General features: G+C 39.0%; 6 protein-coding genes across 6 annotated transcripts; 1 reads left to right on the forward strand and 5 right to left on the reverse strand.

Moving 5' to 3' along the window:
- The first annotated feature begins 2,086 nt into the window (after nucleotides 1-2,086).
- LOC120771341 (cytochrome P450 6a9-like) lies at nucleotides 2,087-3,887 on the forward strand. Its single transcript, XM_040099286.1, has 2 exons — nucleotides 2,087-3,323; nucleotides 3,416-3,887. Exons 1-2 carry the CDS (start codon nucleotides 2,228-2,230, stop codon nucleotides 3,844-3,846), a joined length of 1,527 nt encoding a protein of 508 aa, XP_039955220.1. The 5' UTR covers nucleotides 2,087-2,227; the 3' UTR covers nucleotides 3,847-3,887.
- A 47-nt stretch (nucleotides 3,888-3,934) lies between these two features.
- Nucleotides 3,935-12,277, reverse strand: LOC120770809. Its single transcript, XM_040098388.1, has 7 exons — nucleotides 11,093-12,277; nucleotides 10,602-11,019; nucleotides 8,915-8,979; nucleotides 6,805-7,902; nucleotides 6,305-6,739; nucleotides 4,647-5,822; nucleotides 3,935-4,587 (listed from the first exon to the last, which is right to left on the reverse strand). The coding sequence occupies exons 1-7, from the start codon at nucleotides 12,165-12,167 to the stop codon at nucleotides 4,169-4,171; spliced, it is 4,686 nt and encodes a 1,561-aa protein (XP_039954322.1). The 5' UTR covers nucleotides 12,168-12,277; the 3' UTR covers nucleotides 3,935-4,168.
- Nucleotides 12,278-14,896: 2,619 nt separating this feature from the next.
- LOC120770285 (probable cytochrome P450 6a13) lies at nucleotides 14,897-17,257 on the reverse strand. The gene is made up of 2 exons (XM_040097621.1): nucleotides 15,652-17,257; nucleotides 14,897-15,583 (listed from the first exon to the last, which is right to left on the reverse strand). The coding sequence occupies exons 1-2, from the start codon at nucleotides 16,757-16,759 to the stop codon at nucleotides 15,156-15,158; spliced, it is 1,536 nt and encodes a 511-aa protein (XP_039953555.1). The 5' UTR covers nucleotides 16,760-17,257; the 3' UTR covers nucleotides 14,897-15,155.
- A 1,215-nt stretch (nucleotides 17,258-18,472) lies between these two features.
- LOC120770284 (probable cytochrome P450 6a14) lies at nucleotides 18,473-20,330 on the reverse strand. The gene is made up of 2 exons (XM_040097620.1): nucleotides 19,011-20,330; nucleotides 18,473-18,955 (listed from the first exon to the last, which is right to left on the reverse strand). Exons 1-2 carry the CDS (start codon nucleotides 20,119-20,121, stop codon nucleotides 18,525-18,527), a joined length of 1,542 nt encoding a protein of 513 aa, XP_039953554.1. The 5' UTR covers nucleotides 20,122-20,330; the 3' UTR covers nucleotides 18,473-18,524.
- A 1,469-nt stretch (nucleotides 20,331-21,799) lies between these two features.
- LOC120770286 (probable cytochrome P450 6a23) lies at nucleotides 21,800-23,649 on the reverse strand. Its single transcript, XM_040097622.1, has 2 exons — nucleotides 22,528-23,649; nucleotides 21,800-22,469 (listed from the first exon to the last, which is right to left on the reverse strand). Exons 1-2 carry the CDS (start codon nucleotides 23,600-23,602, stop codon nucleotides 22,054-22,056), a joined length of 1,491 nt encoding a protein of 496 aa, XP_039953556.1. The 5' UTR covers nucleotides 23,603-23,649; the 3' UTR covers nucleotides 21,800-22,053.
- An 8,232-nt stretch (nucleotides 23,650-31,881) lies between these two features.
- On the reverse strand, nucleotides 31,882-33,697 carry LOC120772569 (probable cytochrome P450 6a14). Its single transcript, XM_040101257.1, has 2 exons — nucleotides 32,472-33,697; nucleotides 31,882-32,418 (listed from the first exon to the last, which is right to left on the reverse strand). Exons 1-2 carry the CDS (start codon nucleotides 33,532-33,534, stop codon nucleotides 32,009-32,011), a joined length of 1,473 nt encoding a protein of 490 aa, XP_039957191.1. The 5' UTR covers nucleotides 33,535-33,697; the 3' UTR covers nucleotides 31,882-32,008.
- Between the last annotated feature and the right edge of the window lie 37,675 nt (nucleotides 33,698-71,372).

The raw sequence follows: 71,372 nt of genomic DNA on the forward strand, positions 1-71,372 counted from the left end.
CAGCTATGAAATGGCTCACCCTGTACGCACTCATGCTATTGACTTTTTGTTGATATTAGATCTAAAGCAAGTTTGTTGATAGTGTAAGTACTTCTGTGGTTAAGTAATTGATATACAAATACATATTTCATTGGTATTTTGATAAGGAAATAACCGCGGGAACATGATTATGATTTAGGGAAAATATTTTACATATGTATATTTTCCTCTAACTTCGTTTTATCTTAAGCTGATTTAAACCGTTTCGAAACACCCCTAAAACAATAATGTAATTAAAAAAGATAAGCAAATCTAAAACAATGACGTTTATACAAAAAATTATATAAGAGCGGGAGTCTGCCGCCAAAAAGTTTAAGTAAATTCGGATCATCTCAAAAAAAGTCGTAAATGCCAGAGAATAACGAGTTGTTTCATTTATCAGATCATTGTCATAGCCGTTAATGTATACGAAATAAATTACTTGTTTGAAGAGCATTATTAGCAACAAAAGCTCTCTCTGGAAGTCTCTCGGCAATGTGCGTGTATTTATATGTATGTATATCTATGTACTATATTTGTTTATGGAAGCGAGCAGGAGTATTTTTGGCAAACAAATTTGGCGAATTATGCATTGCTAAAAATTTGCATACAAATTGCGGGAGAGTGCATAAACTTATGTGGAGATGTTGATACAGCAACCGCTGTTTATCCAAGGCAGAGCGGTAGTTATTCGATTTCGATTGAGAAATGCATGAAGTAACGGGTTTTTCAATAGGGACAATCTCTACAAAAGTAGACCGATAGATACAGAAAACGATGTTTTCCAAGTCTTTTGATATTTTTTCTCAGTAGAGTTTGTCATTTCATTATGGAAAGATATGCGATTCAACAACGAGTCGAAATTATCAAAACTTACTACCGAAATTCGGAGTTAGTGGCCTCAACTTTAAGAACGCTATGTCCAATTTATGGGCGTCATAATCGTCCTGTTAGATCAACAGTTGAGCGTCTGGTGAAAAAATTTGAATCCATGGGCGTAGTACAAAATTTTCGCGTGGCAGTGAGGCAAGGAAGTGCCCACAGTGTCGAAAATATTGCTGCCGCGAGCACATCAATTGAGGAAGACCCAAATCAATCTCTCACACGCCGTTCTCAAGTGTTGGGCATCTCTGTCGTGTCATTATGTCGAATTTTTCGAAAAAGTCTTGACCTACATCCTTACAAGATCAAATTGACGCAAAAACTAAAGCCACTTGACCACCAAAATCGTCGTACGTTCGTTAATTTGGGTTGAGCAACAACTTGAAAATTATTCGCATTTTCATCGAAAAATAATCTCCAACCATGAGGCTCATTTCTGGCTGAATGGCTTCGTCAATAAGCAAAGTATGCGTTATTGGTCAGGAAGCAATCCACACGTGCTCCTTGAGTCTCCACTGCATCCCGAAAAATTTACGGTTTGGTGCGGTTTATGGGCCTGCGGCGTCTGCGGCGTTACTGTAAATGGAAATCACTACCGCACAATGATAACCGAACATTTTTGGTGCGAATTGGATGATATGGATTTGAAGAATATGTGCTTCCAACAGGACGGTGCCACAAGTGACATAGCCAATGTAAAAATCGATTTATTTAAAATCAAGTTTGGTGAACGTGTTATCTCACGGATTGGCCCAGTTAATTGGCCACCTCGGTCGTGCGATTTGACGCCGTTAGACTATTTCCTGTGGGACTACGTCAAGTCTATGGTCTATGACATATATATATATATATATATATATATATATATGTATATATATATATAAGACATTAAAAGAGTTAGTAACACGGTAAGAAAGTCAGTGCATTTGTGAACTGACTTAAAGAAGTAACTCAAGCCTAGTAACTGATACAGATTTCCTGCGATACAATACAGCGAAAGGTTGGGGTAATTAATTAATATCCTTCAACCGACACTCCGATATAATTCACAAGCTATGTGCATATTTTCCTAGCGGGCTCAAGCTCAACAAACAAAATGCAGAATTATCAAAATAAAAATATTTTCATTTATTTTCGTTACACCGTCTGCAGCTTAAGGAAGTTTATAAAAGCGCTTGCCCAAGCACGCACCGTTCAGTTGTAACCGTGAAGCGCTGATTGTCGGCTCAAGATGCACTGACGAAACGAGAAAAAAACATTGCAAAATACTGAGTAAACGAAATACGCGCAAGTGACGCATACCAAACACGAAAAATCTTCATTCACGATGTCAATGACCGCAGTTTTATTGATGCTCATCCTCGCCATGCTTGTTGCGCTGGGTATTTTTATGCACCGTCGCTTGAACTACTGGCGCAGACTCGGCGTAGCGCACGACAAGCCCAACTGGCTGCTGGGCAATTTGGCAGGCATTCATCGCACAGTGAGTTATGCCGATATCAGCCGAAATATCTACTTAAAATACAAAGGAACGGGCCCCTTCTGCGGCTTTTATTTCTTTCTGCGTCCAGCGGTAGTGCTCTTGGATGTAGACCTGATCAAAAATGTGCTTATAACGGATTTTGCCAATTTTGCCGATCGCGGTATGTTTAATAATGAACGTGACGATCCGTTGACGGGGCATCTCTTTCTCTTGGATGGCCACAAATGGCGTAGCTTACGTGGTAAACTCTCGCCTACGTTCTCGTCCGGGAAAATGAAATTCATGTTCCCCACCATCGTTGAGGTGACGCACAATTTGGTTGAAGTGTTGGGTGAACAGCTGAGAGAGGAAAAGATTGTCGAGTTAAAGGAGATTTTGGCACGTTATACCACGGATATAATTGGTAAGGTTGCTTTTGGTATCGCTTGCAACTCGCTGCGTGATCCAGATGCCGAATTTCGTGTTATGGGACGACGTTCTTTTAGCGAGGAACGTCACGGACCTTTGGTAAGTGGTTTTCTGCACAGCTTTCCGAATTTGGCGCGCCGGCTGCGTATGCGCTCGATAAACGATGACATTAGCGACTTCTTTATGCGCATCGTGCGTGAAACTGTGGAGTATCGTGAGAAGAACAACATCAAATGCAATGATTTCATGAGTATTTTAATTGATTTGAGAAATGATAAGAAATTGCGCGGTGCGAATGGCGAGGAGAAATGCCTCACCATGGCGGAGATGGCAGCACAGACCTTTGTCTTTTTCATTGCCGCTTTCGAGACCTCCTCAACAACAATGTCCTTCGCATTGTACGAGTTGGCTCTACAGCCAGAGTTGCAGGAGCGCTTGCGGCGTGAGGTGCAGGTTACATTTGCGAAGTACAACAATGAGTTCACATATGAGTGTCTGCAGGCGATGCGTTTCATGGATCAGGTGGTAGCTGGTAAGCCTATTATTTTCATTATTTTTATTATTGTGGAAACATGTTTTCTTAGTTATGTATCTTATTTTTTCCTTTACCAAATCATTTTAAAGAAACACTGCGAAAATACACCGTTGTACCACATCTAAATAGACAGGCTTTGAGCGATTACCAAGTGCCGGGCCATCCGAATTATGTTATCAAAAAGGGCATGTCGATTATTGTGCCCTCTGTGGGCATTCATTACGACCCCGACATCTATCCTAACCCCGACCATTGGGATCCAGAGCGCTTTACGCCGGAAAAGCGTCAGCAGCGTGAAACCGTTGAGTGGCTGCCTTTTGGTGAGGGCCCACGGAACTGTATTGGGCAGCGATTCGGTTACATGCAGATTCGTATCGGCTTGGCGCATTTATTGCAGAAATATCGCTTCAGCATATGCGACAAAACGGAGATACCTTTGAAGATGAATGTGAAGTCATTTTTAGTCAATACACTTAACGGTATATACTTGAGAGTGGAGGAATTGGAGGCAATGAATTGATCCAGAAACCGGCACGCTGCTCCAGCATTGTAGGATTTATCGACCAGCTTGTATAAGTTTTATAGAAATAAAAAGTAATATTATTAAATATACTTAATTTGAATTTAATTTTTAAATAAACAAGTGTGTATTTCTTATAAAATATCTCAACAATTCATAAGACTTCTTGCTATGTACATATTTTTGTAACCGGAACATTTGACTCACTGTCTGAATGAAAGATATAACATGCTTATGGATTCGAGAACATTTTCTAAAAAGCCTTTTCCACAAGTCTTCAGTAAAAGCCGAGCTTATTTCGTCTAAACACGCGATCTTTCAGCTAACTGAGTCTCGCTGCATGTAAATACAATCCACTTTGCGGCTTTAAGAGTGGACTTGTGTCATCGTATTCCAACGGAGTGTGAGTGCGCGGACATGGTGAAAATTTAAACTGACTCAGTAGGGATATGAGACCAATTCGGATTAGTAACTGGCCCAAACGCATGCCAATGCAGTTGCGGGGCCCTTCGCCAAAGGGTAACCAAGCCGTCGGATGGCGACGACCCATTTTTTCAGTTTCAAAACGTTCTGGTTTGAATTTCGCAGGCTCAGGGTAGAACTCCGGATCAGTGTGTATGGCTTCAACAGGTATGAGCACCTTAGTGCCAGCATATATAACATAACCTGCCATTGTGGTTTCGTAGTCCTCATTCGCAACGCGTTCGATATAGGGATTTATCGGATGTTTGCGTAAAGTTTCTGCGAAAGAAAAATCACGTTCGTTACATAAATGGAGTAATATTATTTCAAGGTTTTACCTGCAATGACCATATCTAGGTAACTCATATCGCTCAGTGATTCCGAGGTAAGTTTGCCGCCATGCTTTTCTAGCGTCTCTGTAATTTCTTTGCGTAATTTGGTTTGAGTCTTTTGATTAAGTGCCAATTCATAAAGTGCAAAAGTCAAAGTTGCTGATGAGGTTTCATAGCCAGCGCTGAAGAACAAAGCGGAGTTTGCAATGATCTCGTCGGTAGTTAACTTGTGTCCACCTTCTTCAGTGTTTTTCGATTCGATCAGTGCGCTCATTAGATCATTGCGTTTTATGTTATTCTCCTCGCGTTGTAATATTGTACCGCCGACTAGGCGGTAATAGAAATCTCGTACTTCTCTCAATGTCCGGGATAAGTGACAGCGTTGTGCTAGCTTTGGCAAGCACTGCATTAAGGCAACTGCTAAGCTGTTGCGTTGCTTTGAGGCGAAACTTTGTATGACCATGCGAAATTCGGTATCCGGGCTTTCAAGGCTATTGCAATCCAAACCGAGTACGCTGTTGGCAATAACATCTGTGGTGTAACGTTCAACAAGGTCTTGCACCTTCAGTTCAGCATCGGTGCTTTGTTGTTTCGCTAATGTTTGCTTTAACTGCTCGCCAACTTTGGTGACGAGCGGTACGAGGGATTGTGTTTTACCTGTCGTGAAAATCGGCGACAGTTTTCTGCGCAACGTGCGCCATGCGTCCCCCTCTAAACTCCACAGGTTCTCGGAAAATGCATCATCGTGTTTATTATGGTACAAACCACGATCGTCGAACTTTTGAAAGTCTCGTACGAGTATATTGCGTGCCAAATCTAAATCCGTCACTAGCGCTACTGGATTGAGCAACAAGTAGAAGCCACAAAACGGACCGTCACTATGCTTATACTTATCGTAAGTTTCACGTAATGCCACGCCGAGTTGGCGCGTGATGGCAAGACTTCGCAGATTGCCCAATATAAAAGCCGGCTGGTCGTGTGCTACACCGCGACGCTGCCAATAGAGCATACGCGAACGAATCATACCAACAAACATTGTGAACAGCCCTAAGAGCGCGTAGAGCGCTATTACGAAACTATAGCCCAACATTGAGGTGCAGTATATCTGAGCTGAGCGAAACGTGCCGACAGGTGCACAAAGTGTTACGGCGCGATGTGTACGTACGAAGGGTTGCGTTAGAACTGAACACGGGAGGAGCGAGACATGAGTGCGATTTGATATCATTACTCCAGTGATGAGAGCATTGCCGTTGCTTGCGGTGAGAGTAAGTTCATGATAAATGAGAGAGTTCTCAAAGTGATTTCTAGCGTGTGGAGAGCAAGACCTAGTATTTTTTTATCAAATTGTTTACACATGTACCCACATTCATACGCATGTTAACAGTGATTTGATTAGCACCTGCGACTTCGGAATAAAAGACAGCGCTGGTATACAGTATGTTACTCGATTATTGGGGACCGAATAAATTTTTATGATTGTAATGCAGTCTGTATTGCGGAAGAAAATACAAAACTCTTACCGAATAGATATTCTGATATTAGTTGAAAATAGTTCATTACATTTAGAAGGTAAAACATTATACTATATCTTATAGATCACTTATAAGTCTGATTATAAAAAAGTTGACTTTTTCGTTTAAAGTTTCACAGATTTTTCCATTCACGTCTAATAGGCTTGGCGCGTTCTACTCTGTCCACTCTGAGCTGGATGCCATTCTCTGGTGAAACCAAGCACGATGCTTTTATTAATGGACAGGGTATTTCGGTTTCAGCGGCGACACTAAATCGAAAATTACGTAACAAATAAATTAGCCCGATGCTGGTCTGCATTCTGCCAAAACGCATGCCGATACAATTGCGTGGACCCTCGCCGAAAGGCAGCCAAGTACAAGCAGGTCGGCGTTGAACTTCTTCGGGAGTGAAACGCGCGGGCTGGAAGCGCTCAGGATTCGGGTAATACTGTGGGTCATAATGTATGGCTATAGTGGGTATAATGACCAAGGTGCCCTTCTCAATGTAATACTTTGGGTCGCCAGTGTCGTAATACGACTGTGCCTTGCGCATCAGATTCGGCACGATCGGATACATACGAAGCGTCTCTGTAAGTAAGCATAAACTAAGCTGAGTTTGGGTTAAAAGGACATATTTACGTATAGGAACTTACCACATATTACTTGTTGCAGGTAGCTCATTTGCTTGATACACTCATATGTGAGCAGTTCATTGTTGGCAGCGAGCACCTCGTTAATATCTCGCCTTAGTCGTTCTTGGATGTCGGGATGCTGCGCCAGTAAGTAAAGTGCAAAGCTCATTGTTGTCGCTGAGGTCTCAAATCCCGCCAGAAACATCAAAAAGGTCTGTGCGGCTATTTCGTTCACACTCAAACCTTCAATACGTTTGCCATCGGCATCCTCACGTTCCATCATATCGATTAGTAGGTCAAGAAAATCGTTACGTCGCAATTTCGTGCCTTTGCGGTACTCGAGCGTGTCTTCCACAAGCTTTATATAGAAGTCGTGCACATGCTGTGACATAATGCGCATACCCAGAAAGCGTGCAATACGCGGAAAACTGAAGATTAAGCCCTCGACAAGTTTGTTATGACGCCGGCGATTGATAAAACTATTCGTGACCAATACGAAATCTGGTGTCTCCGCATCTAGGCTATTGCACTCGAGCCCGAAGGCGCAAGTGCCGATCGTATCGGTGGTATAGCGTCCACTAAGGTCTGATACAAGCAGCACTTTGCCGTGACCTTCAGCATCGCCACCACCGATTCGGGTGTGAACTGTTGCCGCAAAACGCTCGCCGACCGCCGTAACCATATGAAACATGTTCTTCATTTTGCCAGAGGTGAAGGTCGGCGTCAGTTTTGCACGTAAACGCTTCCAACCCTCAACTTCGGCGAAGAACATATTACCCGAAAGCGGATCATTGTGCGCATTAGTGTACAGACCACGATCCGAAAAGTAGTTGAAATCCTTAACGAGTATCTTCTTCACCAACTCCAAGTCCACTATTAGCGCTGTATTGGTGGCTAGCAAAAAGAATCCACAAAAGGGTCCCGTGCCTTTGAACTGCTGATATGACTCGCGTAAAATCTGCACTACATGCTTGGTTCCCATGGACATCAAGAGCATAGGCTTGCTGTGCGGTATGCCGCGCCGACGCCAGTAACTCTGCTGACGTAGTAAACAAAACGCAATTAGCAAGACGATGCCAATAAGCAGGCCGAAAAGCACCGAGACGTCCATTGCCGGTTCTTGTAATGATCACAGTGAAAACAGTTACGAAAGTGCAATCAGCCTTAAATACCATTGTCGCGAAATAAGCGCGCGCCGAAGAAGCCAAATAATTACAAAATTATAAATATAACATCTTTGTGACATAAACGTGCCGGCAGAAAAAGTCCTACACACAGAGGCACACACAGTCACCCTTTGGACACCCTGAAAATTGAAAAATAGAAGAAGCAAACCGTGGAGTTACTTGAAGCGATTTTAAGTGCAGCTGCACGCAAAGTGCCCACATGCTTACGGTTGCTCTAATTTCGGTGAGAGTTTTGATGTGAGAAAAAATAATGAAATCAAATATCGCATGCGTGTTTTTGATATGAAAAGTATCATGCGATATTTTTTTAATTTAGGTCACATGTATCCAGAAGTTATCTCAGACCGGTTTTCAAATGCTGAAACCCTAACAATCTATGTCAGTGTGTTATTATTTCTGTGTAAACGTTGGGCAAGTTCAATGACAGCCTAGAAGTCTTACAAATCTGCGCATTCTAGATGGCGTCGTTATCTATTTTATCATGAAAATTAACTTTGAGGATGAAACTGATAAAGGGTGATCCATTTCGAAGTTCCCTACTTTTTTAAAGAAAAAACACAGAAAGTTTAATGGGGAATGTTTATTATCATTCGAATGAACATTCTTTGGCATTTATTTCTTGAAGATTACTCTTTTCAAATGTTGGCCGCGGCTACGTCTCAGATGGTCTATCCGCTGAGGCCAATTTTCAATGACTATTTCGAGCATTCTGACTGGTAACTAACGAATGATACGCGTAATATTTTGTTCCAAGGCTCCCTACAGGAAAAAGTTTGACGGTGTGTTATCACATGGTCTTGGTGGCCAATCGACCAGCCCAAAACTGGAAATTATCTGCTCACCGAAGTGTTATCTCAGTAATTCCATTGATTGTTGTGATGTGTGGGAAGTGGCGCCGTCGTGTTGAAACCAAATGTCACCGAGATCACGAGCTTTAATCTCACTCATCAAAAAGTCGGTGATCATGGCGAGATTACGGTTGTTGTTATTGCTATTCTTGTTGTAGCGGCTGAATTATGTGAATTGACAGTCCTTAGCCAAATAAAAATCCGGGTCCGTTCTGGTTATGTAGACCCGACTGTCGTGGAAACAGTCGCTATTGACGGTTACGTTCTTTCCGGCATTATTTTAGAAGAAATATGGTATGATGATTCCACCAGCCCAAAAACCACACCAACCCATTGTTTTTTCTGAATGAAGTGGCAGCTCTTGGATCTCTTCTGGTTGCTCTTTGTACCAAATGCGGCAATTTCGCTTGTTTATAGACCCATTGAGCCAGAAATGGGCCTCATCGTTGAACGAAATTTGACTCGAAAACGTCGGATCTTCGTGAAACTTTTTTTGCTGTATTTGGCACGCTTTCAATTTAAGATCTCGAAATGAAATGTGGCAAGTCGTTCCATACGGCAGTCCGAGTTGCTGTAAACGGCGCCGAATCGACTCTCCACGGTCTTCGTGTGTACTCTGCTATATTTTCTTCACTTCGTAGAAGTAGTAGTCTATTCGGTCGAATATTATCCAATAATGTATGCTGCGTTTCGAGATGGGTGATGGTGTTTCGAATAGTGCGCTCAGTAGGTCAATGACATTGACCATAAGTTGAGCGAAGCGCGCGAAATACATTCTTTAGAGAACGTGGATTTTCGTAATCAAGTTGAACGATTTGTTAACGTTGTTCAGGCGTAAGTCTGCTCGGATTTTACAGAAACCAGTGAATGTCTCGCAAAGTTATATTATTAGTCACGTTATATTATTCAAGCACAGTAGACTTTTTAAAAGCACCTACTTTGCATCTGGAAATTCTTACTAGGAACTGCGTAATCTAGCGGATAAAGGTTCAGCTCTAATTTTAGTACTTTTTTGATGATTTATAGTTTGACAATTAAGGTCTCTTCATCGAAGATCAGAACCATAACCTTACCTAATCTAATCTAGCCAAACGCCAGCCGGTTAGCGTTCAATGTGCTAAATTGATAAGGTAGCTAAACATATATTAAAATAGCAATATTTTGTTGCCGAGCTCAAACAGTAATACTTTGTCGAACACATGCACGTAACATTTATGCCGAGTCATTACATTTGGGTGCCGGTATGTGCTTTATTTATATTCAAAAACACGCAAAAACATGTTTACATGGCGCTAAAAACGCAAAGTCATTTCAAAATCTTTAATTTTTATCAACTGGTTTTTAATTTTTATCACGCAATAAACAAATATAGTATACTTAATCAACAGCGTCAGTCGACAACTTTGTGCTGAATCAGGTGCTACACAGAATTTTAATTTTCTAAAGATTAGGCTAAGTCTAGTTAAGTCTTTATTTACGAACCAATTAGCGGGTATTTGACATAAAAGGAGAGTGTGGCATACCCCCTTACATATTAGTCGAAGTAAGTACGTGTGTCTTATAAGTATTTAGTCAAAGATGATTGCTAGTCTGCAAGTTAAGTACTCTAAGTACCATTAATTATCTACATAATAATTTTATGACACGCAAATTTCGAAAACAATATTTATTTACATTTTTTATTCTAACATTGCTTATTAAAAATACATATGTACGATATGTACATAAGATGAAGACAACTCTCTCGTTGCTCCACGACTGCCTAGCACACCCATTCAATTACTCTTTCAACGCCTCCACCCGCAAGTGTATGCCATGTTCCGCTGATAGCAGTATTGTCTCTTTTTTGTAAGTCAATTCAGCTGGTGTCTGTGGTGCAAAGGAGAATTTGAAATGCTTGATCAGCAATGCGAGACCGATTAGCGCCTGCATTTTGCCGAAACGCAAGCCGATGCAATTGCGTGGTCCATCGCCGAATGGTAACCAAGTGCAGGCGGGTCGTTTCTGAATTTCCTCCTCAGTGAAACGTTCCGGATCGAATTTCTCTGGATCGGGATAGTACTCGGGATCGTAATGTATGCCATAGCTGAATATGAATACACGCATGTTCTTCTCGATGAGATAGCGTGGATCGCCGGTGTCATAATCTGCCTTTGCATAACGTTCCAAAAACGGCAGTACGGGGTACTTACGTAAAGTTTCTAAAGTTCAAAAAATGCATTATTATTAATTAATAAAAGGAAGATTTTCATAAAACAGCAATCAAATGTTTACCTGATAAAACTTGTTCTAGATATTTCATCTGATGTATGTTCTCATAGGTGCACTCGTTGTTGTGCTCGTTTAGCGTCGTATTGATCTCCTGTCGCAACCTATCTTGTACTTCCTGATTTTTGGCCAATTCATACAGAGCGAAGCCCATAGTGGTTGAGGAGGTTTCGAAGCCAGCTATGAGGAATACAAAAGCCTGCGCTGCAATCTCCTCCACTGACAGTCCATCGGTAGCGCCTTCCTTGTTTTTCAATTCCAACAAAATATTCATGAAATCATTACGTTTCACCCCATTCTTCTCTCTATATTCGAGTGTATTACGAACTATGCCGACATAGAAGTCTTCCACTTCTTTTGTAAGCGAGCACAAATTCAATTTACGCGCCAAACTTGGATAACTCTCTATGAACGTGTCGACTAGTTTGCCATGTCTGCGTTCGATCAGCGCCTTGCGTCCCATTATCACGAACTCAGCATCGGGATTATGCAAACTGTTACACTCGAGACCAAAAGCGCATGAGCCAATTACATCGGCAGTGTAGCGTGATTGCAGTTCGGTGATCTCGAAAACATTGTCGGGTGCGTTTTTAGTTTTCTCGCGCATAACTTCAATTAACTCGTGAGCCACTTTCACGACAGTGGGAAACATTAATTTCATTTTGCCCGAGGTGAATGTGGGCGACAGCTTTTTACGCAACACTTGCCACTGTGGTCCATCCAACTGGAAGAGATTGCCAGTGAGTGGATCTGCAGTCTCGTTGTGAAAAACGCCACGATCTTGAAAATTCTGAAAGTCTTTAATAAGTATCTTCTTAGTTAGTTCCAGGTCCAACACGAAAACGACTGGTTTTACGAAAAAGTACACGCCACAGAATGGACCAGTGCCCTTAAATTGCTTATAGATGGGTTTGAATATTTCACACATAGACTTCGTGCGACGCCACTCCCTCAGTGTGCCCAACGGTAGGCTGGGTGGATCGTGCGGCACGCCACGCCTTTGCCAATATGATTGCTGGTATTTCAACAAGTAAAATACCAGCGTGAAGGTGATCGCCAACAACGCGATAATTATGCTCATCTTGACTTGATATCAATTATTTAGAGACCACAGTAATTTACGTTTGATGCTTATGTCGTGTGTTCTCGCAGCGAAGGTTGTTGGTTTACTAAATTTTAAATATTGTTGAGTAATTTTTGGCGTGCTGTTCTTTTATGCTCTTTTTGATGTTATGTGTGGCGCGTACAGCCAAAGCTTTAAACTTGTGGGGAATTAATTCATTCATACTTTCTGTTTTCTAAATTTTAAATTTCGCAAGTCATCTGTGTTGCGCTGCTCTTTTATATTAGTTTTTATGTCTGGCGTGTTTATCGCAAGCTTTGTGCTTTTTGGGAGTTAATTTACGTGCTACATTTGTATAGCTTTTTGCAGTGCTTTTCACGTGAAGGCCATTGAAAGTTTCCACTTTATAAAGCTTTAAGTTTTACTGTTATATTTCTGTATTTTCTATTTAATTTGAATAATTTGAAGTTGAAACCGCTGGCGCAACGAATAGTAATTTTATAGAACTTTTTTTTCTTAATGATGTATAAGAAATGGCATCATTTCGATAATAACACGAGTATTGTGTTCGAAATTTTATTTGATAACTCTACATATAGCTTTTAAGCTTGCAAAAGCTTATCAGTTATTAGGACACACATTTTTTTTTTAAGATAATGAAGCTTTTGAACAATAACAGCATTTATCTATAATAAAAAAATTAGACTTCCAACACACTTATAAATAGTTATTTAGGATATATCTATATATAGGCCATGGTCACTTTCTTTCTTGTCGGGATATCAAAAAATTATGCTTCAAAGCCTTGCCTTAGTACAGATTTTTGTTTAGGCTTTACAAGTAAACCTGAGGGCTTAAAACTCGTTTATTTTGGTCGAAAAAGTCTCTTTGTATTTTGTATATAGATATTGTTGCAGTCTCATATCTCCAGTGCTACCCATCACATTGTGTAATACCATACAGTGTTGGAAAGATGAGATTTTAAGTTTCATTTAACCAAACAAAATTTAATTCGGGGAAGTTGAAACAAAGTAACAGTTGTTCAAAAATGAACGAAAATAATGAAAAATTCGCTATATTTTGAATTTTTGTGCAAAAAAGGGAAGCCACCAATGAAATTTGTGCAGTTAATGGAGACGATGCTGTATAAGTTCGTGTAGCACAACAATGGTTCGCTCGCTTCCGTTCTGGAAATTTCAGTTTGAAAGATGCACCACGCTGTTGTCGATCTATCGTTGAAAAAGTCTATGAAATTATAGAAAAGATTGACCAGAACCGTTATATAAGCAGCCATGACACCGCCAACGAACTTAACATTTACCTTCTAACGGTTTTGAATCTCGATGTTTGGGTACTACTTGAGCTGTCTGTGAACAGTTTAATGAACCGAATTAACATCTGCGATTCTTCGCTGTAACGAAATGAAATCGAACCATTTCTGAAGCGATTGGTAACAGGAGACGAAAAGTGGATCAAATACGTCAATGATGTGCGAAAAGATCATGGTCCAAGCGTGGTGAAGCTCAACAAATGGTCGCAAAGCTAGGATTGATGCTTCAAAAAGTTATTCTGAGTGTTTTGTGGGATTGGAAAGGAATCATTCACTATGAGCTGCTCCAGTCTGGTCGAACGATTGATTCTACATGTTATTGTTAAGAACTGATGAGATTGAAACAAGCAATCGGAAATAAAGGCCAGAACTGATCAACATACAGGATTTCGTGTTCCATCAGGACAATGCTAGACTACACACATCTTTGATTACTCGGCAAAAATTGGGAGAGCTTGGCTGGGAAGTTTTGCCCTGACCTTGCACCATCGGACTACTATTTGTCACTTGGCTCCCACATCACTGTTGACAGTCATAGCTTCGAAGTCGTGGATAATTTTGTCTATCTTGTAACCAGCATTAAAACCTACAACAACCTTAGTCTCGAAATCCAACGCTGAATAACTCTTGCCAACAGGTCGCACTTCACACTGAGTAGGCAATTGAGAAGTAAAGTCCCCTCTCGACGAAGAAAGACCAAAAGAAGTCAATTATCAACACCATCCTGATATATAGTGCAGAGGCATGGACGATGATAATATCTGATGGGGCGACGTTTGGAGTTTTTGAGAGAAAGGTTCTGCGGAAGATTTATAGTCCTTTGTGCTACGATGGCTAGGTAGAGGAAGAGGAAGACTTTAATTATGTTGGAGAGATCAGGTGGAGAAGGACCTGGCTGTACTGTAAATATAGAAAGAGGAAACACGAAAGTATATTTTTCAACGAAGAATAAAAAATATTCACGAAATTTATTTAAACAGAATTCTCACTGGGTATCTTTAATTTCGTCCAGTTTCTCTCTTGCCGACCACTGTTCTAGCGGGGCAGAAAAAAAGCTTATTTTAGGCAAACAAACTTTATTTATTTACCATATATACCTTCGCGGCGCTATTTTGTTAATACATATGTACAAACATATATGTAAAGTAGAGCGCGTTTTTTACGAAGAGCGGACAGATCAAGATAAGAAGGTTTGAAAGTGAACAAGTGCAACACACGCACTGTCACATACACTTAGGGTACTTGAACTTGTACATGGTCAAGTATGTATGTATGTATGTATGTGTATATATGTAATCCATGTAATTCACTTATGTTATGTATTATAAAAGCCATTAATTGGAAGTGTTGTGCTTTTATTGTCTATAAATATATATAATTAACACATTGAATGTGAGGTACAAAACACACACACACATAGAAACCAAACAGTCTATTACAAAGCGGCTTTATTGTGAGTGCATAGACGATAGATAATTACATGAAGTGAATATGAGAAAGATTGAAAATGCATTTCAATATAAGGAGATATTACAAAGGCTAATAAATATGCACATGCGCATATAAACATATGTACATATATAAGCAATTACAGCAACATTGAGGCATTATTTGCATGACTAATTTTCCAAGGCAATTTTATGCTTTTGCGCACTTTCTCGAACACAACAGCGCTGCTAGTTGGTTTTCTCCAGATTCTCCACGGTCAGATGTATGCCACCGTCAGCGGCGATGAGGAAATTCTTTTTCAAATAAACCATCGGTTTGAGTGTGCGCGATGAAGGTTTGAAACGAAAGTGGCGCAGCAGTTGTATGACGCCAATGGCGGTCTGCAATTCGCCGAAACGCATGCCAATGCAATTGCGCGGGCCGTCGCCGAAAGGCAAGTAGGCGAAAGGGTGGCGCTGCGCAATGGCTTCCGGTGTAAAGCGTTCGGGGTCGAATTTGTCGGGATCGGGATAGATTTCGGGGTCATGGTGTATAGCGTCGACGGGTATGAAGATGCGCATGCCACGCTCCAGCAACCAGTTGGTCTTCGGTACTTTGTAATCGGCGACGGCCAAGCGCGTTAGATGCGGTATGACGGGGTGCTTGCGTAGTGTTTCTAAGAAAGCAAATTAAATTTAAGAAAATAATATTATAATAAATTTTCCTAAGCAACACTTCACCCACCTGATATCACTTTTTTCACATAAGTCATTTCCTTAATAGACTCGTATGTTACTTGATCCTCTGATTTCTGCAATACACTAAATATTTCCTCACGCAATTTCTCTTGCACTTCTGGATTCAAAGCCAACTCATACAAACAGAAAGACATGACGGTGGATGAGGTTTCAAAGCCAGCCAAATAGAAGACCAGCGCTTGCGCTGCCACCTGCTCGATATTCAAACCATTCGTCAAGTCATTCTCTTCGATGTCAACTTCTTTGAGGCGATCGCGTTGCGCCTTCATTTCCAACATCATATCCATGAAATCGTTACGTTTCACGCCATTCTTTTCCCTGTAGGCCACGGTTTCACGCACTACACCCATGAAGAATTCGGTGACGTCATCGGTAAAATTCTTTAAACGCAACTGTCGTGCGCGCTCTGGATCTGTGAACATGAAGGCCTGCACAAGTAGCGAGTGACGTGGCTTATCGACAATATTCCTGCCCATTCGCCGGAATATCGCCTGCGGATCTTTCAAGCTATTGCACTCAATGCCGAAGGCAACCTCGCCAATAACATCGGTGGTGTAGCGCGCACAGAGCTCCTTCATTTCCACGGTGCCGCCTATATTCATAATGCGCTGGCATGCGCCAACAATGCGCTCACCCACGGTCACCATAGTGGGGAACATGAAACGTATCTTGCCGGTGGTGAAAGCGGGCGATAACTTGTGGCGCAGCACACGCCACGGCTCGCCGTCCAAGAACAGTAAGTTGCCGGTGAGCGGATCATCGCGCACATTGTGAAAGAGTCCACGATCGGTGAAATAGTTGAAGTCCTTCACTAAAATTTGCTTGATAAGATCGAAATCTATGATGTAGGCGACACGCTTGAGGAAAGTGTAGGCGCCGAATATGGGCGTTTGACCTCTGAAGCGGTTATAGAAGCGTATATTGATGTCTTTCCAGTGATACTTGGTGCCGAGGCCACTCATATTGCCGAGGAAGTATTGTGGTGTCTCATGTGGTACGCCGCGGCGCGCCCAATAGCTGTAGTGGTGACGTAGTTTCCAATAAATGGCGCCCACAAAAACGACGACCAGCGCATAGAGCACTGCAATGCCCATTTTGATGTTTATTTATGTTTTTCTTTCCAAATTATATTATTTATGTATATTCTTTGTATTTCGTTCTCATTTACAGAAATATTTGGTTTGACTTTCCACAATAACGCGACAAATTGCTGCTTTCAACTGCGCTGAGCGACAGACCGCTTGCAACTGGCTTTGCAAATGCATTTTTGTGTAATAAAAATTCTCTTGATTCCACTTTGCGGTTGCGTTCTTTACATCCAAAAGCTTATCGCAAGTGTGAAAATACCCAAGCTTTCTGGGCAGCAAAATTTTTGCGGTTTTCTTATCAAACGGATTTTTAGTTTATTGTGCAAGAATTCATACTTTTGGATATAAGAATGTTCTTAATATTTTCCAGAATATTGAAATGTCAAGTGCGTGCGGTTTGACAGCTTTTTTGATTCGATTCGTGCTGATTACGGCTGTTTGTATTTGGCTGTTTCATTTGTTAAGCTTAGTATCCAGCTCTCAAGAAATATAAAAACTTCATAAAAAAACGCTTAAAAAACGGTCAAGAAACTTTCCTGCGATAAATTTACGTGTGCTAGTATGCAGCTCTAAAGAAATCTAGTACTAATTTGTAATACTTTTTTTCAATAAAATGCGAATATGGCAAACCTGGTTTTGCGAAGAAACATCAAATCAACAATTGTTTCTTGAAGGGAATCCAAAGTAATCGTTAAATCCATCCTAAATTAGTTAAAATCATTATTATGAAGTGTAGTTCATTTTGAAATGTTGTATAAAACTTACCAATCATCAACAACATTCCTTAAATCGAAATGAAAATATGTACGTTAACACACATACATACATACCTATTACGCACAAAGTTTATTTTCTTTGTTTATTCTCTCTTGCTCTTCTAATGTGGATCATTCACAATGCGTAGCCAGCTGTCAAAATTACTTGAAGAAATAATGTATTTTTTTTCTTGAGCAATTAGTTAAGAGCTGAATACGGACCTTTAGAAAATATTCGTAAGTTTTCGTAGTCACGCACCAAATCATTTGTATGAAAAATCAGCGAGCTCCTTACAGAAAAGTTTCTCTCCAACCTTCCCTCTTTGCTTCGACCCATCCGTGAAAAAGATCACTGCGCATCTTCTCCAGCGACTTCTGCAAGTAAAAAGAGGAGAAATATTCGGCGAGTTGGATCCCTATATATGCCCAGCATTCTTGAGCCTTAGAGCACCCATCGCAGCAATACATCTGCCGGCAATTTTAACGGGTACTATGTTTAAAATGGCTTTGAGTGCTGTCGTTGAGTTAGTCTGAAGTGCACCTGAGATGTCTAGGAGAGTCACTCTTTGGATATGTTCAAGCTTCTTACTTCCAGCTGCGCTAAGTATTTCACTTTATCTCCAAATTAAAGACGTTCGTCTCCGAGTGAGGGGAGAGACACATCTGGAATCTTATACCCCCTGTAAAATAAAACCTTTTCAGTTTTACTTGAGTTGACGGCTAAACCGCTTCTATCTGCCCGGAAAGATTTTAATTGAGATTCCCTTCGGTTATTAGAATTTTCCTTTTATCCATAAGAACAAAGTCGTCAGCGGAAGCTGGCACCCGAATTTATACTAGTTTTACAGAGTTCTGGGTTATATACGGATATCTAAACTCAAACCTAACGCTCTCATGATTTCGACACGAAAGGAAATGACAAAAACTTGGTCAAAAAGCAAGCGAGTGAAAATTAATTACACAATTTCTTGTTATTGCAATCATGTCCAGTACAAGATTAAATTTATTTCTAAATTTTATTGCCTCACCCCGTCCACAGGCTCCACTCTCAAGTGTATGCCACTGGCTGGTGTGATTTGGAATATGCGTTCGATGAATTGCAGTGGCACCTGCGTGTTCGCGGATTTACTAAATTTGAAGTGTTTTAGTAAATTAATGAGTCCAATTTTAGCTTGCATTTTGCCGAAACGCAGTCCAATACACGCGCGCGGACCTATACCGAAAGGCATATAAGCGGCAGCGTGGTGTTCACGACACAGCTCTGGTTCGAAGCGGTCCGGGTTGAATTTATCTGGTTCAGGGTAAAGTTCTTCATCGTGTTGAATGGCGTGCGCGGGTAATACCACCAGGCATCCCTTCTGAATGACTTCGTTCGTATTGGGCACCAAGTAGTCTGCTTTGGCTTTGCGCACGAGATATGGTACGACAGGGTATTTGCGCAGCGTTTCTTCAATTGACAGATAGTTAATATAATAATTTTTGCAGTTAATAACACTACTCACCATCCACTGCTTGGTCGAGGTACTGCATTTCGTTCAACGCCTCGTAAGTAAGTTGGTTGTTGTGCACGTTTAGTACGCGCACGATTTCAGCACGCACCTGCGCCTGTATGGTCTCGTTCAGCGCGAGTTCATAGAGGCATAACGACATAGTTGTTGAAGATGTATCGAACCCCGCTACAAAGAAAACAAAAGCCTGCGATACCATTTGGTGCAGAGTCAAGCCCTGCGATAGATCAATACCATCGCTGTTCAAGGCTAAGCGCTCATCCTCCGCCTTTAAGCCGATCAACAAGTCCATGAAATCATTGCGTTTGATATGCTCACGCTGTCGTAGCTCCACTGTCTGACGTACCACATCTATGTAGAACTGTATAATGTGATCCGGAAAGAATTTCAGCCGCATACGACGCGCCCAATCTGGATTCATCAACATGAATGTCTGCACCAGTTGTGAGTGGCGAGGCTCGGTAAAGACGGCATGACCCCGACGCCTAAACTCAGCTTGTGGGTCAAGTAGGCTATTACACTCAATGCCGAAGGCACAAGTGCCGATAACATCAGTAGTGTAGCGCGCACAAAGCTCCTTCAACTCGAGCTCGCACTGCTGGCGACTTTCGCCGATTGCCTTGTGACAAGCGTGTACCAATTCGTTACCCACCTTCACCACGGTGGGGAACATGAATTTCATATTGCCCGAAGAGAATACGGGTGTGAGTTTATTGCGCATGGCGCGCCACTGTGCTCCCTCTAAACGAAATAGGTGACCAGTCAATGGATCATCGCGTGGATTCGAGAAAACGCCACGATCTTGGAAATTCGAAAACTTGCTTATACATATGTCCTTAATCACATCCAAATCGAGTATGAGCGCGGCGCGTGTGAAGAAGATGTACATGCCGACAAAGGGTCGGCGCTTCTTAAACGCTTCATAAAGCCGCTGGTTAAAGTGTCGCAGCTGCACTTGACCGCCGGCAGCGCGCTCTATATTGCCCACCACATAACGAGGACGCACCTGCGGTACGCCACGACGCTGCCAATAGGTGTAGTGACGGTGTAGTGCGATCACAATCAGTCCGACTACTGCGACGAGGAGCGCCAAAAAGACAAACATGCTGCGCTTATTTGTTTCTTTGATGTATCTTGAACTGGCTTTTAGTTGCTTCTGAGTTTTGTTCAGAACATTGCTGCCCACGAATAATTCGATATTAAATTAAGTATTTATACAATTAATGTTCAAGCTGGCGCTGCATACTCATCTCACTGACTAGAAAAGCTGAAAGTGCGCGCATTAAATATTTCTTAGCCGGCAACAAAAACTAATCTAACATAAACAAATGGAATTGTATTAAAAAAAAATAGAAGAACAACAAATGCTCTCACATGTGCATAGAATCAGCGATCTTATCTATAGAATTTCATTTGTTATATACACTTGAACAAAGAAATTAAATAACTAGTCTTTCGCTGTTTTGATATGCTGAGGCACGTGTGCTGCCTTTTTGCTTTTGAACTTCCTCTTCTTCGAATTAAATTTATATCAAATTAAAAATCGGTATTGGTTGAATAATTATGTAGCGCTCTGTTAAAAAATCCTATCAAAAATCCTTTGTTTATATAAGTCTTAACATTTGGACTTATCACTTTGTATATGCTAACGGGCGCATGTTCTATATTTAAATTCGGCAGCGCTGTTTGTGAGCGCAAGTTATTTGGGTGAGCTTTCGCCATGTGGTGAAATACAACGGTCTCGTTAACACTTGCTCTCAGTGCTCTCTAATGACAACACAGTTGTATAGGGTGAGACAGTAGCGTTTTATGACAGAGAATTGTTTATATTCTCACTGCTATTTATAGTTTATTTCTTTTATTTTTTTAATGATTTAGGTATTAGTAAATAGTTGACGAGAGTAAGCGCAGAGTTGCATTTTTTGCACTTAAAGACTGTGTATGAAAGTTAGATAACTTGTTATTGGATATATTGTTCTTAGACAGACAACTAGTAGAAGAGTCGTTGTAGCATATGAGATTGATGCTGCTGTGCGCTCAGGTGCGCTCGCCATTATCTACATCTTCTACAGCGAATAGATAACTGAAAAGTGCTGTCTGTTTTTCAGTGCTGTCTGTGTTTCATTATTAGCTTAACTCTTTGTTGAAAAAGCCCTTAATAACGGGGTTTTCAATATGAGCGCCACATAATTTTTTTTGAATCAAACAATATCGGCTTGGGATATCAATGCAATTCTTTATTCCTGTGAAAGATTTCTTTGACATGACCAGCACAGGCACGCTTGCTGAACCGATCGGTCGATACTGCTGCAATTTAACGTTCGATATTCGTACGAGTTCATCAATTGTCGCTGGCTTATTGACATAGACCATAGACTTGACGAAGCCCCACATGAGATAGTTTAACGGCGTCAAATCACACGATCGAGGCGGCCAATTGCCGCATTGTTGGAATCACATGTTGTCCAAGTCCATATCATCCATTCCGGGCCAAAAATATTCGGCTATCATTGGGCCGTAGCGATTCCCATTCATAGTAACGAGCTGATCTTGATCTTGAAGTGCGGCCCAATGACGCCGCCGGCTCATAAACCGCAGCGAACCGTAAGCTTTTCGGGATAACTGGTAACTCACGGAGTACGTGTGGATTGCTGCCTGACCAATAACGCATATATTGCTTATTGAGGAAGCCATTCCGCCAGAAATCAGATTCATAATAATAAAATAAAGAGAAAGTTCAGTTAAAGATTGGAAATAGTCAGGTTGTTATGGAGAAATGTAAATTCTCAGTTCACTGTTACTTTTTATTGTAGATCACAATTTTAAATTTAGTATAACAGTTTGTAAAGTTTGTGTACAGAAAAATTTTGAAAGTTTCAAATATCACTAACTTGAACTTAAAAATAGTAACCTATTTAAAAAATAACTAAGTAGACATGTGAATTAAATTTTATTATCATAATCTCTTATATAATAAAAACAGCCAGCACTACGACATGTGCTCTCCAAACCGCCTAGCAGAGCCCTGCCGCCCACTTTACAAGCGCTGCACGCGCAGTTTAATGCCATTGATCGGCTGTAGTATTATTTTCTCGACCTGAAAGCTCAAGCGCTCTTCCGTTTCTTCGCAGACGGAAAACTTGAAATGTCTCAGCAAATATGTGAGTCCAATGCACACCTGCATTTTGCCGAAACGTAGGCCGATGCAATTGCGTGGACCATCACCGAAGGGCAGATAAGTGCAGGCGGGGCGTGTTTTTATTTCCGCTTCTGAAAACCGGTCTGGATCGAACTTTTCCGGATTTGGAAAGTATTGGTGGTCGTGATGCAGCTCATAGACGGGTATAATAACCATTGTGCCTTTCTCGATGGTGAAGCGCGGATCTGCGGTTTTATAATCTATATCAGCTTCACGCACCAAATGGCCTACAATGGGATATCTTCGCAGTGTCTCTGAAAATCAAAACATGAATTAGGGTTTTGCGAACAATTGATCGACAGCGTGACCCACCTGATAATACTTGCTCCATGTAGCGCATATCTTGCATTGACTCGTAGGTTAATTGGTTGTTGTGACGCTCCAGCACCGTATTTATTTCAGCACGCAGTCGATTCTGTATGTCCTGCCATTTGGCCAGCTCATAAAGTACATAACCCATTGTGGATGAGGAGGTCTCAAAACCAGCTATAAGGAAGACGAAAGCTTGAGCAGCAATCTCATTAACTGTGAGTCCGCCATCATTGCCGTCCTTGCTCTTTAATTCCAGCAAGGTATCCATTAGGTCGTTGCGTTTCACACCAGTCCTTTCCCGATACTCGATGGTTTCACGCACGATGCCCATATAGAAGTCGTTCACTTCTTGTGTGGTTTGTCGCATACGCAACGTACGTGCCAACTTCGGCGCCGCTTCGATAAAGGTATCCAGAAGGAAACCGTGTCGTCTATCGATATTTGCTTTCCTACCCATCACCACGAAGTCCGCCTGCGGATTGCGCAAACTGTTGCACTCGATGCCAAAGGCGCATACACCGATGATATCGGCCGTGAAGCGCGAGAGCAAGTCGGTGATCTCAATGACACCATCAGCAGCGGTCGCTTGCTTTTCTTCCAAAACTTTTTTAAATTCCTCAGCCACTTTGACCACGATGGGATGCATGTGTTTCATTTTGCCCGAACTAAACGCCGTCGAGAGTTTCTGGCGTAATTCACGCCACTTGGTACCTTCCAAGGCGAAGAGATGACCCGTGAGTGGATCGTCCCTAACATTGGAGAACACGCCGCGCTCACGAAAATGATTAAAGTCCTTGATCAGTATGCTCTTTACCAGGTCTGGGTCCAAAATGAGTGCGACTGGTCTAAAGGCCATGAACATGCCGGCGAATGGTGCGCTGTCTTTGAATTTCCTATAGATCGGTGCGAGTATTTCAAAGAAACATTTTGTGCTACGCCATTCTTTAAAATCACCCAGTGGAAAGTGTGGCGCTTCATGTGGTACACCGCGGCGTTTCCAGTAGCCGTGTCTGTACTTAAGAAAGGCTAACAGCAGCACAATGCTAAGCACCAACAAGTTCAAGAAAATGCTCATAGCGGTGCGTGTGGAAGCCTTTTTAAAAGACACTATCTGAAATAGAACTGAAGATAGTATGAGTTGCTCGAGCGTTATTTATACTTTGTGTCGAGTATGTACTAATTTTTTGTTTCAAATGTAATCTAAAAATATTCTTATCACTTACTGAGATAGTGTGAGGAGTATAATGAATTATTTAATTTAGTTTTGCATCACTTCAGCGTCTGTCACAACTATTTGTAAAAACTGCAAGCCTTTTGACTTTATTATTGAATGAGACAAACGCACGCGTGCCTATTTATTTATGAGTTTGTAGAACCAGTTATCTTTATTATATTGTGCATCCAATTCATTAGAGGGCTGATATGCTTAACTGTTATCGCTGACCCTTGATTCTAAATTTCATAACTGCTCTCCGGCACTTTCTACAGCTTAGGCTAGGCACATAGTGGCGCATAACGTACGCTGCATTGGTGAGTGCATCGTGCGACTTAGTAAATTGAGGAAACGAGAGATATTAGAAATGAGTGCCTGATATCATGAGCATATTTGCAAACTCTCCTATTATTTTCCTTCCACGCAGAACTGCCCCGCGACCGCCAATATGGTTTGCAGTTATATTAAGAAATAAATGTTGCTTACCCTATCTTATTCAATGCAGTTTTATTGACCAAAATTCCCGTGACATAATCTTTCAATAAACATTGTTTGTGACACTATGACAAAATTTCAACGACTCACGCTAAAAAATTTTCATCGAAAGTGAAATGACCTTAGAAAAGCAGTTGGCTTTAGCTTGTTCACATTCACCTAGCATGTTCCTATTTTTGCTTGTACGAGAGAGAGTTATACTGAAGATAATGGAATGTACTGATAGTTTAGAAGTATATAACGACTGGTACGTAGGTTGTTTTTTAAATTTTGGAATTTGGCAACCGTAGTGTCGCAATCTGGCAACTCACCACTTTGTCGTACAGTTTGATATTTTTAATGTTATACATACTCAGAATATTTTAACATAGAACAGCTGTTTTTGCTGTTTACAGTAACTTGAAATATTCATTTCAGTCAAAAAGTTGAATAAAACCGCAAACATTTTTGGTCGATTAGTTTTTTTTACAACTTTCGACGTGTGTAAACTCAGAAATAGTGCAACGATGAACTGAAGTAAATTTTTGGTGATGAAGCTCCATTAAGGACAAGTGTTCATCTATGGTGTGGTGAATATAATTGAGATCATAAATTAATCCAAGACGAATTTCGTCATCCAAAACAGTTCTTCTTCTTCAGTTCTATTGATGCTATCTGCAAAGTGTTATTAAGATCGTCATGTAACCTATCATGAGATTGAGATAATTATGGGCATTAGTGGGACCATCATATATTCAATATTGCATGGACAAGTGACCGTTTAACAAAATGGCTCGTATTAAATCTCAAACAAATCTCAATCTCAAACAGCAGCGGTGCTTCGAAACCCGTCTATGACATCGTGACAGCTGATAAATTGTGAACAGCAGTCGACTATGTGGGTGTTCCAAGTTGAGCCGAATCCAAGAAAAGTTGTTCACTTCTTCACTAGAGTATAAAGTCCTTAGCGCTGCAAACACATACGATGCTAAAACAGCGCTTGAAAGCCACTTCTTTTCGGAGCTTTTTGATGAAAAATTCTCAATTATAAACGCACTCTCAATCATTTCATTTTATCGAGTTGTGTTGCTTTAAAAGTAAGTATAAAATATTGTTAGGTTTGTTAAATTGGAGGGTACTTTCTACAGCCACAGCAACCTTTTTGGCAGCTCCCCAAATTTTAAGCAGATTTTTGGTATTTTTCAAAGCTTCACTTTTGTGTGTGTGCTAGCTTTGTGCTGCGAAAGGCAAAGGTGTCTGAATTTGGCGCGTCAGGGTGTGAAATGTAAAATGTTTGTGATTTCGCTTGGCATGTGTGTCTGCTCATTTAAAGTGAAATTTATGGAATATTTCGATGCGTAAATATTATTCGCTTTAGTAGTCGTTCAAAAATGAAGAAAAAGCTATTTAAACTGCTGTTATATAAATATCAATATATCGCGCAGTAAACAGTAAAAATTAGTACAAATAAAGGTTTTCCAAATTCAGGAAATTGTATTGAAAAGTCACTATTTTTTTCAGGAAACTTCAATTTTTCTGTACTGTTTGTGGGCATATTACCGATATATACATAGATTAAAATCTTCTCTACTACTTTTGATTTGGCCAATATTGCCTGTACAGTAGAGGCCCGCTAATCCGGATCAATTAAAACCGGCCCCTATCCGGAATATAAGGAATTCCGGATTACCAAAGACATATCAGAACTATGTATTATAAAAAATATTTATAAATTTCTGTTTGTTTATTATAACAAATAATACACATGTTCCAAAAAAACAAAAAAAACGGAAACCAATAAAGCATAAAAGCGAATGTAGTGAATAATGAACATGTGATCCGGATTAGAGAATACGGATAGAGAATGTCGGTCCGGATTACAAGGGACATAATGGAAATTTTGAGTTTTTTAACCCTGTCCGGATTACAGTGGAATCCGGATTAGGCCATGCCCGGATTAGCGGGCCTCTACTGTATATAGATCAAAATAAGTCTAGAGGATAAAAAGAAGAAAAGAGGAGTAGTAACAAAAAGCGCTCAGGGAGCAAAAAATTATCAATCAAAAGAGCAATATTACAAATCGAATTGAAAATTTTAAACTTAAATTGAAGAGGCAGAGATGTGGCTCATGTAAAGGTTTGGCGATGGCACGAACGACTGAGTAAGAAATTTAGCAAAGTAAACACGATATGGCAATTATAGGTGTGGAGAAGTACGTGACGATTTATGTAGAAATCTATACTGCTATATCAATGTAGACAGAAAAACAGAGGAAAGAAATAGCTTTTGTCATTGAGAAAAAGTAAACGAAAAATAAAGTATAGTGTATGTGATTCATAGTTAGATATGAAGCATAAGATATTATGAAATTTCAAAAAAGTTTAGTATATAAAATTGTCCAATTTCAAAAGTATAGCAAAAAAAATATATTTGTACGACGCATTTTTGAAAAAAAAAAATTATATTTTAGTAGTAAAAGGTTTTTGAAGAATTAATTAATTTCAATCACAATAAGCAAAAGTAAGTAAAAACACTTGCCTTCTCTCTGAATCTCTGTACTGAAATGCCGGCGCCACACTTTGCTGAAAAACTGCGGACTTTCTCTGTTTACGTTTTGATTTGAGCCAAAATAATTACATTTGCCTTCACATACACGTTACTCATACGCCCCGTTGCTCTATAATGAGTTCCACATTTATATGGGCAACAGCCAGCAGCGGCAAGTAAGCGTTTGTGAGAGTGCGTGTGAAGCTGCAACGGTAAACAACGCACAAAATTAAATACAAATACAAATAAATAAAGTTGTGCGAAAGGCGACCAAAGCAAGAGGCAAAATTTAATTTACACACGTACTCCGGCGTGTTTATGTGGTTTGCGCCAGTTAAAAACAAAGTTTTTTTGTTGTTTTTTTTTGCAATACCTACAGCTGTTCACCAACTTACTGTCGACTCCTGGCGCTTGTGGTGACCTCGAATTACAGCAAATAAAAATAAAAGCAAAAAAAAAAACACTAAAAAAACAACATAGCCACAGACATACAGGTATAGGTAAAGTGCTTGGTTAAAAGATGCTGTTTGCCAGCAATAACAACAACACCAGACAAAATTCATGTTGTTGCATAAAATACGTGCAATTTCGCTGGAGTGGTCACTAAATCGCTACGCTCAGCTATATGCATGTGTGTGTGTATATATGTATTGTTTGGGATATACAACGCTATAATCCGTGGTAGACATCACGTTGAGTGCAGCTGAAAAGCAGTGACCTGAAGGGGGGATAACGAGCTTGTCAAGTGGGCAACAAGAAGTAGGGAGTGCGTTCCCTGTTGCGCGTCTGAGTCTACGGCGTGCAGTGCACGATGCAGCGTTTTTATGAATATGTGTTAGTGCATAAGGTAGTTTTTAATATATTTTGGTTGGCAGATTTTGCAAAATGGATTCTAAGCGAAATGTGAACACAGCAGAGGACTTGCCATTATCTGCTGAGGGACGAATTATCAGAAAAAATGGGTTGATTGAGCTCTGATCTGTATTGTGAAGGTTTGCAGCTGCAAAGACCTAACCACGCGATCTCACCTTGCATTATGCTATTCATTACCCCCACTGTCTGTTGCATCCGCTTATGCTCTCTCTGATTTTGCCATCCTCACTATGACTTCATTTATGTATTTTAGTTTGCTTTGTTGACAACACGGTATCGCTTGTTATCTAAACAAAGTATCACAAACTAATTCAATATTCTGTCACTATCTCATCTATGCTGATTGTGTGCACAATATGCATATTTAGTTTCCATGCGGCTGCACAAACTGAAATAAATTTTTGTGTTAATAGCCGTCGCTTGAGCGTCCATTGGCTGCGCCACATTTTTGCAAAATCGAATTTGCATAACATATTTAGCGCGTATGCAGCGTGTAAAGTCAGTGAACTATTTGTTGTGAATTCAATAAATATTTGCGCCATTTGTTATTATTTGCGAAAGTGTATGTTTTGTAAAATTTATTTATTTCCAACTCATGTTTACGTTTAAGGGGCACAGCTGGTGTGAAGTTACACAAAAAATTATTAAAAATAACGCTATAAAATTTTAAGTCGTTGTGTCAAATAAGTTTTTAGTTAGCGTCGTCTCAAATGTTCAATCAACTGCATCAGAATAAAAACCAAAATCTGGGTAAAATATTTTTTTTAATGCCGGAATTTTGCTAAGTTTTTGGAGTTATTAACCTGAAATTTTGCACACGTGTTTTTTCATCCAAGGAACTGCTCATATGTCGGAACTATTGATATTGGACCACTATAGCATATAGTTGCCATACAAACTGAACGATCCAAATCAAGTTTCAGTAAGAAAAACTTTTTATTTGACAAGATATCTTTACGAAATTCGGGTCAGCTATTTTTCTTAAGCATTTCTACAATCTTCGAAGAAATTTTTTAGATCGGATTAAAATAGCATATAGCTGCCATACAAACTGAACGAACGAAATCAAGTTCTTGTATGGAAAACTATTTTATTTGACGAGTTATCTTCATGAAATTTTGTACGACTATTTTGCTTAAGCATCGCTACAATTTCCGAAGAAATTGTACAGATCGGATCATTATAGCGTATAGCTGCCATACAAACTGAACGGTAGGAATAAATTTTTTGTGTGGAAAACTTTTTTTTGACCAAGTATCATTACGAAATTTAGCACAGGTTATTACTCAATTCAATGCTATAATATCCGAAAAAAATTATTGAGATCGAACCACTATAACATATAGCTGCCATACAAACCGGCCGTACCAAGTGAATTTTTTGTATGAAGAGTTTTATTTCTTTTTATTTACGAATGATATTTTAGCTTCAGGGCAACCGAAGTTAATGTTTTTTCTAATTTTTATTTCCAAAAACATATTTTTTAGGCTGGTCCACTAGGTGTGCCCCTTAATATAAGCTACTAGTTATTTTTCGCTTCAATTAAAATCGTCAAAATATCGTATAAGCAAGTTTGCCCCATGTGATTTCAAACATGAAATTGAAATTACTTTCAATTAATAATAACTGCTAATATTGAGCTGTAAACTAAATTTTGGACACAAATAATTGATGTTGTAACGAAAAATGTTGATTACATTGAACTGCGTTTCACCTCCAGCTCCATTTGTCCACCTCCCCCTCCATTTATCCACCTCCACCTTCATTAATCCAGTTTAATGCAATCATAGTTATGCGCACTTCCCGATTCGACATTTCAATTTTCTGATTGCTTTCAATTCAATTGCTTCCCTCTCATCGGCAAACAAGTTGTATATTTGCGCCGTTTCCTTCCAGCGACAAGCGACACAGCGCGTCTGTCAACGGTATTGTTTATTGAATGCAAAGCTTACCTGTGGCCCCGCTGTGCTCTTGTCGTGGCTTTAAAATCATCGTCCTCATTAATAAATACGAATCTGAACCAGCCAGCGCCATTTGTCAGCACACACTCTCGCCCCAAGTTGTTGCTTTCAATCGACGACACAATTCGTCTCTCTTTTGTTTGGGGCGTCATGTAGCCTTTTTGGCCGCCCGACCTCGCATATGCGCTACGAACTGCGAATTGACAAGTATCGCTTGTTTTCGTTGGTGTGTGATATGTGTGGCAAGTAGCATGCGGTATGCAGCATGTGGCATGAAAATCCGCCTTACACATCAATAGTTCGATACAATGGTGTGCGTGTGAATAAATTCGTTACGTAGAAATGACTTTGTTGAAATGTCGGCTCTTGGGTGCGGTCTGGTCGCGGGCAAACTTTCGATGTTGTATGCCATTAAATTTTCTCGCTTATTCGCGGCGCAAATGGCTAAAAATTTACGTTTAATAAATTGAAAAAGTTCGTGAAACCTTAAAGCGCAATTTTTTACGCAAACACATTACGTTGCTAAGAATGGTTTTATTCTGGTTATTTACGTCGGTTAGATTTAAAATTATTTGTTAGCCCACATAAGTATACTAGACAACGGTTTTGGTTAGAGAGCGATTGAGATGCAAAAACGGCTCGACGATTTATAGCTTGCCTAAGATAGGAAGTTAAGAAAATCTAAATTTAGCTGCACTTCTACTAATACTTAAAGAAACCTTAATATTTATCAATTAATCTTGTGGTTCAATTGTAATGAGTTTACAGTTTATTCTAAATTCCCAGCTGAGCTTTCAAGCTTCAGCGAACTTTTGTAAAGCTTTGGCGCAAACTTTGTTTTTAAGCGGACTTTGAAGCAAGAGGTAGAAAACGACACAAAGAGAGCACAAGAAGAGCGTAAAGTGTGCGCTCACTCAGTGATGTTAAATTTGATATTCTTAAAAGCTCTTACGCTAATTATACAGGGTGTTAAAGAAAATCAGTTTTGCGTCAAATTGTGACTGGCGATGAAAAATGGATTTAATTTAAAAATCCTAAACAGATAAAATCGTGGATTAATTCGGGAACATCATCAACATCGACTGCAAAATCAGATCGATTGGGTAAAAATGCTCTGTGGTATGTCATAAGCTTCTAAAACCTGGTGAAACTGAAAAAACTGTCGTTGTTGTAATATGTTCCTAATCCCCATTAGAATGGTAAGGATTAGATAAGTTTTCATCGACGTCATGCCACGCTAGACCAAGGAAACGTGCTGTTTCGACAGGGTCGGACCGAAGGGAGAAGGGTGTCAGATGTGTAGGGTTAGCAGGACTTGCAAAGAGGTGGCCACAGTATCCAGAACGAAGCTGCTCAAGGGTCACTTTCGATTATCGTGGCAACTCTCAACTCAACTCAGCTGTTCGTCTGCAATGGGTTGTGATATGACTCCAAGTACGCCATTCACTGAGAGGGAGTCGGTGGAGGTGTTAGTGGCTCTACTCTGAATGGCGGTCAATGTATGTCGGAAGTTAGTTGCGTTCGAAGTCTGGTCGGCGAATTGTTTTATGTAGTTGAGGAAGGACCTTTTTATGCTCCAATAAGGAAGTTCCGCTCCAAGCAGGTGACTGCAGGGATGATTTCTGCGAAAGCACCTCAGAAGGAATTGCTTGGAAAGGAGTTCATTATGTTCCTTAACGGGCCGCGTACGTGCGTCACTATGCTGGTCGCTGGGAGTCATCGATAGAACGCCAGTCCGGAATGCAGTGTTCTGACAAGTTTACGGCTTCCTCGTTTGCATTCCGCTGCGATTAGTCGCTACAGACATGAAATGGGCCACAAGATATTTTTTACACGTCAGTCCATCTGAAAACAAAGCAAAATCGATTCAGGCTACAATCAAATTACTTGGCTGTGAGCTGCTTCCCCATGCGCCGTATTCACTAGACTTGGCCCGTGTTTGTAAAACCCAGAGGGAAATGTCGGAGTCACTATAAAAACTATATTTAAATGAAAATATGATATAAATGATCAGCATAATGAGCAGAGTCGATTTAGCTATGTCGATCTGTCTGTTTGTCTCTATATACACCAGCTAGTCCTTCAGTTTTTGAGATATTGGTCTGAAATTTCGGATCTGACCTTCTCTTACCGAGAAGCTGCTCATTGTCTGAGCCGCCGATGCCGGATCACTATAGCATACAGCTGCCATAGCAACTGAGCGATCGGAATGAAATTCTTGTATGGAGCTTTTGTATTTGTGAAGGGTATTATTGATTTTTGATTTTATTAATAAACGGTCGTATATAAATTCTGCATAAGATTATTTTATTTTTAAATTACGAAAATAACACGATAATGTTTTCTGAAACGCGAATAAATAAATGAAGTTGATTGAATCAATGATTATTCTTAAATTACAAGCTCAATGTATTTAAACTCTTTGCAGCTTCACCATAACTTCGCTAATGCTCTCTTCATCTGTTTTGCGTTCTTCCACCGGTTGCTGCACATCCTCGCTGGGCGCTATTGTGTGACGGTGCAGCAGCGTTACGACTGCCACTTTAATGAGCATTGTACTCAAGAGCTTGCCCCAACAGGTGCGTGGTCCATCGTCGAACGACAAGTAAGCGCATGAGTGACGTGTCATCACTGCGGCTGCATTGAAGCGTGCCGGGTCGAACTGCTCGGGCTCCGGATAAATGCTTGGATCGTGGTGTATGGCATACACCGGCACCAGTACAGTGGCGTTACGCTCGATGACGTGCATAGTGTTCGGTATGTGGTACTCGCGCATAGTGCGGCGTATGAGCAGCTCGGTTGCAGGATATTTTCGCAGAGTTTCTGAAACGTAAAATATGACTCTCATTGTTGATATTGTATTGATAAGTGTTCACCTGACACCACCTGATCCAAGTAGTGCATGCGCCCCAAGGCTTCAAAGTTAAATTGATCTGCATTGGATTGCAACACATCCACTATTTCCTGCCTCAACTCACGCTGAACTTCTGTATTTTCCACCAGCTCACGTACGCAGTGCACCAAAGTTAACGCCAAGTGTGCAAAGCCTGTTAGTAGTAAGGCAAGTGATCGTACGGCCAGACGCATTGCGGCCAATTCATAATCGAGTCGATTGATTTCGCTGTCCCCCTCTTCGTCATCAGCCATCATTTCGGCGAGTAATTGCAGTATATTATTGTTACTTGCTTCATTCGGCCTTTTCTCAATTCTTGCTTTAAGGACAACCTCTTCCAGCTCCCCAAATTCCTCTCGTTCCGCTTGCCCTTGTGTGCATTTTGTACACTCGGCATATACCAGCGTCCCCTTAGCTTTACTAGACAATATTGTCTTGCATTCTTGCTCTAATAGCTCTTTGATGCGCAAACGTAGCGCCATTGCCGAATCACTTGCATCATCCAGCTCAACGCCAAAAACGCAACTCAGCAAAGCGCTTGCCGCGTAACGTGTAAAGAGCGCTTTCACGTCTATTGTAACATATTCGCTTGGTAGGAGCCCACTTGACTTACCTCTTAAACACTCAGCTGCCTTCATGACGCTCGGAAATATATGAGCCATCTTTACAGACCAGAAGGCAGGCGTTAGCCTACGGAGAATTGACTGCCATTTGGCATTATCTGGCGAGTAGATTTCATTTTCATTCAACCGATCAGAGAAACTTTGAAAGTCATCGATGAGTATGCGCTTCACCAGATCCAAGTCGAGCACGACAAAAGCAGGTGCGTTTTCCAAGAATATACCGACAACCGGCGCACTTGCTTTGAACTTTTCGTAGGCGCCGTGTATTAACTCTTTCGATCGCTCCTTGTAGCTCAGCATGGCAGGTTTTATGTGCGGAATTCCGCGTCTATCGAAGTAGATAAATTTATAGCGATAGTAAGTGTACCACAGCGAGATCGGCACAAGTATGCCGGAAATAGTGCACGCGTAAAACCAAGCCATATTTCTGCTTAGAATATTTAATCAAAATCTAAATTTTCATATAAATTTTTCTAAAACTGTAAATTTTTATTCTTTGCACCCTATTTTCTTGAACTACATCAGCACTGCTCCCATCAGCGGTAAAAATCTACTAAGCAACAATTAATAGTTGCATGTCATTTGGCTGGATTATTGTTGTTATTGAAAAGTGCCTTGACTTTTATTTTGTGCTGTTCCAGAGAACATGCTGTTTTATGAACCAGAGAAAATATTGTTTTATGTTCTCTGCTTGATCTAATAGATTGTGCTGCTCAGAGAGAGACTGTTAGAGCCAGCGTTGTTTTGAGAGCGAAGCTGCGTAGTTGAGCTTATTCCAAATTTGCCAATAAAGAGTAAATTAAAAAGAGAGATGTCTTTGAAGATGCACATGAAATGAGTTTGATTAGGATTAATATGAATACTCATTAAATAGTTGTGACACAAATTTATCGATTATTTTTAAATAATATGCAAATATTAACCATTGTGTGAAGACAGACCATAAATATATTGAGACAAAAAAACGTAAGTTATAATTAAGTTATGAGGGTTTCCAGTTTGTTTACACTAGTCGGTTTACCTCTCTAGTACATTTCAATGAATAATAATACCGAACAAAGAATTTGTGTCGAGTTTTGTATTTATAACCAAATTTCGTGCTCGGAATTATTACGAATGTAGAAAAGGCCTTGCGGTTATTCAAAAACACAAGCCAACGAGTGATACAAAGCCTTCAAAGACGGCTGAGAGATCATTTATGACATATTTCGATCTGGACGACCTTTGACCCTTTGAACTGATGAAAATATTAATAAAAAATGAAGAATATGTTGCTTGAAAATCGTCAAGCAACTGTCAGAGAGATGACAAGAGAGCTCGAAATCTCTCGTGAGTCTGTTCGAATGATTTTGGTGGATATTTCGAGTATGAAACTCGTTCTGCACGACTCGTCCCGATAAAGCTAAACTTTTTTCAAAAAAAAAGTAACGTAAATAGGTCTCTTTGGACATGCTTGATAAGAAATTTGTCCCGGAGGGACAGACGCTCAATAAGGAGTTCTATTTGGCCGTATTGAGGCGTTTGCGTGATAACATTCGTCGAAAATGCCAGGAATTGTGGATGAAAAATTTATGGATTTTACGCGATGATAATGTATCGTCGTAAGAAGCCACGATTGTGACAGAGTTTAAAGCCAAAAACGCAATGAATACCATCGATTAATCACCATATTCACCAAACTTGGCTCCGTGTGATTTTTTCTTGTTCCCCAACTGAAATTGCCGATTCTTGGAACCCATTTTCAGTCAATCGAAGAAACTTTTGGTGTAAATCATATGACAACAGATGAGGTATTGTGTAAGGGGAAAGGAGCTTAATAGAGAGATCTTTTTCCGGACAAAGAACATGTCGAAATTAAATGATATATGATCCAATTTCTGTTGTATGTAAGTAAAAGCTTTGCCTGCCTTTATCTCTGTCTGTTATGCGCTTCGCATGCCACGTGCTTCATATAATCAAACAAGATGGTGGCATTTCTCAGTATGCAGTTCAAGATTTTAATGAACTAACAGTGCAGTACAGCTTATAAAATGATTAATTACAGAGTTGGCAAGGTATCCTCGTGGTGCTCATCAACTGCGATGCCACAGTAATGAGTCAAAATGAAGGCTTTATGAAAAGCGCAACTTTAAGTGGCACTATAAGCATATTAGCGACATCAAAAGTTGTCATACAACGAAGCTACAGAATGCGACTATTTATAATTGCATAATAATTATTTGGCGAAGCAGAGTTTTGAGGGGTACTGGGCCGCGCTTTCGCCACTTGACGCGCCAAGCAAGTTTGATGGCAAGTCTCACGCGATTTGTGAGACGATATCAACCAAATGTGACTCAAATATTTTATAGGGCTTAAAGGGCGTCTAACATCGGAGGATGGAGGCATGTGTAGAAGTTCACACAAGGGAGGAAACGAAAAAAAAATCAACCTTAAGAAAAGAATAAAACAGCCTCGAAGGAAAGACTATCGGCTAGAGCCTTGCAAGCAGTATCTACGCTAATAAAAAAAAAAATAAATCTTACAAACAAGAAAAACATTTTTGTGAAATTTAAGGATCTATATGAGTTTCGAACCAAACATCGCACGCTGCACATGAGTAAACCAATAGTGATGGCCTTCCGTGCTTGCCAGAGCGTGGGAAGAAAATTAAGCTCTTCAGTAAGTGATAATTTGCGCCCATATAAAGCTTCACTTTATTGCAGTAAGAGCAAGCGCGGCTTCACCACATATATAAGAAGCACACACACATGCTCATACTTACTACTGGCTTACCTTGGCGCTTGACGCGCACTTTCCTTTAGCCACAAAGTGTCGTTTGCCGAGCGTATCATCACTTGCTCGCGCCACGAGAACTTTTCGGCAATTAGTTAAACACAATGCGAGCACTTTGACGTTCAACTAAATTACGCAGCTATGCATATATGATAATGCGTTTACATACGCGCGTGTGTGTGTGCGTGATAAGTATGTATGTGTTGGTGTTGTTGCCATTGAATACGGCGTGGGTGCTCGTTGCTGGAGTGACGTAGACGCACTTGAAGCGCTTTTGCTGCGCGGCGACAAAGGCAAAGGAACAATAACAAATATACACACACACACACACACACACATCCAAATTACAGAGAGTAATTGTGCAGACATCAGCAATTAGACAGTTTATAAAGCACAATAACAGACATCCTTGTAGCGTGCATGTATGCGTATGCGATTATGTATGCGTGTATTATGTGAATTGCAGATGTATATGTATGCATAAAGGAGCTCACATGTGCTTCCGCTTAATCAAGCGCCCGTTTATTTCACTTACTCAGCCGCTCATTTGGCTTCATATTCGTTGCAGAGCAAAGGCATGTGCATGTGTGTGTGTGACAATGGCACCTAATGTAGTATCTGCTGTGCTCGGGTCTTTGCTAGAATATTTTCATTTCAGTATTTTTGCTTTTGACTATAAGTGTCATGGGAGAAAAGAGAGACAAATGATAATTTGTTTCCTTGTATTTGTATTTTCGTAATGGAAAAATACTTATGTATGTATGTATATGTAAGACAAGCAAGTCGTTAAGCCACTGAATTTATGAAAAATTTAAGCAAAAGTTATGTCTAAGAGTTGACTTCGTGGAAATATGGGATATCCGACATCAAAAGGATTGACTGTTAAAATTTAGTCGTTTTTTTAAAGAGAAGAAAAGCTTGATCAACTTATAACCTACAGTTTCTTATAATTAACAGTCGCTTGGAAAATACTTGCCATAGAAGATACCAAAACACAAGGACACGTCGAAATTACCTCTTTCTTCCACAGCATTCCTCAGAGACCACTCTTGCTGGCTTTATCTCTGCTTACCTTCGAACTAGTGATATGAGGAAAGAGAGAAGTCGCTGGAGCAGATTCACAGTGAGATTTTCCATGGTTGTGTCGAAGCTAGGAAGGAAGATTGGAAGGGAACTTTTTGGAAAGAGCTTTCGGTGAATCTTAGTTTTATGCTACCGGACCACTGTAGTGTTTTTTTTTTGCAACCTAACCTTAGCCCAACGGACCGGCGTTCTAAGCTGTCTAAATTAGATCCGTTTTGGGATCGACCTTGCAATCTAACCTTAGCACAACGGACCGGCGTTCTAAGCTGTCTAAATGAGATCCGTATTGGGATCGACCTTGTAACCTAGCCTTACCAGATCGGACCAATGTTCTAAGCTGTCCAAGTGAGATCCATGTTGGGATCGACCTTGTAACCTAGCCTTACCAGATCGGACCAATGTTCTAAGCTGCAACCTAGCCGTACCTAACCAAAAGCCAGAATATACCTCATTTAGTAAACGATTATGTTAACTCTTTAACTTTTTTCAATACTTTTCTAACGTAATAGTGTTTTCGACTCAATCTAACTTTTCACGCTGTGCAACACCTAAAATTTTCCTTCTTCCAAAGTCATTAGCGTCTTTGTCTCAAGGAAATTAGAGACATTAAGTGAACGTTTATAAACAAACATGTTAATTATCAACTTCCTTCGGGGCTTGCGCTTTTCATGTTCTTCACTTCAACGCTCTGTCGGCGCCACATTGTCTACGCCGTTGACAGGCAGCACACAATTATGCGCCGAGGGAGCGTTTGTGGTGTGTTTGGGATTTTCCAAGCAAACGATTTTCCGGTGTAAATAAAAATATATATGGTATACATCTGCATATATGTATGTACGTAGGTATTAGGTTGGGTAGGAAAAACGTACTGTGCGAAATAGGTTGACTGACAGCTCTAAGGAAGGTTCTCTAAGTATGAGCTCTTAATAGTAACTGGTTGGTTTTCTATTTGCTGCTTATTATCAGAGTTAGCAAAGTTCTGTTCACGTTTCTAAATACCTAAAAAAGTTTCTCGCTTCATGGATTTTGTAGAAAATATATGTATGTCGAATATGGGTTGTACCTCGTTGGGAATATATGGAAATCAGAAAAAAAATTATTGCAGAGAAAACTTATTTTTCGAAGTAATGCGTTCCCTAAAACTAGTCAGCAACTAGTGCCAACGAGAAGATATACAATATCAAAACGAAATCATTCCTACAGGGTATAAGTGGTCATATATATGTACATATGTATTGTGCAGAATTCATTAAGACTTTTTTGCAAGCGAATAAATAAAGCGTTTTCTAACAAAAATAAATGACTCCACGTATGAAAGCTTGTCGTTGCTTTACTTCCCTGCTGACATGTATATGAAATGTGAGTGTGTGTGTGTGGCACGTTTTGTTTCTTTTTTTTTTAAGTCGCATTCATGGATATCTTTGTTTGTTTATACACAAGATTGATTGTTTATTTGTTTATCTATGAACTTAGCTCTGCAATGAAAACAAAGGCGCCTTCTTCTTATCCTTCTACTTATATCCATATTCTTTTCTTTTCTTTTCTTTGCTTTTCACTTCGACTTCATTTCCTTGCAATAAAAAAATGTACAAATTTCGGCATTAAAACAATAAAAATATGACTTTTTTGCAGTGGAAAGCTGTCGGGCTCAAATTCCGAATGGTTGCGCAACAGCCTGCAAATTTACCGTTATTTGATGTTTTAGCACTTTAAATTGCTCGCTCTCCGATTGCCACATCGAGCTGGGTGTGTGTACCTTTTTGTGCCCACGGGTGTCAAATTGGATTTGCCATGAATGGCCATTGTATTAGCTTAGGCTGTGACAAGCGCAAGCCTGTTGTATGGATTAGCGTTGAAATACTTTGACACAATAAGGATATTTTGTGCCTTTTTTGCACACTGCCGAGTGGGCGTCGGCATATTTAAATGAGCCAAAAGAAATTTAGGGATTTAACCGTTGTAAAGTAAGCTTATGAAATAAGTACGTGATATGATCAGATGTGATGAATTGTCATGCCTCAACTAAGAAGGGGAAAGGGTGCTGAGTGAGAATGTGTTGTTAGGTGTTTTGAGTTGCGCATTTTTTTATTTTTAAAGGAACAAGCCAGTGTTGGCTGTGGAATTGGAAGCACAGGAAGATAATTTCCAGTTTGCACCAAGTGTCAAAGAGAGTGCGCTTGTGAAAAGGGGATACACGCTTTTCCTCCGGTAAAACAGCCTATTTTAAACAATTTTTTACTCATATAAAAATTAAATATTTTTTCTGAAATTTTTGGAAAAATATAATTTAAACTCGGCCATTGATATAATGATCGAAGAAAAAATTTTAGTTTTTTTTTTAATTTCGACTTAAAAAATCAATCACTGTCCAGAAACTTCTCCATAAAAAAAATTAACAAAAATCAAAAGTTTTACTAATCCCTTGACCAAGTTATTTTATTATAGTATTAATGTTTTTATTGGATTGGAGGTATTTTTATGCCCAAATATTTTCCTCAGAGTCAGTCACCTGTATTCGGTGATCCTCCTGGTGTTTCGCCACCAGATAATCGGATGAAGGGAATTCTAATTGAATCGCCGATTATTGAAGTACATTATATTCTGCCTCTTCAAAAACAAAAACAAAAAAAAATCACGAAATTACGCCTTTTTCCTGATTTGTAAGTCGTATATCCGGTCCTTAACATGACTCATCTCTCGAGTACGCCACTCAAATATTATTCATTCCAGCTAACAGACACTTTCAATTATTTCGTCCATAATTAAATATTAATGAGTTTAATTCGAAATACAATTTATTTTAAATGCTCGAGCGTATGCAAGCTCTCCCATTTTCGCTTGCAACATTTCGAGCTGAAATTTTCCCAGAATATATGTATGTATGTGAGCGTGTGTGTGTCGGCGTTGCACAGAAGCGGAAAACGTCTCACCACTTCACGCATTGCGGTTGCCGCTTTTCTTTTAAGTGGTCGCCAGCTGCCACAGCCTGTCGCTTGGCGCATTAATTACATTCGCGCCGCGTCTGAGCGCGACATTATCAGGCTATTGCTAACTGTTTTCAGCGCTTACTACACCTGTCATTAAACAATCGGGCGGACCTGGAATAAATGGGGAAAAGAGAACCAGATGCGCTTGGTCAGCACTGCAGAGGGATATTTAATATGATATTTAGTTATTTAAAGAAGCGAATTATTTAAGTGAAAGAGATGGAGAATGGAAAAATCACGATTTTATAATTATTTGAACTTCGAAATTTCGATTTACACTGGTAGAATTTTACACTGATGGAATAATGTCTCTGGCGGAAAAATGGAAAAATAAAAAAAGTTGCAGTTTGACACTTTGAAAAGACTTTTTCGACTACCCAATATATAACTAAATTGTGTGAATTTTTGACAAATTTTTAATTTTTTCCTTCAATATGCTGCAATAAACGTTGGAAGTGAAATTGTATCTGTGATCTGCGTCTCTCATTACTCACACATGCACATATTCGACATTGCGGCTTGTTTGCGTGAAGCTTTAATTTCAGCTTTAAGCGCCAGCCAGCTTTACCTCGCAGAACGTATTGTGCATTCACCGTCACGTATTTATATCGCCTTCATTGGGTTGTATTTTCAGCCAAATGACACACATCTGTTTACTCTTCGTGTGTTTGAGCATGCGTTCGTTTGGCTAGAGTAAAATTATAAATGCACTTATATGCACATCTGTATGTACAACAAGGATTGTCACGTTTCGCGTAACTCTAAATTCGTTGCTGTTGTGTCATTAATATGCATTGCGTTCTAGCGTCTGACTTCTGCATTTAGCCCTTAGGCCACGCCGGCGTCATTGTTAGCATTGCCAGACGCAGCAGCAGTAGATTTGAGTGAAAGTTGTGCATACTTATGGGCGTTTGTAAGAAATATGTTTGTGTGCAAATAAATCTACTAAATTATTTGCCTGCATGCGTGAATTCATAAATACGCACGATCATTGTTCATTAGTGTGACTTTCGTTTCGTCCGCCTCACACGTGACACCGATCTATAATACTACGAAGTAATAATAAAAAACGTATAGAGGGTTTTAGATGTGTTATGTGTCTCTGTCTATATATATGCTTTCATATAATCATTATTAAATAGGAACGCGTCGCTAGTCTTCATCATTTCGAAGCCATATATACCAGGCAGTGTATTAGTTAATTGCATTTCTAAGGTTAGCCTCTCAAATAAATAAATCTCCATTGTAAATATTTCAATTGAATTGAGCTAATATCGAAACAATGTTTATTACATTTTCTGTTCCCGGCAGTTCTATTAAATTATTTGATTTTTTATGTTGTCTGTTAAGGACTTTTAGTCAGGATTTACAAAACTTTTGCAGTTAATTTAGAAATATGCCAACAACGCCTAAAGGTATAATTCTATTTGTACCAGATTTTTCAATATTATCCGTCTAATTAGTACTTTCGAAACTTTTGCAGTTCATTTAGAAATATGTATTTTAATTTCTGTAACTCCTAAAAGTATGCCTTTATTTCTACCAGATTTTCCAAGTATTACTCAGCTTTTGTTCAGACAATTATTATATTTTTCATCTCCAGGTGTTCCATTAAATTAATTGATTTTTTATGATAGTTCTAAAGTACTTTTAATGAAGGTTTTCAAAACTTTTGTAGTTCATTTAGAAACATTATCATTTCAGCAAGCCTAAAGGTATACTTTTATTTGTTTCAAATTTTCGAAATATTACTCATACGTCCAGTATCCTTTATATAGATTAATATATGCTTTTAACCTTAGAACCGTGACATAGCTATACAACTTAATCTAGTGGCTTGGGCACTCAGTGCCCAGTAATGTATTTTGTATGAAAATTTAGGCTTTTAAAGATTGAGAATCAATAACTTATTGGATGTGAGGATGTTTAAGTTTATGCCTAGAGTTTTGTGCACCCTTAAACTCATTTTATAATAAGTATGTAGTTCCACCTTAAAATGTTAAGAGAGAGGCACTTTGACAGCAAAGAAGGCAAAATCGCAAGCAAGAAAATTTATTAAATAAGCAATGCCAATAACGGTAATGCGTTGCTAATTACGGCCACTGTGCCCACATATTTGCTCCTTAACCGCCTGGGAATGAAAAGACTCCAATCAGGTGGACGCAATGCGCCACTAATGAATGCTGATTAGCATCGAAAATCAACTCAACTTTCGGCAAAAAAAGCGCATATCTTCGGCACACATGCGAATGGCGCATTATTGCCAATAAACATATAACAACATTATTGAGCGAGCAACTCAAGTGTCCGTAATTAACTGGCATAAATGGGCACATACTTATTATTATATAATATTCACGCTTGATGGCATAATTAGTGACAATGCGTACCATTTACGAGATGCGAAAAAGTAACGGCAAAGCAACACGCGCCTAAAAACGTAACAAACAAGCGAAATAAACCAGTGTGGCGAGAATTCGGCACGTAGCTGCCGGAGTTGGAATAACAACTCTTTGGCAGCAGTGCGGGCGCCTAGCCAAAAAATAAAACGACGGTCGACAACGACGTGCAACTTTCCGCCCTTGACAGCTTCCGGCAAGTCACAGCATTGCTCATCCCGCAAATACGCTGTCAATTATCGCTAATCTGTGTGGGTGTAACTACGTGCTAATATGCAGCCCTGTGTGCGCATTGTCATGGCGTTGTTGCTGCGTAGCGTTGCTGCCTCAGCGCTTGCGGGCTGTCAGGCGAGTAAGTCATTAGCTCAGCTGCCAGCATGTGGCATGCGCGTGTCGGCAGTGGAATGCCATGGGCAAATACCAAACTGTTATGCATCAGCAATTTGTTTAGTTGTACATTACATACGCTCTAACCGACACTGCTAGTCACGTCAATTGCAGGAAAAGTGTCGAATGTCGAAATCATTGCGTTGCGGCGGTTCAATCAACGTTCAGTGTTGATAGTTGTTGACATGACATGATTGCCGGCATTTTCTACTAGTCACATAGCGGTATACAAAGAAAGCTACGCTGTCAATTTTTCACACCTTCAGCAGCTGTCATGCCCCGCCCGGTTTTTTATGTGTATGTGTGTTTGTGTGTGAAAAAAGGATAATCAACGAAGCATGACGTGGCACAAATTTGACTCTAACGCTTCGTCAGCGAGCTGCGTGCAGTGAAAAATAGTTTGTTGTACTCGTTTAAATAAATCGAATATCATTGCTTAGACCTGAGCCATGCTGCATGCTCACGCATTCCGGGAGCCCGTTGGCACAACGACACGCGCTTGTCTCTTTTGCCTTGGCATTAATATTATTGGCTGTTATTGGTGCTGAAACTGCAAAGTCTGAAGTCAGTTAAGGGATTAAAGGTATTAAAAAAAGATAATAAATAATCAAAAAAAAAAAAATATGTTAAAAAAATATAAAAAAGTAAAAAAAAAAATTAATAAAAGGAAATTAAAAAAATCAAAAAATAAAATTATCTAAAAAAAATTATGGAAAAAACACACTAAAATAATTTAAATGCAATCTCTGTACTAAAATCTAGTTTAGTTCGATGATACTTGCATATTTTTGCGGACTATGCTGGTCTTTTAAGTCTAAAATAATGTGCTGTCCCCTGTCAATCAGTGACTTTTAGTTTCAGACAAAAAATTAATAATATGGTGCACTCTTTTAGGCGCGTTGCTCTTTGATTTATTCACCGCTTAACTTCTCACCACCAGCCTGTGTCAATTTGACACGTAAATTCTGATGAAAAATGCAAACTAACACTTGAGCACTTTCCGAGATATGGCCGATAATTTGTCACAGCAGTCCATTGCCGGCAGCGGCGGGCAAATTGCAACATTTTTGCGGCGGGTTTTCAATTTTCTGCTCATTAATCAGTAATCAGTGGGCCATGTGTGGGTGTGTTAGCGGTTCATAGAGTTTTTTCTGAAAGCACGAAACTGTTATTTATACAATACACATACATATACACACACACACACACTTATGCACACACATACACACGTGTGTGACCCACAAAACGGATTATTGACTCCGTTCGCCGTTCTGCTGCCGGCGCATGTTGGGAAGCGCGCGCCACCCTCAACTATTGGCCGGCATATCCAATGCGCAACAGAACCATAAACACCCACTCGCAATGATTGATTGGCGCGCTTAATACAGGCTACTACAGCAGCAGAGTTATACACACAGCAGCCATCGCAATATGCATGTGCGTGAGTGCGCGCATGACATCAAATTGCGGTTTATGGACAATGTAGTGATTAAGTGGTGGGCGGCTCGAAGAAGTGTAGTGAGTGAGTCATAATGTACTCCTATTATCGGCACTCGTAAGCTGCTTTTGCGGTTTTCAGTCAATTTTCCGTAGGGGACAATGCTCAGCTGCGCCACTTTGTCTGCAAGCGACACTGGCAACAACACATGAATGCAGAACACGCGAACTATGCTCTCGGTTAATTATGAAGCGCACGCGCCCTGGCATGCTTGGCTGCCAATAAATCGGCTGTTTGTTCATTTACAGGCAATAAAGTGCACGCAACGCCATGCGCCCATTAATTAATGTAGTTGTTAAGTTAAGCCACATTGCGTATGCGACATGGTGCGACATAGTTGCTGTTGTTCGATGGCAGTGCAAGGCCAATAACATGCTGAAAAGTGTTAGTTTGTTTAAGTAATGGAAAATACTTGTTATTATTAAATATATTTTGAACTGCGCTCTCAACAAATAGCTCAAACATATAGGGTAGTCGATAAAGTCTTTTCGTATTTTGTCATTAGATGTCGCTGCAGTCGTATATCTCCTGTGCTACCAATCACATTGAGTCACACCCGCTAGTGTTGGAAAGGTGAGATTTCAAGCCTCATTCGCTCGCTTCCGTTCCGAAAATTTCGATGTGAAAGATGCACCTCGCTCCGGTCGACCTATCGTTGAAAGAGTCAATGAAATTATGGAAAAGATTGACCAAGAAAGTCACATATACAGCCCTGAGATCGCTAAGAAACTTAATGTTCATCATAAAACGATTTTGAACCATTTAAATAAGGCTGGCTACAAAAAGAAGCTCGATGTTTGGGTACCACATGAATTGTCTGTTGAATGGACCGAATTAAGATCTGCGATTTTTTGCTGAAACGAAATGAAATCGAACCATTTCTGAAACGAGTGATAACAGGAGACGAAAAGTGGATCAAATGTGACAATAATGTGCGAAAAAAACATGGTCCAAGCGTGGTGAAGCTCAACAAATGGTCGCAACGCCAAGATTGACGCCTCGAAAGATTAAGCTGAGTGTTTGGTGGGCAGAAAAGTCTTACACTAATGGAATAATGTCACCAACAGAAAAATGGCAAAAAGTGGTTGACCAAAATGGTACATATTTGTTTCATTAAAAACATTATAAATATAAAAAAAAAATAAATTGAAATTTGATTAGAAATACGAAAAGACTTTTTCGACTACCTAATATATGATGAAGTGCTACAAAATGTTATAAAGAAAAAGAAATGTTATAAAGAAAAGAAGTTCAAATTCCTTTCCACTTTTACTAATAGTAATATGTCTGATTGCAATTCTGTTGCTTATAAAAGCAACCCAATTAGAACAGCTTCCAACGCCAAAACTATTTTCCCTTCTATCTCATTGGATAGTGCTGCATGTCTGTGGTGCATGCCATCTCCTGTTTGTTTCTCAAAGCTATTTGCATGCTTCTGACCTTTGTAGTCTAAATGCAAAACTCGTTTTGGATAATGAAACTTGACCAAATAATACTTTGTGGCTTTCGCTTTGTGGCTGTCGCTTAAGCGCTTGAATTATGCAAGCAGCTGCCGGCCTCAAGCATCAAAATTTGATTTGCAAAAAAAAAAACGAAACAATAATTATTTTGAAGTGTCAAAAAGGGTGGTTTGGGCTTTTCCTGTGCTTACTTTGTTACTTTATAGGAATTTATACAAATTCTGTTTTCATGAAAATGTTAAAGGAGAGGCTCTGTGCTCTATAATTCATTATTCCTAACATTCGAAACACATAAACATGCATATTTGCAGCTTTTATGATTTTTCATTTAAGCTACAAGAATGTTGGTTGCGTTGGTTGGACAAATTAATTACGGACGATTTTGTGTAGAATATATTTGCGAGATATTTTCATTGGCAATTGAAACAGGCATGCTAATACTTATGTCTAAAAACGTTGTTGCGAATACAAGAATGCGAAATGAGGAATGTTGATATATGCACACAGACATTAAAGCTTGCCGCCTTGAATTGAGATATTTGCAGAACCTACACAAAAAGGTTTCGGATACATTTCTTGCCTTAGGTATATGTGCACATATGTAAAAGGTGAGGTTATGGTGAACATATAAGGATTATCTTTCATAAAACGTGAGAGAAAAAATATTAAGCTTGCTTAATAGGAGCGATCCGCCACCTTTTTTGATGGACCTCAATCCCAGAGTGTTTTTGTCGATTATTTATTTATACATAGAATTGCTGTATCGTAAATATGTGACACAAAAATCTTCACCGAAAAAAAACAACGTATCATAAAAAGAATCAAAATTTAGTCTTTTATTGCTTACGATTCAATATATCATATTACTTAAATGTAGCATAACATTTTCAGCTTCCACTGTCAGATATAACCAATATATAACCGATATGTACCCAATATATAACTCATACATAACTATTTTATAACCAATACATAACCATTTTATAACAAAACTAAACTTTTTTCGATATGCATAAGTGGTTTCTATTACATCGTTTTCCATCGCCTGTAAACTTATGAAAAGCAATGTTGCGTTATTTTGCATTTTGGGTGACGAAATACAACATAAGAATTTAATTGTATACCAAAATATGGAATAAACGATATTCAGGGGCACACGTAGTGTGAAATTTTGAAAAAAAAGGTTTTTATATTTCGACAGTTTATATCTTTAAAAATAACATACCAAAATTTCAAGTCGATATCCTAAGTAGTTTCTGAGTTACAGCCATTTAAGGGGTCAGTAGGGTAATCTGGCCAATTTTGTGGCATTTTGTTCTCATAGAAATTTTTATTCTACAATAGAACTTTTTTCTCACATGAGGTATATCGTGGAGCGTATAAACACATTTTTTTTTGGAATTTTTTGATGACATCTGTCGGAGAAATGGCTGGGTGAATGAGATGCGTTTTTTCACTGGCGGACACGATTTCTCATGTTTGGATCATCTGAAACACAAAAACCCAATTTTTTCTTAAAAAGTACGTGAATGGTTATCGTCCCTACTAGAATCATGAAAAAATGTTGATAAATAATAAAGTAATTAACGTTTATTTTTTTTTAATTTTTCCACATGTTTTTTTACATAAATTTTGTCATAACATTGTCAATAAATTATAAAAAAATATGGTACGAAAACCAGGCATTTTGTGAACATTAAAAAAAAAAATTAAGCAAATCGGTTGAGTAGTTCGACCGGAATATCTGCAGTCAAAAAATAAATTTTTTTTTTAATTTTTTTTTCAAAAATTGTATTGTGTACTCTTGAAACAAGTATAAATTTATGCTGTTCAAAACATTCCACACAGTATTTTTTCTTTTAATTCTCAAAATCAGAAAAGTTGTTCTCCTTAAAGCCTAAGTTACGCACTCACCAGGCAACTTCATTGCACATTTGCCGATATAAATATGTATTCAGCTATCGAAAATACTCAAAACACCACATAAAGCTATCACTAGTCACTGAAGCAGTGAATGCTTCAAGTACAACTGTAAAGTTGCCTCACGCACCACCAGTAAATTAACGCTGCGATCAGCAGAAATGTGCTTGCTGAAATACAAAAGCACTTTTCGCACAGATTTGCTGCGGCAATTCCAAGTTGTATAGGCTTCGAAATTTTCGCAAATGCCTTGTGCTGCGAATTATTTATGTTGTTGCGGGCGCCGCCTAGTGACCCATCAAAATAGCTAATAAACTTAGGCAGCAGCGACGCGCACTGTAAGCCAGCGAGCAGCGTCGTCTGCGCCGGAAGTGCTTGGGACAAGCTCAAGCAGTGCTTACTGACTGCCGTTTAACGGCAATGGCAATGGCCGCGGCATTTCTTAAAGATAAAGCAGGCAGTTTAAATTTTATAGCGGATTATTTACAATCAGCGTGATTTGTTGCCACTAAATTGTGCGCGACTTCGGCGAGCATGTGATTTATTTGACGGTCTGGTGGTAGGGCGGTGATGTTGGTCTGGGTAGAAATTGCACTCAAGTGGATTAGGCGTTAAGTAACTGAGCGAATTAGTTGTGAAATTTGTGCGGCTGTACATTTGTGGGCGAAAGTTTTGATTTGTTTGCAGCGAAAAAATAATATGAGCAGGCGTACTGAATATTCGGAAGTTATTTTTAGGCACAATGGCCTTTTTTTTAATACAGTTGTTATATATTTATCTAATGGAGTAATTAGATATGCGACTGCAACGACATCTATTGACCAAATACGGAAAGACTTTTTCGACTACCCAATATAATATTAAAAAAACTTGACTTTCGGCAAGTGCTTTCGTACCTTTTTTGTCAAAAATTGAGTGCTCAAAGCAGCGGTAAATACACCAGTTTATAAGCACCCACTCAAACTTATGCAAAAATATATCAGAGCGACACATACAAACCTGCACTTTGCTTGTAATCTGCATGTACGAGGGGACAATGAAAAAATGCAACCCTGAATTGCTCTGTTTTCGGAAAAGGGAGAGTTTTTACTTACTCTATGCCACTTTGTAGTGCATATCAATAGGGACATACCTTTAGCTTACGCACTTGTGTGTTTGTGTCTACATACAAACATGAACTTGACTTAGAGCTAATGTAGCAATGATTTTTATATGATTCGCTGTGGGTGAAAGTGGAATTTAATTTTCACACAACTTTTCACATTTCTGCCAAAACATAGAGAGAGAATTATCAGTGTGCTGCCAGCTCTTAAACTATATGTTTTTACTCAAAATTCTATGGCCAAACCTAAGTTAGGTAGCATCAGCCTCAATGTCGAATGAAGCAAATGAAGTGAAAATGTCTGCTGCGTCTTTTTGGTGGTCAACGTTCAACTTTCGTCTTGTTGCCACAGATAATATGGTTAGTAGTCAGTTGACAAGTAAACTCGAAATTTGTTGTAAATTGTGAGTTTAACCATATAAAAGTATTCAATGCTAATTTAGGGCACTAAAATATACATGTTGAGGGGTGGCGCTCGCAAACGTCTAACTAGCTCCCGCAGTGCCGTTGCTGCCACATCGCTTACAAAATTTTATACGCTTTACATAAAAAAAAACGAAATAGAAAGCTAAGGCTAGAAAAAGAAAAAATGAAATAAGAAAAAAATGAAAAAAATAAAAAAATATTAGAAAAAAGAATTAAAGAAAAAAAATTATAAAAAAAATTCTAAAAATAAATTCTAAAAAAAAATTATTAAAAAAACTAGAAAACTGCAACTCCATGCAAGCACGAATATTTGTCCGAACTTTATTAAAAGCCGTGTGTGTTGCCAGACCTGAAAGTGAAACTCTTGAGCTTTTTTAATTGATTGCCGGTAAAAGTTTGCATTCGTCTTTGTTTTTGTTTGCGTTTGAAGCCAACGGGTGAAATATCAATTAAGAAGGATAGCTAGTGCGTAAGCAAAGTCGTATTTTAAACATTTTCCAATTATAAAGCATTTTACTGTAAAATAATGGAGAATGTGCTTTACTTGCAAATATCAGTGGCAAGGCTTGAGGCCGGCTTAATTGAAAAAGTTCATGTAGTTCGAAATGGTACTACTGGCTGCTATGGTTATATAATGTGCAGCATTTATGAATTTAAGCGAGTATTCCAGAAAAAATATTAACAAATTTCGAGCGTTTAAATGCAACAGCGCCAATTTAAACACATTAGTATCTTTGTTGCAAAAATGAAGTGATGAAGTACCAGTGCTTATTACTTTTCACATATTGACTAATTCAGGGGCGGATCCACGGGGGGAAAAGTTCAAAATTATACATTATTTCCATCATAAGTGACATTCTGCGAAGAAAAGTATTTCCCCCTCGAAATTCTACTCTGGATCCGCCCCTGAAATAATTAACATCTTTCAAAGACAGGTAGCTGCCATAAGGTAGCAGTAGATCTACTGCGCCGAAGCATAGCCTCCTTCATAGCGGTGACTCTGGTATATACTACGATAGTAGGGCATCGATATTAGCCTTGAGTTCGCTGACATTGCGCTTAAGTCGAGTAAAAGGATGTCTAGACCCCTTTTCTCTAGTTTTCTCTAGTATCGAATTACTTTATGGTTAGGTTGGTTTGACTGCCTGACCGCAGCGGTACTGCAGGAAGCTGTAAAGCTAAGAAGCTTGCTATGACTGTTACTTCAGTCTCAATTACTGAGGAATGGAAACGGGTAGGAGCTCCGTTGGTATTTTGTGGTTCACTACTAGACTGGTCCAGGAACTCTTCGCTCACAGCAGGATTCATCTTTCAATGGATGTAGGAGTTCTAACTGGACACTGTCCTATCGACATTCATGCAGTAACATTGAATTGTTTAGTGGTTGCCAACTGCATCAAATGTTTAAAAGAAGTTGGGATAGTATGATCTCAACATTGCCTCCTTGAATGTTCCGCTTTCGCCAGATCAAGGATAGACTCCTCGGATCTATACTCTTAATCATCCAGGTGACAAAGTGGAAATATGAATATAATAACTAAGCAGATGTGATAGGTTCAGGGCGCTTTTGATGTTAGCTGATAGTCCACTTCAGTAGTTTTCGTTTCGCATCACAAAGGATTGTACATAACAGTCTAAGCGTGATTCACTCGCATTGCTGAGGGAACAGCCATTCAACCTAACCGAACCTAACCCGGCTACGTAAAGTCAATTAAGGAATAAATGGCTTACTGCGCCTTAAAGTAGGCAAGCTGTGAGAAATATCAAATTATGTAGCTTATAGGTTATAAACAACTGAAAGCCTTATTTATACTTCGAACTATGAAAAAAATTAAAATAAAAAACTTTGCCTACATTTAGGCGCATTGTAATAAATAAAAAACGCATTATATTGCTAAGCAAAAATGTTGATTTTATGTACAGTTAATGCATAATCTGCAATAAAGCATCGAAGATTCATTAAAGTGTGTTTACATCAATAACATTTACTATTTTCTTAAATTTTTGTTAAGTCGTGCTTGGCCAAAATTCTTCGAAAAACTTGACAATTGCTTATAATCGGATATTTCAGCTGTAGTAAGCCTTAATAAGCTTCAACTATATTTTCTAATTGCTCTCAAATACGCATTTTCTGTCATAAACAAGCAATCTTCCGCACAAAACTTCATGCTTAAAATTCTTCGCACTCCACTTCATTATCCGGCATATTGATTGCCGGCAACATGTTTCCAAGCTGACATGTGACCGATCAGTCTTTGGTCTTATGTCGGATTAAAAAGTCCATTATCTATTGAGTGCTGTTCAAAACAATTGACACAAAGCAACAAAAACATTTAACGGACCAAACTGGTAAAACAATACACAAAACTTAGCAATTGTGGACTTTTTTCAGCAGCCTCACAGCCTGGGCAGCGCCGGCAACTTCGGCGCGCACATCACACTTACACACGCATCTGGTCAAACGGTGGAAAAACAATATCCTTAGGTGGATATCAACTGATGGCATATCAAACTGAACTTGACACGCGCTTAGTTATGGCAAATGCCGAAATAAAATACAACAAAAACAACTAAACACAAATAACCGCACCAAGCGCTTGTACAATAAAACCCTTGTATTTGTATGCGTGCGTGCAGTTGACGCAGAGCAGCTGTATATTGCCAGCAAGTGCTGTGTAGCGGCACTAGGCACAAGTGCAAGGTGAAAGGGAAAGTTGTTGTTGCGCCGCGCAACAAAAGCGAAACAGCGCTTCATTCCCATTGTTGTTATTGCTTTTGTTGCCAACGCGGTGTTGTGCTTACGAGTGTCTGTTTTTTATTATTGCTGTGCGCTCTTGTAATCCCTTAACAAATGCGCTTTGTAACGCAACACGACAGATTCCAGCAGAAATCGTTGGCTCCCGCCGCCGGCAACAAGCGCAGAGCAGAGCGCGTCACAGTGCGAGAGTAGCGCTGAATAGACGCTCCTCTACGAGTCTACGAACCACACCGTGATATAGTTGAATGCAGCAGTGACGCGCCAGTCAGTGAGGCAAACGCGCTGCGACTATGGTATGACTCGCGCGGAAAAGGTCAAAGTGTGCGCGCGCTTTGAAGGTTGAACACCGAAAATACAACTGTGATTTCGTGGAATGTAAATGTTGACTGATTAATGGGATTATTGGCGGGATTTCGTCAAAAAGGAGAACAAACCAAAAATGTGATTTGATTAAACTTTAACGAGACAAACGCGGCGACGGATCAGTGCCAGGCGGCTCAGAACTGCGCGTACACCGTGCGCGTCGAATGCTGCATTAACTCGCCGAACTGCGCAGCGACTGGAAAGGAAGCATCAATCGTCAAAGTAATTAATGGGATTTCAAAGCTTGCTCATATCTACGCACTTATACATTTGTGCTAGTGTATTCGTGCGCTGGCAGCTGTTGTTATTCGCAGCGCCGTCAAATTGAAACAAACAAACATGGCAAGCGAGAGACACAAGCAAGCCAACAAACAACTTGTGCCAGACAGTTAAGGGTGCCGGAAGCAGAGGCACAAGGCTTGAACACACTGGCAAGCGCGCGCGACCATCAAGTGAAGTGGAAAATTGTGCGTAGCCGCCAACAACAAATGCGCGCTGCCTAATGCCTTGTTAGCGCAGCTATTACTGTTGTTATTTGACGTTATCGCCAGTGAACGCGCGAGCCGGCGTTTTGTTGGCGGTTGTTTTTCGCCCTAACAAAGTTAAATACATAGAGGAATGAAGGAGTTGTAGAGCGCGTGGGATGCTGCTGGTTTGAAACGAGGAGGACTGCGCACTTAAGTGATTGCCGTAAATTTTTAATATGTATTTGTGTAAGTGTTGCGTAAGGCCATAAATGTTGCGAGTGTTAGGCATAAAGCGGTGTTGACAACGCTGCCTGAGTAAAATTCAGATAAGAAAATCAAATGAAAAAAATAAACAAAATATGTTTTGCAGGCTCATAATATTGGGTAGTCGAAAAAGTCTTTTCGTATCCCACGCAATGAAACTTGTGAAGTTTACGGAGACGATGCTGTATCATTTCGTGCAGCATAACAATGGTTCGCTCGCTTCCGTTCTGGAAATTGTCATGTGAAAGATGTACCTCGCTCTGGTCTATATACCGTTGAAAAAAAAAGTTATGGAAAATATTGACCAGGACCATCATTTAAGCAGCCATGACATCGCTAAGGAACTTAACATTCATCATCAAACGATTTTGAACCATTTAAAAAAGGCTTTGGGTGCCACATGAATTGTCTGTGAAACATTTAATGGACCGAATTAACATCTGCGATTCTTTGCTGAAACGAAATGAAATCGACCTATTTCTGAAGCGAATGTTAACAGGAGACGAAAAGTGGATCAAATACGACCATGATGTGCAAAAAAATAATGATCCAAGCGTGGTGAAGCTCAACAAATGCTCGCAAAGCCAGGATTGACGCCTCCAAAGGTTATACTGAGTGTTTGGACGGATTGGAAAGGAATCATCACTATGAGCTGCTTCAGCCTGGTCGAACGATTGATTCTACATTTTGCTGTCAACAACTGATAAGATTGAAGCAAACAATCGAAAAAACGGCCAGAACTGATCAATAGGAAGGGCTTCGTCTTCCATCAGACTACACACATCTTTGATGACTCGGCAAAAAGTGGGAGAGCTTGGCTGGGAAGTTTTGATGCATCCACCATATAGCCCTGACCTTGCATCAGCGGACTACCATTTGTGTCGGTCAATGCAGAACTCCCTTAGTGGAATAAAGTTCGTTTGGAGAAAAGCCTGTGTAAATTACTTGTCGCAGTTTTTCGCCGAGAAACCAGAAAAGTTTTACACTGATGGAATAATGAAAAATTATGCATATTTGTTTATCTATTTATTATTATAAATATAAAAAAAAATTTAAAATTTCATTAAAAATACGAAAATACTTTTTCGAATACCCAATATACGGACTACTGCATCCAAAACTTACATTCAACATTTTTTTTCGTTGAAAGCATTTTTTTGTGTTCTTTCAGGGAAAATATGATTATTTACCACTTTAACGTTTTTCTGGCATTGAAATGACTGCTCCTTGCACGCATTCTTAATAATTTGTGAAAAGTCATATCATCGCTTTCAGTTCAGTGTTCTTCTTTTCTTCTCCAAAGCAACTATACGTTCATATGCGCTCACTGCTGCCTCCAGGAATATTGCGATTAATTATTTTTCTCTTGAAACACGTTTGCGCTGCAACCACTTACTTGCTGTTAAGTAAAAAACCGATGCCGCGTACAAGGAAAAAATATGACTTTTTAATTGGCGCCGACATGCAGGGAACTTCTCGCATCCACACCACCAAAAGCCCGCAGCTCAAGTCCTTGCCTTGGCATGCAGAATGCATAAACAAGAACGCACACATAATTATAAATTTATACGCTTGCACTTGAGTGCATTACAATTATAGGCTTGACCTCATGCGGTGTCTGCCACTGCGACTTTCCGTACGCAGCCGCAACTGCAGCAGCGCTTACATTCATTTCAGTGCATTTCCGCAGCTGACCGCTTTCTCGGCCAGTCAAGTCAGCTGGCTCGAGGCATAATTTTCAAGCTCGGCGTTTCCATGTAATAAATTATGCAGCCTTTGTGACTTGCCGAAAGTTGTAAATGAATTTCGGTTGCTTAAGCGTTTAATGTGAGCATATAAATGTGGGGAATATAAAATTGTGAGAGTCTGGTTGGGCAATGGTTAGATGGATGGAGCGAGTAGACATTACCAATTTTATATTTTAGTCTTTCCTTTGCTCTTCCTTTTTATATTACTCAGTGTTCTTCTTTAATTGGTGCTGGAAGGCCGTTAGTTAGTGGTGAGTTGTCAGATAGCAAAAATTCGGGGTTGACAAACAGGTCAGGAGTTCGTCCATAGCAATATAGTATAGGCTAGTTATAGCTGTCATTAAACAGAGTCATTCTTAACAAAAAAAAAAACAAAAAAACGTTTAAAACCCTTTGTATGCAACTTCAGTTATTCATATAAGCAAATCTTTGTATTGAAATCTGCTTAATCGCAAACAAATTTGTCTGCAACGCGTCTGTAAATCACGGCTCACACTTTAATGCCAACATTTCGAGCTCCAGCTATTGACCATTAAAGCAAGCTTACAACTGCATGCTTTTCAAGACACAAATTCCACTTAAGCAATGTCATAAACTCCGGCGACACGACAAAGCCGCACGAGTTAAGGCAACGAGCATACACAACTCAGATAAGGAATGTAATACAAATGTAATGATTACACGTTGCAGCGAATGCACTCCAACAAGCACACAACTCGTGTCGCCACATGCCGCTGGAGATATCTTCGCTTTCTTCTCCGCTTTCTCCTCCGCTTTGTGCTGCTCATAACTTCCTTAATAATTTCACCGCAGCAAATGCGTGCGAAATGCGGTGAGCGTTGCGTTGTGGTTGAAATGCAGATGTTCGTCCTTACTTCGAGTAATGTCGAAACTATTTCAGTGCAGAATTCTCCGCTGGATTTAGTGAAGCCGCGCATTGCTCATTGATATGCGATGTGCTTGTCTAATTTGTACGGGTTCATTGGGTTTGTTAGCCTTACATCATTGGATAAGTGAATCTAGGTACATACATACATATAAATATATATACATATATACTATACATATTACGTGGATTGCAAGAAAATCTTGTTTTGCGGAAAACGGAAATAAAAATATTTCAGCAAGCATTGCTGTCAATGGTTATATTCTGTACTCAGAATATGAAAAAAATTGCTGAGATGGGAAAGGAAAAAACCCAAAACCATACAATTTTACGTTCTTAATTTTCTGTACCCAGGAAAAAGTATATTAAATTTATCACGATTTTTGTATTACTCAGAAGCATACATCGGTGACCCTATAAAAGGTATATCAGCGTGACGAGCAGAGTCTGTCTGCCTGCCCTTCTGTCTGTATATATACGTGAACTAGTCTTTCAGTTTTTCTGATTTTGATCTGAAACTTAGCGCACGTTCTTTTCTACTCAAAGATCTGCTCTTTTGTCGGAGCTGCCAATATCTGACCACTATAGCGTATAGCTGCCATACAAACTGAATAATCGGAATCAACTGCTTGTATGGAAAACTGTTTCATTTCATGAGATATCTTTAAGAAATTTGGTATACGTTCTTGCCTAAGGCAGCGGTGTAATCTCCAAATAAATCGTTTAGATCGGACAACTATAGCATAAAGCTGCCAAACAAATTGACGTATCACACTGAGGTACATACTTGTACAGATAAATGTTTTATTTCACAAGGTATCATTACGAAATTTGGCACATTTCTTGGCCATATCTTGGCCATTTCTACAATCTGCTTAAAAATTTTTCAGATCGTATAACTATTTATATAGCTTTTATTCTTTTTATTATTTATTTATATATGACTTGTAAATAAATTTAATTTTTTGTTTTAATTTTTCGTATTTTCCTCACATTTCATTTTGTTTTATTATCACACTTGAATTTCAGTTACTATGTTAAATAAACAGCGCACGTGCTTCCTACTGTTAAAATTTCCCATTACTGACCGCAAATCATTTCGCTTTTTTAACACAACCCCACATGCGTGCTCAATAACGCTCACTCGCTTGCTTTAAGAGAAGTACTCTTTTCCGCGCTCTCTACACTGTTATAGCTGACAGTATCTGCTACTGTTAACTGTACTTTAAGTCTCTGCACAGCATCTAACGCGATGTAAGTAGTTTGTTTTCAGCCTTGCCACACACACGGAGTCCTTAGCGGCAGACTTCGTTGCACGCTTACAGCATCCCGTCGTCACTTACAACGCAACACATTCAGTGCTTATCGGTCTTCCGGCGTAAATGGACGCGTGAAGCGGGAAAACACGAACCTTAAGACGGCGCTTAAAAAGACTTCTCAACTCACTCAGTGTCCCACAATGGCTTGAGGGTGCTGCTTTAACCGCACATCGATAGGTAAACATTTGCTGGAAAGCGTGTTTGTATGTGTGTGTTTGTGTTTCTAAAAACAACTTATGTTGCACCTGTTGTTGTGGCGGTTGCGCGTGATTTAATCATAAACGACGCGTGTGCGGCTTTCGATTGCCTGCATTTATGTGCTACTCGCGTTGGTTACTCATACGCCGCGGCGCCTTTGCGTGCACTAAATTGTAGGCGATATTTGCGCTAACTGCGACCGGTTGGACCCGCGCGCGTTTACGTCGCCGTTTTTTATTGATGAAATTGTGGATTTATGGCTCGTTTGAAATTTTGTAAAAAGTTATAAAATTCTTTCAGATTGTTTGTGCATGACTTGGCAGCGCGTTGGCGGCGCGTCGGTTGCTCGAGTGTCATATTGCAATTTAGTGATTTCTGTTTTGTGCAAAAACACATTAAATCTTATTTCAATTGCTAAGCTCGTGGTTACAAAAATATGGGGACATAAAAAGAATGCATTGGCGGCTTAAAGGATAACTGCAACTGCTTCCCACGTGGTTACCGGCTATTAATTTACCTTTACCAGCACCTAAACCTCTAAAGCATTTTGAGCGCAGTGTTATTGTGAAATATTAAATAAGATAAAAAGTAGTGCGTATAAAGCGACGAGTATTATAAGAAAAATAGTTTATAATTAAAAATAAAAAATATTTATTTAATAAAATTAACAATTTTGTTAAAAATAAAGAATTAAAAGCCAATCAAAATAATCATAAAAATCAAAAAATTAATTTAATTAAAAATAAAACATAAAATTAAGTACAAATGCAAAATTATAAAATAAATTTTAGATAAATGCTCGAAAATCAGCAAAAAAATATTTTTTTTTGCCAAAAGTATGATAAAAGTATTCAATTAAACTAATTTATAAACGTATCTGCAATTATATAACATTGATAGCTGATAACCGCAGTAAAGGAACGGCTACCTTCAAGCTTAGTTATCGCTAAAACCTCAGAATAAATCTTACACAAGTTAGTTGTTAATTAAATTGCAAACCACCAATTAAAAATATTTTTAAGGCTAACCTTTAGTATTCGATATGTTATTGTTAAGTGATTTCATGAATAATTGCAAAAATTAAATATTAAAAATATAATAAAGGTAAAGAATATAATCTTTAAGAAGTTAAATAACCTGTGTGCCAGTATTAGTGAAATTATTTAAGATTTTAGTGAGCAAAATACTATTACTACAACAATACTACTAAGGATATGCCAAAATATTAGGTGAGTATAACATTTGTGCTATTGATAACTATGTATAGAAATTAGAAGCTGAGAGTATTGTAATATTAATAAAAGCCTGTCAAAAGCTTCATAAATGTTGCCTACATTTTGGCGCAGCTCAAATTCTATCAGAATTTTTTTCTTTAGCTTCAATAAAGCAAAATAAAAAAATATGCTGTTGTGGTGCTGTGACTCTTTGTGTTTCTTTCATTGAACTGCAAGGATTACTGAGAATGATGAGCTTATTTTAATATTGGTGAGCCTCAACAGCTGTCACAAGCTTCACAAATGTTGCCTACATTTGGGGGCATTATAATATAGAGAGTTTATTCAAAAATATCGGACAAAATAACTGAAAAACTTTTGCTTTATCTTCCTTAAGTCGGATAAATGATGCTGTTTTACTTCTGGGATTCTCCGTGGCTCTGGATGTCAACTACAAGACTAAATAGCACTTTATTATCGGTCTTAATTACTATGAGTATGGTAAAACTTGATACTTTCAGAGCCATATACCTGAGAAAATTCCTTTAAATTTAATTAGCTTTATTAAAGCACACGAACTTACTGAGTATGATGATATTATTTCCACACGGAAGCTGTCAAAAGTTAAATAAATGTTGGCAACATTTTGGCCCTTTATTATATAGATATTCTATTAAAAAAGAAGCTCAAATTTCTGTAAAAAAATTGGCTTTAACTTCATTGATTTGAAAAAATTATTCTATTTTAGTGCTGTGATTCTCTGTGGCTCTGTCGGTGAACTGCAAGGCTGATTGAGTATGATGAGATTATTTTAATATTGGTGAAACTCCAACAGCTGTCACTAGCTTCACAAATGCTGCCTACATTTGGGGAATTATGATATGGACAGATTATTGGAAACAATCAGCTCCAAAATGTATAAAAAAGTTTTGCTTTAGCTTCCTTAAGGCAGAAAACAATTATGCTGTTGTGGTGCTATGATTCTCTATGGTTCTGGCGATCAACAGCTGGACTGACAAGGAATTTATAACCAGTCGTAATTACTATGAATACGATAAAACTTGATACCTTCATAGCCATATATCTGACAAGATTCTGCTAAATTTAGTTTATTTTATTAAGGCACACGAACTTACTGAGTATGAAGAGATTTTTAAATAAAAATAACACAATTTTCTGCGAAAAAATGTAGCTTTAACTTCATTGATTTGAAAAAATGTTTCTGTTTTGGTTCTGTGATTCGCTGTGGTTCTGTCGGTGAACTGCAAGGCAGATTGAGTATGATGAGATTATTTGAATATTGTTGAAGAAATGTTGCCTACATTTTGGCGCATTGTTAAATAGACATTTTATTAAAAACAACAAGCTGCAAAATCTCTGTATCTCTGCTGTAGTTTCTTTAAGGTTAAAAACTGATTCCGTTCTGCTGCTGTGATTCTTCGTGACTTTGTCTATCAACTACAAGTCTGAGAGCTTGTTAGACAATAAATTTTATAATCGGTCTTAACTACTATGAGTTCTTAATACCCTCAGAATCATATGTCTGAGATAACTCTGCTGAAAATTAATTTTTTTTATTAAAGTTCATCAAGTGCTTACCTTCCTTTCTTATTTAATACTGCTAATCTCTGCTCCATACCAACATGTTTCAAATAATTCAAAGCTTATACTTTTCTGCTTTTATTTGGGATTAAATTACATGCTACATACACCTATTTCTTCTAAATAAAGGCATCAACCATTGCTTGCTTTGCTTTCTAAGAGGATTATTTGATTTCTCCGAAAACATGCAATGTAATATCATCATTCTGCGAATTAAATTAATCAATTTACAACTGCATTACTAATCCACAGCACAACACTAATTAATTTGTATGCCCAACAAGAACAAAATTGTAATTAATTCCATTCCGAGTTAACCAGAATAAAGCGGCAAACTGTTCGTGTTGTGCAAATGCACCCGCTACCAACGCGAATATAAACAGCAATTAATTATTGAGCCACAGCAAATCGCTGCCCTTTTGCGAATTCGTCGAGTGAAATGCATTTGGCGAATAGAATGGTCAAAGAGCATTGCCAAGCATTCTCCCACATTCACTCGTTCAATGCTTGCGCACAACAATTTCGGCACACGGCCAGCGGCAGAGGGCGACAGGCGGTGTAGAGGGGCCGCACCAGCAAATAGAAATGCAAAAGCATTGACTAAACAAACCGAGAGTTCGAGTAAATAATAAAAATTAGTTAGCTGCCGGAGTAGAAATGTTGCAGCAACATAAACATTTCAATTAAGACTCATCACGAGCTGCAAACAAGGGCGAACGCCAAGCGCCGAATGAGGAGGGAAAGCAAAACACGAAAAATGGTTAAATGTAAAAATAAGATGCTTTAGTGTAGATTAAAAACCGTTCAATGTGTAGGCAAGCGTTCATAATGGCAGCCATTCAGAATGTTGAGCGAAACGTTAAAGAGTTCGTACAGTCCAAAATGGCTAACTGAGATGGAATTGACTTTTTCGGTGCCTAATGGCCTTGGTTGGTCTTTTTGCTTTTTAGAGTATTTCGCAAACAAAACATGTTTGTTTTGTAATGAAAACTTAGAAAGGAAACATGACTGTACACTTTTTGGTTTGATCGGTGAAGGTCTGGTACTTTTAATTGAAGGAGGGTAAGCTGTTTTCGCCTTGTATTAGAGTTGATTTCGGTGTAAAATTTTAATCGAATGATAGTTTGGTTGCAACAAGCACCTTTTTTAGGCATGAACAAGCGATATATACCCTTTCAATTTCGGTATAAATTTAATCACCAATGCAAATGGAGTGTAAAAATTTATCTGCATAATTTATAGCAACAAAGTAACTCTTGAGGTGTAATCCTTCGGCTTCATCTCATTTACATGTTAAGGCTTGCTGAGTACATTTCACTCACCGCTAATAGCGCGCAGTCAATCAGTCAATGTCACAGCATTTGTGCTCGACAAAACTATCTAACAATCTGAAGGCTGACAAGTTTACTTGTTTACACAGCATTTGGCGAGCGAAAAGATAAATGACAGCGGCGTCTTCAGAGGAAGCGTGCAAGTTGAAGAATGTCCAGTAATCATTTCGGCTACTTTAATGGGTCAAAACTGCTGGTGGGCGAGCAAGTGAGTGTGAGGGCGCGGAGGGTACTATACCCTTGGGAACGGCGAGCTGCTTCTATTATGCGATTAAAGTGCGCTCACTGCCGCTCAAAGTGGTTGAGACACCGTGCAGTTTGTATTATATAATGCCACAAGCGTGTAATTAACGTGGGAATATAAGCACTAAGGGTTGCACGCGGCGAGGATTGTTGCAAGGAGAGTGTAAAATAGCAATTTATGTTATATGTATATATGGCGACTTCATAAATTGCCTGCCCTAGGATTAAGCGGCGCAGCGCTGTTGGCAAAGAGCTTAAGAACGTAATTTTTAAGAAAAGTTCGATGTTCAGCTTAAAACTCGTAATCTCGTAAAAATATTATGTCAAAAAAAAGTTTCCTTATTTTTAAATTTCCCGCTGTCAAACCTTTAACACGCTCAAATTCATTTTAATCAAGAAAAATTACTGATAATTTATTGCTGTTGCACTTTATAAAAGCACGATGGCCACTAGCCGAAGTTTGTTTGCACTTTTACCTTAAACATGAAGCTTTTTCAATTAAAATTTCGTGCAACAGCATATGGTTTCAACAACTTTTGGTTCAGCCGCTGGTGCAGAACGTAATTAGTTTGTGCTAGTGTGAGTAAAAAAGTGTGGGAAAATCGACGTTTGAGACAATTAAAAGTAAGTAAGAGGTTAGACGGATTTGTTTTGCAGACACTGGTAACCTGAAGCAGTCTCTAGTTTACAAAATTATGTTATATAGTACCAAGAAACTTTATTAACTGCAGTGCGCCTTGGGGTATGCAAGTATATTTGGTTAAAGCGGGTAAACTAAAGGATCTGGCAATTTTTCTGACCAAAAATACTTCCAACTGCAAACTAGGCGTATTTTGCTTAAATAAAAAAGTCGTATGATCAAATTACTGAAATTGAGTAGAAAAAGCTATGAAAATGTTGGTGAGAAATTATTAAATTCAGGATTTTCTAATTCAAAAGCTTACAATCTTGTGGTTAATATGTATTCCCGTTTTTAGTTGTAACATTTCGCCTTTAATACATAAAAAATACATGCTTCCTTATTTAAATTGCCACTCTGGACTTTTCCACAGCACATGGGGCAGCAAATAACGCCAACGGTATTTAGCCAAGTTGCGACATTTCACATTTCGCATTTCCCAGCCGTTGAATTATACTGCATAATATTTCACGCATATCTTGATGTCTATTTGCATGAACACACAAAGGTATTTGGCGGCTAACGAGCACAACATCTATTTCTCAAAGCGAAAGCAGCGCAATAAAGCAAGGAGAGCATAGAAACAAGTACAAGCAGAAAGTGAAACAAAAGTGTGGCGAAACGCTGCTGGCGCTGTGTTGGCAAACATTGTGGCAAACAGATGCGGCGGCGTCGCGCGCAACAAGTGGAGGGGTGTGAAGGGAGAACTAGTACAATGCTATAAAATGAAAGTAAAATGAAAAAGTGTGGCGGTCTAATTTAAATTTACAATGCCAACAGGTACGCCATGCGCCAGGGAACAAGCAATAAATTGGGAAAATATGCAGATAAAGACACACAAACACACACACATGCACATTCGACACGCCGACGCACCGACTCACGCATTGCTGTAATCTATAGCAGCTTGTACGAGAACGCCTGCAAAGATTACGCTGGAATCAAGATGTCTGCGTACGAATGCGTAGCGAATAACAGTAAATTTGTGTTATAGCCATAGTCTGGCTATAATAACTCTCGCTTGTGCGGCTGTTTCGTCTATGTGAAAAACGCACGTGGGCGCATTGGTGGTTACGTGGGCTGCTGCCGGTCAGCACCTGAGCAGTTCAGACGCTGTGGGTCTGGTTTTGGAGATGGCTGTGGCGGCCGTTGTTTTTTTGTTTTTTGTTATTAACAAGTTACATTTTTCTTACAATGCGCTTGAGTTTAAGACTTTCTCTTGCTTTTTCTAATGCTTTGGGGAGCAAAAGTATGCTTCTGGGTCTGGTTCCTTCAGCTTAGCTTGCTCTCTTAACCACGAATGATAACGATATATTTCCAGTTTCAGCAACAAACATCTTTTCCGGTTTCTATAAAGTTATGCGCTCTTTTCTTGCTATCCACACAGCCTCAATTTGGCCTGCATTTCAGCAACATCATCTCAGTCTGAGCCACTTTCCGCTTCCGGTCGATTCTGCTTCACAGCTTTCATGTGTTGTGTATTATTTTTGGCGTTTTGGCATATCGCACTATACAGTCATGTAGCCTGACATTTATCACATTTAAGGTGCTCTTAATTAGCCATTTAACATCTGCACTTAGTTAGGCGCCACAATTCACAAGTCGTTGCTGTCTGCACGCTAGCCACGTAGCAACCGCAAAACTGCGTTGTGGTCAGTGCTGCCCCATATACCATCCGCATGTACGAGTATATACGTGGCAAATCGTCTAAAATGTGTATGCAGCGAAATATTGCACATTAAGTTGTTTAAGTGCGGAGCGGACATAAATTTGGAAAATATAAAGCAGACATGCAAACCGGAAGCCAGGCAGTTGTGGAAGTGAACGCCACAGTGCGCGTGGAGATAATGCTTTACAAACTTATTAGCATGCTTTTAGAAATGGACAGGATATTGGAATAATAACCCTATCCTTTATGTGGAAGATATAGATTGGCTATATTATTAGTCAAGAGTTGCGGCATAGAATTTATTCTGGAAAAATTAAATGTAAGCACTAAAATGTATCAGCCAAACACTTGTAATTATTCTTTCTAAAAAACTTTTTTTCAAAATGACATAAAATTTCTCAAAAAAAAAAAAATTTTAATAAAATAAAAAAGGCTTTCAAATTCACAAAATGGTACATATTTATTTATTATTAAAAAAAAAAGATATTATTAGAAATACGTTAAGACTTTTTCGACTATCCAATATTTATACCCTGAACAGGGGTTTGTCACGATGTTTGTAACACCCAGAAAGAAGCGTCGGAGACCTTATAAAGTATATATATAAATGATTTGTATATTGAGCTGAGTCGATTTAAAAATGTCCGTCTGTCTGTCCGTCCGTCCTTTTGAAATTTTGCAAACGTCATTTTCTCTTCAAGAAGCTGCTCATTTGTCGGAACGGCCGATATCGGACTACTATAACATATAGCTGCCATACAAACTGAACGATCGGAATCAAGTTCTTGTATGGAAAACTTTCACTTTTGACAATGTATCTTCACCAAATTTGCTATAGATTATTTTCTAAGCCAACAATGTAATTTCCGAAGAAATTGGTCAGATCGGTTAAGTATAGCATATATGTAGCTTCCATACAAAGTGAACACATAGTTACCAAAAGAAATGCACCTGTGAAGGGTATATTGGCTTCGGTGCAGCCGAAGCTAACATTTTTTCTTGTTTCCCACTAAGTTCATATAATAACGGATACTTATTGTCTGCATGTGAGCAGCTAGTTTCTCTTACAGTGAGACTCAAGCAAAAATGGCGACAATAAGATACTGTTGTGAAAACTCATTACTCATATTATATATAAACATTAGAGCAGGTCAATTTATAGGGAGTGAAAAAAATGGCTTATATGGGAAAGGTTTAACGTATCATTCTGAACATCTTTATGAGATTGAGAGATTATGGGTACAAAACCGGTTTTGAGCCGGCGATTTTTGAGATGAAGTTTGTTTGGGGTTAAAAATATATTTTCGTCAGTTTTTTAATACGTAGTTGCATTCTGATATTTCAGTTGTAATTTGACGAAAACGGTTATATCGAACAACTATAACATATATCTTCCATACAACCGATTATTCAGATTTTTTATAATTCGCCTTATAAATCGCTGATTTGACAACCGGTTTTCGAGTCATAGTCTCGTGGGCCAAAGAAAAGTTCGGATTAATCCGTAGGACATTAGCCGCTGGCCATTTTATGGAAAAAAATCTACCCTCTTTAACAAATACATATCCTTTTAGTGACGTATACGCAGTGGTCTACAATAAAGTCTGCTTACTATAAACGTAAAAGTGTGCTTAGATGTATGTACATATCACTTATTTTGCACATTTATTTTATACGAAGTAATCCCCTGCGTGCATAAAACTAGCCAAGCTGATGGCTTTTAGTAAATCTAATGTAACAGTGCAAATTTGATAACAGCACTGTGCGCTTGACTGTACTCTGGGCTGTGTGCATGTAGATATTCATATAAAACATTGCAAAAATATTGTTGCTTCTGTCAGTGCTCTCTATACATTATAGTGATACATTTCGCAGACATATATAGTTGTCACTTGCACACACACTGAGCTGCAGATGCCAAAGTATGCGTTTGACGTTTGTAAGGTAATCAAATTCATTAATAATACGCACTTATGTACATATGTACAAAAAGCAATACAAAAGACCAACAGTCCGAACAGCAACCAAAAGCTCGGCTGAGCAAGCAAAGAAAAAAACAAACAGAAGAAACGGAAGTGTATTAGATACAAGGGTAGAGTGGACATCCAATCAAACGCACGGTAAATAAAGTGAATTAAGGCTGGTAGGGCATGGCTATATAAGTTCACATGTAGGCATTATGAAGTGCATTATGGCGGCAATCTGTCAACTGCTGACCTATATGCCCTTCTATTATAAACTGGCAGGTCTCTTTTGCGTGCTGCCTTATATAAGTGTATACGGATACAAGTTGTATAAGGGGGATATGAGGCATGTATATGAGTACGTGATGTTATGCGGCATAAATACTTGGCTATTAGTTGCAACCATGTTACATCAAATGAATTTGCTGCATTTCCTTGCGAAAACGCAAGTGGTTTCTGGCTAAATTTGCAGTGCTTACAGCTTGGATTGCTGAGGCTGGCATATGAACTAACCTTTGTAAAATAATGCAGAGCTAAAACTGAGGCACACTTTATTTAAAATATAACATAATCTTCTGTGCGTCTATTAAGTAAAGTTTAACCGACTAAACGCAGAAATCCATCAATGAAAATTAGTCAGAGCTGATCAACATCAGCAGCATTGATGTGGAAAATTCTATATGAAAGAAAATTATGAGGAAGAAGGTGAAAAGGTATCGAGAAAAGCAATTTCCCCACTACCATAAAACTACAAACATACTAGGAACAACTGTCTAAAACTAGACATTTTTTCATTCAACCTCGAAAGTGACACCTGCATACAAATACGGCACACACATACCTCGAAATGCAGCCTTTCATTATTGCTTCAACGCATGATTTCATTTCGGTCATCAGGAGCTGAGCCACCTGGCCGGAGACCATTACAGTAATCATTGTGCATGGAAATTAGTTCGAAATGGAATTGATTAATGCAAAAATGTTACGTTTGGTGCTTGAGTGGCTGCGGTCAGCCACACCAGAGCAAACGCAGCTGCAGTCTGCAGCCACCGGGTGCGGAGAAATTGCGTTTTTTGTGGAAATTTTGTCAGCAGCAGCTCGAGTTCGGAGTATACCGGTGAGCACTTTGCCCACTTTGTTGTTTTGCTTTTTCGCTGTGCGTTCAGGCTGATAAGAATGTGCAGGCGACCCAGTAATTGCTTGGCATACCATTGACGGAGACCATTGCGACAGCTCAGTGCTGAACGACAATTAAAATTCGCAAGTTTTGTGCAAGGCAATTGCGTAGGCAGCTGAGCACACACATGTATGCAGTAATGCCTGGTGATTTTTTCGATAATTATACTTTATTAAAGGTGACGCGTTAAAGCCTACGCCGACAAAGGCCGACGCCAATGACCTTGCTGCTGCGTACTTTATGGCATTGCTGCGCTGCTGCGCTGCTGAGTCGGGAATGTTGGGATTATGTTTCAACTTAATGCCGAGCGTCGTCCCAGCTCAGGTTTATCATACTAATTACACGTGCTAGGCTTAAATGGATCTGTTGTGTATGTGTGCATGCGTGTGTGTGTGTGAGTTTTGTAATTTCCTGAAAATCCTGACAAAAGCTCTTGCTAATGCCTAAATGAGGATAAAACGTATTTTCGTGCCTTTTGCGAGTGTGTTTTTAAATGAGTTTAGCTTTCTATGGCGTTTCTACGTCAAAGTGTTAAATTTCAGGCTGACATTTCGGGAATACTGAGTTGTGTATTCAAAGCTGAAAGCTTGATCTAAGTATATTACTGCCCGTACTATGAACTAGCTAACTATTGAGCTAGCTGGTACGTACCATATTTGGTGCTACAAGTCGTAGGAGTAATGCGTTTATATATATTTTGTAGCAAAAAGGTGTCAAATGGGAATAATCATAAAAGCTGCACATAACTTTGTATATTTGCCGTGCTTATTTGCGTTTGCTTGCGTTCATATGATAAGCAAGCGATGCAAATTAGTTGACCCTAAGTTTGGGGACTTGTTGATAGTGGCTCAAACATCTTAGCAAAGTGTCGCTGGGGGACTAACTTTCATTTAAGTACACGTCTGTGTTGACTTAGAAGCTTTTAAAGTGAACTCTATGAACGAAATGGTGCACCAACAATGCAGAATGCTGTAGTAAGCAGATACGTGCTACTTGTGGACGTTTGTGTCATATAAATTATTATTAAATGTGCCCAAAAGAGATGCGAAGTTTTAAAAAATATATTTCTTTTTATGTTCAGAAGTCTGTGTGTCATTTAGAGCGTTAGTTTCATAAAGAATCTTGAATTAAGCTCATTTCATGCAACTGTTTACTTAAATACATTTTACTACTCACTTTTAGCCCGCTCCTTTGCAGTGAAAACAAAGCTTGACAATGACCTTTCTCCCAAAATTAGTTATGCCAAATCTGTTATTAATGCAAAACTTATTACAAAACTACCATTTCATATGTTTGAGTGTTAAATATGCTCAACAATTCGTGCTTTTCAAATATTCACCACATTTTGAGCATTATTTATGATAAAATATTTATATAAACAACCCTCAAAGTTACTTACTAACATTACTCATGCGTGCAAAATGTCGAATAAAATAAATAAAGTGACGTTAAAAGCGCTTATGGTTGCAAAATGAGCTTTAATTAGCAGCCAAAATATTGCAAAACTAAATAATGCTTATGGAAAACGCCTTCACACATGTGAGTAATTGAAAAAATAATACCTTCTATGTATTCAAAATTGAAAATCATTTAAAGTCATTATGATTTTTCTAATTCCCATGTCAATTAAAATTATTATCAAAATATTATTGCATGGCATGCAATGTTTAGTTTGCCTGTTGGCTAAAAATTCATGCAAAAATTCATTACACAATATCTCTGAGCGTGTGTATAGGTGTGAGGGTGTGTGCGTGTGTATGCGTCGCAATAGAAAATCAAATACTTCTAATTGAATAAATAATTATTTGCTTTACTCTGCTTTCAATAGAATTTCAATGCATTGTGCATGTGAAAGCATTTGTATGACCACGTGGCGTATGAGCAACATTTGTAATGCAAAAGTCACATAGGCTGGTGTTAGTGTGCAATATGACAAACTGCTGTATTGTAGTATATGAAGAAAGGGTGAAAGCTGTTCGCTGATTTTAATTCTAAATAATTTCTTTGTTAATTCTAATTAATTTTAATTATTACTTTTCTTGCAATCCATCATATTCGCACACTTTACTCACGCTCAGCTTACAAATGGCGCAAAAACAGCATTTTGTCAAGCTTTTTGATTTGGTTTACAGCAATAGTTATGAAAAATTTAAACGCAACCTGAATACGACACTGATTTGTTGTATACAAAACAGAGCCAAATAAACAAACAACACTTGTTCAATATAAATAAAAATATTAAAATAAATAAAAAATAATAAAAATAATAAATTGCGCGTTTTTTACAATTCATTGTACGCGCTTTAGGCCTCACAGACATATAAATAAAGCTTTTATCTGCTGGTTAAACAATTAGCTTCAGCATATCTCAAATTGAAAAAGCATTTCACAAATGTTTACGAAAGCTACTGTGAAAAAAGCAAACTTCTATTATTTTTTTTAAAGCAATTTAATTTTTTAGCAAATTTAATTCAGCAAAAAACTCAGAGGCGTGTTCATTAGTCAGACAATTGTATTTTATTTTATATATTTGTATTTTTTTATGTGCTTGAAGTTTATCATGTGGAAAATTCTCAATTGCATTTAATTCTTTGTATTATTTTAATTTAATACTGTTAATATGGTTTTAGTGCGCATATTTTAAATGCAACGAAACCACCTGTTAAAACAATTAATTAGCTTACAATGAATATTTAAAGAATATATACATTTAAAATGAACAAACGAGGTTCGATAAGCTTTTTCGCTTCATTTGCTATTAGCATATGAATAATTGACGTTTGATTAAAGCACTGGACAAATTCTCTTATTTCTTGAAAATGCAACACTTAGCATAAGCGCGTGCACTACATATAAGCCACGTTAGTCAATGAAATTCCAATAGCCAACAAGTTTCACTGCACAAATTCCGCTGCACTGCAAACACGCCGCAATGCAGAGCTGCTTTGCAGTGGGAGAGAGCAAAAGTGAGCGCCAGTGCCACATATGTAACTAAGCATACGGTGCTAATTGAGGTGAAGTTATTATAACAAGGACTACGTGTAGATAAGGAAGATAGCTTCACCTTCATAATTTCTTTGTTTTTCTTCTTCTACTTGATTGGCGTATACACGGTCTACGCAGTTATAGCAGAGATTTCTTTGATCACGCGTAGTAAAGTGCTGGCTGCATGAGCTCTGTGCGTTGAATTGAGGCGATTTTATGAATTTGAATCCACTGCTGTTGCTGATAGGAACTCATTGCTATGCTAATAATACAAGTTTATGAATAAAAAGTCTTTTAGAAAAAAAAATTGAAAGAAATTTGAATAGTAAGAGAAATAATGTAGATTGTTGCAAGCAAACAGCATCTCTGAGCAACTTTTATAATTAAAGAATGCAAATGCGTTAATGCTACTATTTGAATAGTTAAATTATGCAGCGAGAGGTGCATTTGTTGAGGCTTTTTTTTTTGTTTGCGTACTCAGCAGAAAATAATAATGAACAAAATTTCATTGGAAAAAATAACGAATTTAAGTCTGCTCAATGTCTCGTTGCCAGCCTTTCTGTCCAGTTAATAAAGTTGTCCGCTTAATAGATCATACATTTAAAAGAGCCTTTGCTGTATTTCTTTCTATGAATGGTTTTTTCTATCCTATCTTCTAAGTTGGTACGACCTTTACACAGTTCTGAAGTTTAGGAGTCCATCGCGGACAAACAACGTGACACGTAATTTTGATATATAAAGTTACATATGTATGTATATTCGAATATATTTACTAGCGCATATAGCTTAAAAAAATCTCCGAGTTGTTCACGAGTGCTCTCAGAGAGCAGGAGTGCAAGTCGGGTCGGCTGTCTGTTTTGATTGTAGCTTCTCGACATCGAACCTTCCTTGTGTTTGTTGACGTTTTTTGTTGCACAGAGGCGGTCCGAGTCGATGTTAGGACCGCGGAGCGTATACACGTCTAATACAGTGGAGACGTCTCCACAGATAACTATATTTCGGGCCCGAGCGAAGTCAATCAGCCCCAACCCATTTGGGAATGTTTTACCGTAGAGGCTGAATTTACCGACTGTTGTGCTAAAGATACCTTTTTGGCCCACGCTGGGGTTAAAATCGCCGAGCACGGGCCAGCTCGCATAGGTGGGCTCCAAGAGCTCATAGAAGGCATCTTTGGTCATATCGTCCTTCTCTTCCGTCGGGGCGTGGGCGCAAATCAGTGATATGTTGAAGAACTTCGCTCTGATGCGGATTGTGGCTAGACGTTCATCCATCGGAGTGAGTGACAACACTCTCTCCCACCACGTATTCCACACCGAACTTGCGCTCCCTTATATTTCGCTTTCTCACTTTAGCTCGCCTT

Source organism: Bactrocera tryoni, chromosome 3 (genome assembly GCF_016617805.1).
Source record: "Bactrocera tryoni isolate S06 chromosome 3, CSIRO_BtryS06_freeze2, whole genome shotgun sequence".
Lineage (NCBI taxonomy): Eukaryota > Metazoa > Arthropoda > Insecta > Diptera > Tephritidae > Bactrocera > Bactrocera tryoni.

Excerpts from the sequence above, each read along its gene's own strand:
- LOC120770285 (XM_040097621.1), bottom strand. The coding sequence starts at position 16,759 with ATGGGCATTGCAGTGCTCTATGCGCTGGTCGTCGTTTTTGTGGGCGCC. Across the intron at positions 15,584-15,651 it reads TGTGAAAAAAGTGATATCAG|AAACACTACGCAAGCACCCC; the intron begins GTGGGTGAAGTG and ends TTGCTTTCTTAG.
- LOC120770284 (XM_040097620.1), bottom strand. The coding sequence starts at position 20,121 with ATGTTTGTCTTTTTGGCGCTCCTCGTCGCAGTAGTCGGACTGATTGTG. Across the intron at positions 18,956-19,010 it reads CCTCGACCAAGCAGTGGATG|AAACGCTGCGCAAATACCCT; the intron begins GTGAGTAGTGTT and ends TGTCAATTGAAG.
- LOC120770809 (XM_040098388.1), bottom strand. The coding sequence starts at position 12,167 with ATGAGCATAATTATCGCGTTGTTGGCGATCACCTTCACGCTGGTATTT. Across the intron at positions 7,903-8,914 it reads GATCACCGACTTTTTGATGA|AACCGGCAATGGACGTCTCG; the intron begins GTGAGATTAAAG and ends GATCATTACAAG. Across the intron at positions 5,823-6,304 it reads ACGCGCCAAGCCTATTAGAC|TTCTAACGCAACCCTTCGTA; the intron begins GTGAATGGAAAA and ends TCCCGTGTTCAG.
- LOC120771341 (XM_040099286.1), top strand. The coding sequence starts at position 2,228 with ATGTCAATGACCGCAGTTTTATTGATGCTCATCCTCGCCATGCTTGTT. Across the intron at positions 3,324-3,415 it reads CATGGATCAGGTGGTAGCTG|AAACACTGCGAAAATACACC; the intron begins GTAAGCCTATTA and ends ATCATTTTAAAG.
- LOC120772569 (XM_040101257.1), bottom strand. The coding sequence starts at position 33,534 with ATGGCTTGGTTTTACGCGTGCACTATTTCCGGCATACTTGTGCCGATC. Across the intron at positions 32,419-32,471 it reads CTTGGATCAGGTGGTGTCAG|AAACTCTGCGAAAATATCCT; the intron begins GTGAACACTTAT and ends TTTACGTTTCAG.
- LOC120770286 (XM_040097622.1), bottom strand. The coding sequence starts at position 23,602 with ATGAGCATTTTCTTGAACTTGTTGGTGCTTAGCATTGTGCTGCTGTTA. Across the intron at positions 22,470-22,527 it reads CATGGAGCAAGTATTATCAG|AGACACTGCGAAGATATCCC; the intron begins GTGGGTCACGCT and ends TTTGATTTTCAG.